General features: G+C 33.2%; 7 protein-coding genes and 1 pseudogene across 9 annotated transcripts; 1 reads left to right on the top strand and 7 right to left on the bottom strand.

Moving 5' to 3' along the window:
• Window positions 1-15,401: 15,401 nt before the first annotated feature.
• Window positions 15,402-18,277, bottom strand: LOC112701845 (cytochrome P450 71D10). Its single transcript, XM_025752627.2, has 3 exons — window positions 17,663-18,277; window positions 17,201-17,523; window positions 15,402-16,233 (listed from the first exon to the last, which is right to left on the bottom strand). Exons 1-3 carry the CDS (start codon window positions 18,234-18,236, stop codon window positions 15,616-15,618), a joined length of 1,515 nt encoding a protein of 504 aa, XP_025608412.1. The 5' UTR covers window positions 18,237-18,277; the 3' UTR covers window positions 15,402-15,615.
• A 2,667-nt stretch (window positions 18,278-20,944) lies between these two features.
• LOC140174435 (uncharacterized) lies at window positions 20,945-28,016 on the bottom strand. Of its 2 annotated transcripts, none has more exons than XM_072198935.1 (4): window positions 27,255-28,016; window positions 27,047-27,154; window positions 26,710-26,813; window positions 20,945-21,523 (listed from the first exon to the last, which is right to left on the bottom strand). In XM_072198935.1, the coding sequence occupies exons 1-4, from the start codon at window positions 27,319-27,321 to the stop codon at window positions 21,224-21,226; spliced, it is 579 nt and encodes a 192-aa protein (XP_072055036.1). In that variant the 5' UTR covers window positions 27,322-28,016; the 3' UTR covers window positions 20,945-21,223. The 2 variants fall into 2 exon arrangements, with proteins under 2 accessions (XP_072055036.1, XP_072055035.1); XM_072198934.1 differs by having other exon boundaries at window positions 20,945-21,502; window positions 27,255-28,009.
• Window positions 28,017-29,411: 1,395 nt separating this feature from the next.
• LOC112701842 (cytochrome P450 71D10) lies at window positions 29,412-32,390 on the bottom strand. Its single transcript, XM_025752623.2, has 3 exons — window positions 31,463-32,390; window positions 31,004-31,326; window positions 29,412-30,293 (listed from the first exon to the last, which is right to left on the bottom strand). The coding sequence occupies exons 1-3, from the start codon at window positions 32,034-32,036 to the stop codon at window positions 29,676-29,678; spliced, it is 1,515 nt and encodes a 504-aa protein (XP_025608408.1). The 5' UTR covers window positions 32,037-32,390; the 3' UTR covers window positions 29,412-29,675.
• Window positions 32,391-33,903: 1,513 nt separating this feature from the next.
• LOC112701844 (uncharacterized) lies at window positions 33,904-37,660 on the bottom strand. 2 transcript variants are annotated; one of them, XR_003153869.3, is made up of 5 exons: window positions 37,362-37,637; window positions 37,097-37,226; window positions 35,206-35,327; window positions 34,729-35,118; window positions 33,904-34,198 (listed from the first exon to the last, which is right to left on the bottom strand). XR_003153869.3 is itself a non-coding variant. In XM_025752626.3 (5 exons), exons 2-4 carry the CDS (start codon window positions 37,100-37,102, stop codon window positions 34,846-34,848), a joined length of 387 nt encoding a protein of 128 aa, XP_025608411.1. In that variant the 5' UTR covers window positions 37,103-37,226; window positions 37,362-37,660; the 3' UTR covers window positions 33,904-34,198; window positions 34,729-34,845. The 2 variants fall into 2 exon arrangements, 1 of the variants encoding a protein (XP_025608411.1); XM_025752626.3 differs by having other exon boundaries at window positions 35,206-35,313; window positions 37,362-37,660.
• A 553-nt stretch (window positions 37,661-38,213) lies between these two features.
• LOC112701843 (uncharacterized) lies at window positions 38,214-44,389 on the bottom strand. Its single transcript, XM_072198933.1, has 9 exons — window positions 44,138-44,389; window positions 43,686-43,899; window positions 41,788-41,844; window positions 40,999-41,627; window positions 40,674-40,899; window positions 40,125-40,579; window positions 39,672-40,030; window positions 38,807-39,593; window positions 38,214-38,552 (listed from the first exon to the last, which is right to left on the bottom strand). The coding sequence occupies exons 4-6, from the start codon at window positions 41,443-41,445 to the stop codon at window positions 40,125-40,127; spliced, it is 1,128 nt and encodes a 375-aa protein (XP_072055034.1). The 5' UTR covers window positions 41,446-41,627; window positions 41,788-41,844; window positions 43,686-43,899; window positions 44,138-44,389; the 3' UTR covers window positions 38,214-38,552; window positions 38,807-39,593; window positions 39,672-40,030.
• Window positions 38,844-40,022, bottom strand: LOC140172970 (L10-interacting MYB domain-containing protein-like). The gene is made up of 3 exons (XM_072199827.1): window positions 39,672-40,022; window positions 39,294-39,593; window positions 38,844-38,861 (listed from the first exon to the last, which is right to left on the bottom strand). Exons 1-3 carry the CDS (start codon window positions 40,020-40,022, stop codon window positions 38,844-38,846), a joined length of 669 nt encoding a protein of 222 aa, XP_072055928.1.
• A 5,794-nt stretch (window positions 44,390-50,183) lies between the features above and the next one.
• On the bottom strand, window positions 50,184-51,011 carry LOC112703863 (cytochrome P450 71D10 pseudogene; annotated as a pseudogene).
• A 12,196-nt stretch (window positions 51,012-63,207) lies between these two features.
• LOC112703885 (receptor-like protein 7) lies at window positions 63,208-66,712 on the top strand. Its single transcript, XM_029288208.2, has one exon. It carries the CDS (start codon window positions 63,275-63,277, stop codon window positions 66,470-66,472), a length of 3,198 nt encoding a protein of 1,065 aa, XP_029144041.2. The 5' UTR covers window positions 63,208-63,274; the 3' UTR covers window positions 66,473-66,712.
• The last annotated feature ends 4,804 nt before the right edge of the window (window positions 66,713-71,516 follow it).

Raw genomic sequence — 71,516 nt, 5'->3', positions numbered from 1 at the left:
TATCTCTTCTCTCTCTGTGTGGCCGAACCGGTTCTGTGTTGTTGAAGGAGAAAGAAGTTGGTTCGGTTTTGACTTCAACAAGTGGAGGCTCCCCTCTTCTATAATAAGGGTGGACAACCACTGTTTGAAACAAGGAGAAAATTTGAGAGTGCAAGGCACAGAGTTCTCAGAGCTACCTGAGCTAACAGTTTTCTCTTCTCCTTCAATGTATTCTGTTTTGTAATTTTCTGTTTAATTTTGTCATGTCTTGAGTCTTATGGAAAAAGGCAAACAGTGAGGTTTGTATGAAAAAGTCATAGAGCGGAAAAAGGCAGAGAGTGCAAAATTAAAAGAAAAAGCCATAGATGTCTTAGAGTTCCTTTGTTCATCTATGTTGTGTTTCATGATTCTGTGGGAATCTCCTTGTAAGTTGGGTTAGCACTTTACAAGTTGTAATCAGATTGATTATAGTGAAATTCCATCATGTTTGTGATGGAGACTGGATGTAGGCTGCACTGCACTTAGCAGTCGAACCAGGATATATCTGGGTGCAATCTTCTTCTCCTTTCTACTCCATTTCTGTTTTCTACTACACATGAGCAAAAACCAGAATTATCTCATGCCAAGTGACGAGACAAAAAGAAAAGTCTCGTGGCAAGGGACGAGACAAAACAAAGTTGCTCGTGTCCAGTGACGAGCAAAAACAGAAAAGTCTTCTCTGAAGGTCAGCAAGTGTTAGCATCGTAAAAAGGGGGCTAAGATTCAACCCCCTTTCTCTTAGCCACTGAAACCATCAATTGGTATCAGAGCTTGGTCTCAAAGAGATCAAGCTTTGCAGCTTGGAGTAAAGATCCTTATGGCAGAAAATAGTGGCGCAAATGTGGTGTCCTACAATCTCACAAAAGGGCAGTCAAGCAACATACCTCCTCTTTTCAATGGGAAAAATTATACCTATTGGAAGGAAAGGATGAAGATATTTGTACAAGCAGTTGACTACAGACTTTGGAAGATCATCCTTTAAAGGCCTCAATATCCAACCACTACAAGTGCTGAAGGAGTAGTTTCTCTCAAACCAGAAGCAACATGGACCGAGGAAGATAGGAAGAAGGTGGAGTTAAACGCCAAGGCAATAAATCTGCTCAACTGTGCTATCAGCTTCGAGGAGTACCGACGGGTGTCACGATACACAACGGCAAAGGAAATCTGGGACAAATTGCAAATCACTCATGAAGGAACCACCATTGTAAAGAAGACTCGGGCAGACATGTTGAACAGGGAATATGAAATGTTTGCAATGAAGGAAGGAGAGTCCATTGATGAACTGTTCGAACGGTTCAACTCAATCATTGTTGGCTTAGATGCTCTAGGAATTACACATTCTGAATCTGTGCTAGTGAGAAGAGTGTTGAGATGTCTCACAAAAGAGTGGGAAACAAAATCTTTAATTATTTCTGAGAGCAGTAGCTTAGATTCCATGACACTTGATGATTTGAGAGGAAACCTTCTAGCCTTTGAAAACACCTATTTGAAAAAAGATTCAAAAAAGAAAGGAATTGCTTTTTCTTCTATGACTAACCCTCTGGATGATGAATCCAGTGATAACTCTTCTGAAAATGAGTTTGTGTTGTTTGCAAAAAAATTTAGGAAAATGGTGAAGCTCAAAGGCAAAGGCAGTAGCTCAAGGAAGATGAAGAAAGACCTTAGCAAAGTAACTTGTTACAATTGCAAGGAAATGGGTCACTTCAGATCTGATTGTCCCAAGTTGAAAAAGGAGGAGAAGCCGAAAAGAGTGAAGAAGAAGGGACTGATGGCCACATGGGAAGACTTGGAGAATGACTCAGATGATGATGATGATGAAGAGTCTGAGACTAAATCACAGCCTTGTCTCATGGCAAATGAGGTAGATCAGGTATCATTTCAAAACCCTGACACTGAAGACCTTCATCTTATGATAGATCATCTTTCTGAAAAAATAAGATGTTTTCTAACTGATAATCAAGATCTTGAACAACAAAATTTCATTCTTAAAGCTGAAAATGATTTTCTCAAAGAAAAACTAAGAGAGGCCGAAACTGCTTGTGATCTTGTGGAAGAGAATAAGCAGTTAAAAGCCCAAGTTAGAAGCTGTGAAAGTGACCATTCTGTCCTTGCATATGTGAATTGTTTTAAGCAAAATGAAGAGTTGCTCAAAGAGGTTAAAAGACTTAAGGAAGACTTAGCTAAGTTCACCCAAAGTTCTGAAAATTTGAATCAAATCTTGCCTAGTCAAAAACCTCTTTATGATAAAGCTGGGTTGGGATTTCATAAATCTGAAAAATCACATTTTGAAAACATTGCTTCATCTTCAAATGATGTAAAGTATCAAGACCCAACTTACTTTAACAAAACAGCAACTCCAAGATTTTGTAGACTATGTAACCGAAGTGGTCATTTTCCAGTTCAATGTTTCTTTGGTGAAAGAATGATAGGTGATAAAGTTTACAAGGTTGTTTTTTATTACAATGATTTGGGACATAAGAGATGGTTTAATGTGAAAGGATCCAAGAAAATTTGGATACCTAAGGTCACTTGAGCGTATTTTGTAGGTATGCCTAGCTTCCAAGAAGAAAGAAAATATGTGGTACATGGACAGTGGATGCTCTAGGCATATGACCGGAAAGACAACCTTCTTCATAAAGTTTGATGAATATGATGGAGGGCTTGTCACTTTTGGAGATGATGCAAAAGGAAAAATAGTGGATGTTGGGAAAGTTGGTAAAAACTTTTCATCTTGTATAAATGATGTGCTTCTTGTAAATGGTTTGAAACATAACTTACTTAGTGTTAGTCAATTGTGTGATTTAGGTTTTGATGTTATTTTTAAGAAGTTTGTTTGCTTGGTTGTTTGTGAGAAAACTGGGGATATTTTATTTGAAGCCAAGAGATGCAACAATGTGTATGGATTAACTCTTGAGGATTTAAAGGAACAAAATATAACATGTTTTACATCTTTTGAATCTGAAAAATGGCTTTGGTATAGAAAGTTGGGACATGCTAGCATGTACCAAATTTCTAAGCTAGTTAAAAAGAATTTGGTTAGAGGAATTCCAAACATCAAGTTTGATAAGGATCTTACTTATGATGCATGTTAATTGGGCAAGCAAGTAAAATCCTCTTTTAAATCAAAAATACGCGTACTACTTTTTTTTCTTTTTCTTTAAGTTTTTTTTAAAAAAAAACTTGTTCCCTTTCTTAAACCAATCATGAACCAAAACAAAGCTAACCCAAAACAGAATCACAGAGAAAGCCACTTCATTACTGTTTAGTAGTATATACACCTAAATGAACAATTTTCTAGCCTAATAAGAACAAATTTCCAGTCCTCAAATCTACGTGACTACAAAACATAGTATTTTTGGAATTTTACAAAATATAGTACAAGCTCATACTTACAATTCAAAATATAAAATTTTAAACCTTGTTTATTAGCAACGGAAACTTCTAACATCCAACCTATTTAATAAAATAAAATCTCATAAACAATTATGACATAACATTTTCTTATAAAAATACGCGTACTACTTTTTTTTCTTTTTCTTTAAATTTAAAAAAAAAACTTGGTCCCTTCCATAAACCAATCATAAACCAAAACAAAGCTAACCCAAAACAGAATCACAGAGAAAGCCACTTCATTATTGTTTAGTATACACCTAAATGAACAATTTTCTAGCCTAATAAGAACAAATTTTCAGTCCTCAAATCTACGTGACTACAAAACATAGTATTTTTGAAATTCTACAAAATATAATACAAGAAGAGATGGTCTCGCAGATTCAATTCATAGAATACACAAACAATACAAAAGTAATTCAATTCGCAGATTTCTACAACTAAATAAATGCAAGCAGGGATGATAATAACTAACGTATAAGTGCATCACACGAATTTAACACTAGTAGTGTAATAACAATGGATTTATAAGTTAATAAAGTTGAGATTTAATAGGTTTAACTCAACTTTAAAGTTAAATAATTTATGAAATGAGAGATATTTTATATTTTTGAATTATTTATAGACTTTATCTTTGGGGTTATAGAATTTGTAATAGAAAAATGATCAAATGTGATGAATAAAACATAATATATAAAAAAAAATTTATTAGATATGTTGAGTTAAGAAATTAACTAAATTAATTAATGATGACAAACATTATTTTTGAGCAAAATAAATAATTAGTGTTGATTAATTATATCTACTTATTAATTAATTGTTTATTGTTGCAGGCCAAATGTTAATAGCCAAAATGGAATAAAAGGTAATTCAGCAAAGAATATTGGGCTGAAAGCAAAATAAAGAGCCCAAGCAAGAGCAAAGGAAGAAACCAAAGAAATTAAATCGGGCCATGCATACTAATACCCGATCCAAGCCCGAACTGGTTTCAGAATTGAATTTCCCTCTCTCTTGCTTAACTAAAAGCAACGTTCTTCTTCCTTCTAATCAAGTCACATCAAGATTTCAGAAAAAGCAAGAAAGAGAAAGAGAAGAAAAGCTTCTTCCATAAGCCATTAATCAAAGAAGCAAGAGAGAGAGAGTTGAAGCTTGAAGCACAGAAGCTAAAATAGAAATCACAAGCTAAATCAAGCTTAAGAAAGGTAAACCATATCATCTTGCATGCATAAGATCTTCATCCTTTCTTCCCTACTCTCTGCTCTATCCGAAAAATGGCTTTGAAGGGAAAGTTGTTCTCTGCCCTATTCTGCTGTGTATCTACGGTCTTAATCAAAACTTGGGGACCAAGTTGGGGTTCAAGGGTTCAGATTTGGTTGACCATTGGAAAACAAGTTCGGTTACTTCTTCATGGCTTTCGGTCAAGTTGGAAAAGTCAGAAGCAAAGGTTACTCTTTGATGTTAAAGATGAAAAAGTGAATCTGTGAGTTGGTGAAGCTCAAGGTTCAAGGTGTTGACCTTGGATGAAGAACCAAGGAACATGCAAAAAGATAAAAAGGAGCTTGCTGTTCATTTAGAGCAAGGAGAGAATACCAGTGAACCTAAGGTGTTTGTTCTGAGAGAGCACTTTGAAGAAGTTCAACTAACTGGACAGTGTAACCTAATCAAAGGTGCATTCCGCCAGTATGAAGAACTGAATCAGAGGCTTGCTAATATGGTTTTTCGCATAGCACAAAGGCTGTTGATGAAATCTATCTCCTTCATGTTTTACTGCTTGTAATGTATTTTTCTAAGCTTATCTTTCTGTAATTTCTTGTGAGAAAAGGTATTGTGAGAAAGCTCAAGAAAAAGCCATGAGTGGAAAAAGGTTGAGTGAAACACTTGAAAGAAAAACCTAGAGTTATTTTCAGATTTCTTTAGGTTAGCTAAGTGTCTTGTATCTTGTACCTGTTTGGTATCCCTTTCTTAGTTGGGTTAGCACTAAGAGTGAATAGTTGAGTGTTAGCATAGCCAATGTCAAGTTAGGTTAGAACTTGAGTGTGAAATTGGTGTATGTAATACTGTTAACTATAGTGAAATTCTTCCATAGTTGTGGAGGAGACTGGATGTAGGTTGCATAGCACAAAGCAACCGAACCAGGATACATGCTGGTGTTAGCTGTTTCTTCTCTGTCATGTTCTGTTTTCTGATATTCATGAGACAAAAATAATTTGTCTCATAAATTTCCGCTGCTGAGTTCAAAGAGAATCAGATTTGTAACTTTGCTTAAAAAAAAAACAGCAAATTAAAGGAAGGCATAGATTCAACCCCCCTTCTCTAAGCCTACCACAACCTTCAATTGGTATCAGGAGCTAAGGTCTCAAGAATCAAGCTTAACCGCTTGGAGCAAAGATCAAATGGCGAACAACTTGGGCACAACCACAGTTGCTTACACCCTCACTGAAGGCCAGTCAAACAACCGGCCACCTTTCTTCAACGGGAAGAACTATTCCTACTGGAAAGAAAGGATAAGGATTTTCATCCAATCCATTGACTACAACTTATGGAAGATCGTTGTGAGCGGTCCAAAGGTCCCAACAAAAACAAGTGCTGATGGAGTGGTGACTCCAAAAGAAGAAGCTGAATGGAATGAAGATGATAAGAAGAAGATAGAGCTGAACGCCAAAGCAATCAACCTTCTTCACTGTGCTATCAGCTTTGAAGAATACCGGAAGGTGTCTAGATGCAAGACAGCCAAAGAAATCTGGGAAAAACTCCAGGTTACACATGAAGGCACCAAACAAGTCAAAGAAACGAGGATTGATATGCTGCGAAAAGAGTATGAGATGTTCAGCATGAAGGATAGAGAAAGCATTGATGAAGCATTTGAGAGATTCTCAATCATAATCAACAACCTTGATGCTATGGGTACAAACTATGCGGAACAAACCTTGGTGAGAAAACTCCTTAGAAGCCTCACAAAAGAGTGAGAAAATACTGCCACTGTCCTAACCGAGAGTAACAACATAAGTCCCATAACCTATGATGAGCTGAGAGGAAAACTCCTTGCCTATGAAGCCACACACACAAACACAGACTCAAAGAAAAAGGGAATAGCCCTCAAGTCACAAATAGAACTGAAAGAGAGTGAGTCTAGTGATGGTATTTCAGATGACGAACTTTTGTTTTTTGCTAGGAGATTTAGAAGGATGATGAAGAACAAGGGCAAATACAAGGGTTCAAGTTCAAAGGAGCACAAGATGGACTTGAGCAAAGTGACGTGCCATTATTGCAATGAGGCTGGACACTTCAAATCAAACTGTCCAAAGCTCAAAAAGGAAGACAAAGGGAAGAAGGAAAGGAAAAGAGTACTCATGGCAGCTTGGAAAGATCTTGAGAATGACTCAAATGAAGAAGAAGAATTTGAAGGAGATGACAAAGACTATTTCATGGCTGGAAACAACAATCTTGATGAGGTAAATTATTATGATTTGACCATTGAGGACTTGCATGTTATTATTGATGATCTCACTTTAAATACCTCAAAACTGCTTGATAAATACAATGGTTGCAGATCTGAAAGAGATGTGTTAAGAGCTGAAAATGAATTTTTAAAAGAAAAAGTAAAGGAAACTGAATGTGCTTTGGACATCATTGAAGAAAACAGATTTTTAAAATCTGAACTTGAAAAATTAAAAGGAAAGCACATTGTGGATCCTCCTCATGAGTTAATTGCTGAAAATGAAAGATTAAATGATATGATTAAAAGGCTGAATGGTGACTTGGCAAAATTTGCACAAGGTTCTAGTAACTTGGACAAATTACTTGCAAGTCAAAGACCATTGTTTGAAAAATCTGGTTTAGGCTACATAGCCAAGGAAGATGCTGTTTCCAACACTTCCTCTATAAAATTTGTGGCCTCTTCATCAAATACTAAATCCATACCAAATAAATCAGGTATCGGATATGTTTCCACTTGTGAAAAAAAATCTGATGAAGAATACACAAATGAAAATGAAATTTCACCAAGAACTGGTCCGAGTTCAAACCGACCAGGTTTGGGCTATGTTTCGAAAAATGAGGTTGTTTTCAAGAAACCACCATTTTACAACAAAACCTCATATTCGAAAGGCAATAATGTTCAAAAAAATTCTGGTGAAAATACTTTTGCAAAGAGGAATAACTTTAATAAAAATCAGTTTGTTAAAAGAAATGCATCTCCTTCAAAAACCAGAAAATTTCAAAGCTTTAATCATTTCAAGCAATATAACTCACATCAGTTTCAGCAACGCACACAAGAAAACCATTGTGTTAATTGCAAAAAATTTGGTCACTCATATGTACAATGCTTCATTGAGAAGAGAGTTGTAGGAAACAAAGTCTACAATGTTGTTTGTGATTTCAATGCACTTGGGCAACCAAGATGGATTAACTTCAAAGGATCCAAATTAATTTGGATACCTAAGGCTACTTGAAACTCATCATGCAGATTTGCCTAGCATCCAAGAACAAAAAGGACATGTGGTACATGGATAGTAGATGTTCAAGGCACATGACTGGAAGGTCAACCTACTTCATCAAACTAAATAAGTATGATGGAGGTTTTGTGACCTTTGGAGATGATGGTAAAGGTAAAATCATTGCTGTTGGAAAAGTAGGTAATGAGCAATCTACTTTCATTGATGATGTGCTTTTAGTTTGTGGTTTAAAGCACAATCTTTTGAGTATTAGCCAGCTGTGTGATTTAGGATATTTAGTGGTTTTCAAAAAACTTGAATGCTGTGTAGTAAATGAAAATACAAATGAAGTGATGTTTGTTGCCAAGCGTTTCAATAATATGTATGGACTTACTCTTGATGAACTAAAGGATCAAAATGTAGCTTGTCTTCATTCTAAAGAATCTGAAAAGTGGTTGTGGCACAAGCGATTGGGCCATGCAAGTATGTTTCAAATAAACAAACTTGTTAAGAAAGAGTTAGTAAGAGGTCTTCCTTTGATAAAGTTTGACAAAGACATCACTTGTGATGCGTGCCAAATGGGAAAACAAACAAAAAGCTCTTTCAAACCGAAGGAAGACATCTCTACTAAAAGACCACTTGAGTTGCTACACATTGATTTATTCGGTCCAACAAGAACTCAAAGCCTAGGTGGTAAACATTATGGTTTAGTAATTGTGGATGACTACACTAGGTTTGGTTGGGTTTTATTTCTTGCACACAAAAATGAAGCCTTTTCGGCCTTTGAACCTTTTTGCAAGAAAATTCAAAATGAAAAGGATTTGAAAATCTCTTCCATAAGAAGCGATCATGGAACTGAATTTGAAAACAATTTGTTTGAATCCTTTTGTGGGGAATTTGGAATATCTCACAACTTCTCTTGTCCAAGAACACCACAACAAAATGGTGTTGTGGAAAGAAGAAATAGAAGCATACAAGAGATGACAAGAGCCATGCTGTGTGAGAGTAATGTTCCAAAATTCCTTTGGGCTGAAGCGGTTAACACAGCTTGCCACATTTTGAATAGAACAATCATAAGGAAATTTTTGAAGAAAACCCCTTATGAACTTTGGAAAGGCTACCCACCAAACTTAGATTACTTGCATATTTTTGGATGCAAATGTTTTGTTTTAAATAACAAAGAAAATTTGGGAAAATTTGATCCAAAGGCTTATGAGTGCTTGTTTGTAGGATATTCCACAACTAGTAAAGCATATAGGATTTATCATCAAGATGCTAGAATTATTGAAGAGTCCATACATGTTACATTCTGTGATACTAACTTGGTGCAAAGTATTTTGGAAGATGGTGATGCAGAAAATCAAGCTCAAAAGGATGATGAAGCTGCTCAGAATCATGGAAAAGAAAATTCTGGACAAGCTGAACCAGAAACAGCAAATGCTGAAAATTCAAGAGACAATTCCATTTTGTCTCATGAATCTGAAGGAAATTCTGCAGACAGCAGCATACAGATTTCATTGGTGACCGAATCTGCCTCCAAGTCCACTAGACCTCGTGAATGGAGGTTCTTAAAGAATTATCCTGAGGAATTTGTCATTGGAGACGTCTCTCATGGAGTGCAAACTAGGTCTTCCACTAGAAAGGCAAATGAAGGTTCAAACATTGCCCTTCTTTCACAAATGGAGCCTCAAAACGTCAAGGAAGCCCTTAGTGACCCATCTTGGATTAAGGCTATGGAGGATGAGCTTCTTGAGTTTGAAAAGAACCAAGTGTGGACATTGGTTCCAAGGCCAAGTGGAAAGAAAGTGACCGGCACCAAGTGGATATTCTGGAACAAGTTGGGAGAAGATGGTAGCATTGCAAGGAACAAAGCAAGGCTAGTGGCACAAGGATATGACCAAGAAGAAGGAATCGACTTTGATGAATCCTTTGCCCCTGTTGCCCGAATGGAAGCCATAAGACTTCTCTTAGCTTATGCTGCATTTTGTGGTTTTAAATTATATCAAATGGATGTGAAATGTGCATTTTTAAATGGTGTGATAGATAGAGAAGTTTATGTGGAGCAGCCTCCTAGTTTTGAAAATAAAGAGCATTCTGATCATGTTTTTAAATAGTCTAAAGCTCTCTATGGTTTAAGACAAGCTCCTAGAGCTTGGTATGAGAGACTTAGCTCTTTTCTTTTGAAAAATGGCTTTCAAAGAGGCACCACTGATACAACTCTATTTATCAAGAATTCTAATGATTCTTTTATTTTAGTCCAAATATATGTTGATGACATTATTTTTGGATCAGCAAATGAATCCCTTTGTACTGAATTTGGAAAGCTCATGACAAGTGAATTTGACATGAGTATGATGGGTGAACTTAATTTTTTCCTTGGGCTACAGATTAAACAAACTGAAAATGGTATTTTCATTCATCAAGAAAAGTATGCCAAGGAATTAGTTAAGAAATTTGGTCTTGAAAATGCCAAAACCATGGGAACTCCCATGCACCCGAATTCTAAATTGGATAAGGGAGAAAATGAGAAAGATGTTGATGAGACTAGGTATAGAGGGATGATTGGTTCTCTTATGTACTTAACCTCCTCTAGACCCGATATTGTGCAAAGTGTTGGATTGTGTTCTAGGTTCCAATCCAAACCTAAGGAGTCACATCTTTCTGCGGTTAAAAGGATCATTAGATATGTTCAAGGCACATCCAACTTTGGTCTTTGGTATCCTAAGACTGATGATTTTTCTGCAGTTGGTTATTGTGATGCAGACTTTGCTGGTGACAGAGTTGATAGAAGGAGCACTTCTGGTTTATGTTGCTTCCTTGGAAAGTCCTTAAATGTTTGGTCAAGTAAGAAGCAACCAACAGTGGCCTTATCCACTGCAGAGGCTGAGTATATAGCTGCTTCTTCTTGTTGTTCTCAGCTCTTATGGTTAAAAACACAGCTTGCTGATTACAAATTAAATGCTGAAAATATTCCCTTAATATGTGATAATATGAGTGCCATCAATATTTCTAAAAATCCAGTTTTGCACTCTAGGACTAAGCATATTGAAGTGAAATTTCACTCAATAAGAGAACATGTCCAAAAGGGGGATATTTGCATTCAATTTGTTAAATCAGAAGAGCAATTAGCAGATATTTTTACTAAACCATTAGCTGAGGATAGATTCTGCATGCTTAGGACTCGTCTAGGAATTTTGAGTTATGATTCCTTGTTTGAAAAATACTGATGTATTTGCTGGAGCTTTTTGTCTCATAAACAGGCATGAGATAATTCTGGGCAAGTGATGAACGTTTCCATCAAGTCAGTGTGATCTGGGCTTGTTTCAAGTGAATCTCAATCTGGGCCAACCTCAATATTCAGATCAAGAGTGGTCCAAATGTGTTTCATTGATTTCATACCACCTCAAGGCCCAAATATGAATGTTACAATCTTGTTTGTTTTTTTTGTGTTTCATAAAAGGCTTTCACTAAATGTTTTGTGGCCCAAAAGGTTTTCAAGTAAATTTAATTTGGCCAAAAAAAAGGGGGTTTCAGGTTAATTGTGTTGTTTTCAATTTTTTTAATTATTTATTGATCTTTAAAATTAAATAAAATCTTTCTTGAATGAGGTCATGTCTTGTCAAGTCTTTTCAAATGGTGATGCAGTTGCATGGGTTTAGAAATCTACTTTTTGGGTACGGTTACCAACACTCCCTCTCTTCCCTCCATAACTTCTCCTCAACCCTTCGGTTTCTTTCCTCTCACACCACTATCTCTCTTTCATCAAAGGCATCATTTTAACCAAAATGAGGAAGAAAGTCATTGCAAAAAGGGCTCATCGTGAGAAAATTTACAAACCACCCACAAAGCCTTCCACTCGCTCTCAAGACCGAACCTTTACCCCTTCTCCTTCTCCTCCTACCTCTCCTCCTCGCTGTGACCCCATGGCTCGAACCAAAAACACTCCAAGGTTCCCTGCCTCTGCCAAACCAACTCCACCACCGAAGGCGACGCCTTCCAAACCTGCCTCTTCAAAACCTGGCTCCTCAAAGCCACCCTCATCCAAAGGGAAGCGTCCGGCAACGGAGGAACCTGTTCCTGAGCCACATCAACCCAGGGCAAGGTCAGTTCCTGTGCGTTCACAGAGAGGTAACACTCGAGTCTCTCTCAATAATGTTAAAGAACCAGAAATTGGACCATTTGATCACAAAGCCCATTTTATGACCTCTCATTCAAACTATAACCCCTATAGATTCAAATCTGCCATGAATAATGATTTTTATGAGGGAGTCATCCAATATCGTACCCTATGCTCTTCATTTCTCGCTGATCTGCCATCTTTGAAAAGAAAAGGTTTTCCTTTTGTTGACAACTTAATTTTTCTGGACTGGAATCACCTTTTTGACATTAAAAAACCTGTTTATCCATTGTTGGTCAAAGAGTTTTATGCAAACATGACTTATCATGAAGGCACTGCTCATTCATATGTCAAGGGCCGAGATATCATTTTAAACAATGAGACCATCAGTGAAGCTTTGAAGTATACTGATGTTGGGCCTTGTGCATACACGTCAGTTAAGTGGGATGAAGGAGTTGGTGTTTCATACAATGATGCCCTGCCTAGTATTTGTGAACATGTTTCCTTAATAAATGGCATTACACCCACACACAAAGCCCTAGGATATGAACGTGCTCAGTTGCACCAAATGGTCAACCACATTATACTTCCTCAAAGTGGTTCATATCAAAGGGTTTCATACACTGACACTCTTGTTTTATATGCCATTCTCACCAAAACTGAAATTTCATTTGCATATTTGATGGTTAGATACATGTTTGACTCAGTTAGAAGTGAAAAGGACAAAGCTCTACCTTATGGCATGTTTCTAACCTGTATTTTTGAGTATTTTGGTGTTGACTTGACCAATGAGAAATATGAGAACAGACATTCATACCTAAAAGGGGGTGGTTCAGTGAAACAGAACAAAGGACCCACTAGATCTGAAAGAGTTGTCCTAGATGATGAAGATGAGGATTTTGTCCCTGAGGATTCTACTGCTCCTTCCACTGAGGGTACTTCCATTTCCACTGGGAAGAAATCCACTCTGCTGAATGTGGTCAGGGATGTTGCTCAAGAGTTTGTCTCCCAATCGAACCACTTGATTGAATTGAGCAAAGAGAAAAGGAAGCTGGCTAGCAAGCATGAGAACTTCCTGAAGAAATCAAGGGATAGGGTGGCTGTACTGATGACCTTCATTGATAACCTTCAAAATGATGAAGATGTTGCCACTGATGTTGAAGAGGATGCTGTTTCGGAGGGGAATGGTTTAGATGCCTAGGATTTGTCTCATAAAAACTGCTGCTGCTCTCTTTTTGTCTCATGATTTCTGCTTCTTTTGCTACTTTTGAACTATTTCATTTTGGATGACTGTAATAACTCTTAATATTGGTGCACTTTAGACAGCTTAATTAGTACTTTGGTCTATGCTCTAACTCTTTTCTGCAGGATACAAGACTTTGTTTTTGTTGCTCTTATCCGCCCTTGATGACAAAAGGGGGAGTAAAATTAGCAATAGGATAGGATAGGATAGTAGATCCTAGTACCTCTTACTTATTCTTGCTGCATTAATACTTGTTTTCACATGCTGAATTTGTTTGGTGATAGCTTGATATTGGGCTGATTATGTAATGTTGCTCATTTGATATCCCGTGTACAAGATATATTGTACATAACTCTTTATCGTGCTTTCTTTAAGAACAATGTGAAACAGGGAAAAAGAGAAAAGCATAGATTCAGGGGGAGCTACTGTTGAAAAGGATAGGGGGAGCAACATAAAATCAAAGGGAGATTTCCAAACCTAACTCAAACTTATTTCCTTTTGATTATTGCTCAAATCATGTTTGTCATCAAGGGGGAGATTGTTGAGTTAAGAAATTAACTAAATTAATTAATGATGACAAACATTATTTTTGAGCAAAATAAATAATTAGTGTTGATTAATTATATCTACTTATTAATTAATTGTTTATTGTTGCAGGCCAAATGTTAATAGCCCAAATGGAATAAAAGGCAATTCAGCAAAGAATATTGGGCTGAAAGCAAAATAAAGAGCCCAAGCAAGAGCAAAGAAAGAAACCAAAGAAATTAAATCGGGCTATGCATACTAATACCCGATCCAAGCCCGAACTGATTTCAGAATTGAATTTCCCTCGCTCTTGCTTAACTAAAAGCAACGTTCTTCTTCCTTCTAATCAAGTCACATCAAGATTTCAGAAAAAGCAAGAAAGAGAAAGAGAAGAAAAGCTTCTTCCATAAGCCATTAACCAAAGAAGCAAGAGAGAGAGAGTTGAAGCTTGAAGCACAGAAGCTAAAATAGAAATCACAAGCTAAATCAAGCTTAAGAAAGGTAAACCATATCATCTTGCATGCATAAGATCTTCATCCTTTCTTCCCTACTCTCTGCTCTATCCGAAAAATGGCTTTGAAGGGAAAGTTGTTCTCTGCCCTATTCTGCTGTGTATCTACGGTCTTAATCAAAACTTGGGGACCAAGTTGGGGTTCAAGGGTTCAGATTTGGTTGACCATTGGAAAACAAGTTTGGTTACTTCTTCATGGCTTTCGGTCAAGTTGGAAAAGTCAGAAGCAAAGGTTACTCTTTGATGTTAAAGATGAAAAAGTGAATCTGTGAGTTGGTGAAGCTCAAGGCTCAAGGTGTTGAACACCTTGGATGAAGAACCAAGGAACATGCAAAAAGATAAAAAGGAGCTTGCTGTTCATTTAGAGCAAGGAGAGAATACCAGTGAACCTGAGGTGTTTGTTCTGAGAGAGCACTTTGAAGAAGTTCAACTAACTGGACAGTGTAACCTAATCAAAGGTGCATTCCGCCAGTATGAAGAACTGAATCAGAGGCTTGCTAATCTGGTTTTTCGCATAGCACAAAGGCTGTTGATGAAATCTATCTCCTTCATGTTTTACTGCTTGTAATGTATTTTTCTAAGCTTATCTCTCTGTAATTTCTTGTGAGAAAAGGCATTGTGAGAAAGCTCAAGAAAAAGCCATGAGTGGAAAAAGGTTGAGTGAAACACTTGAGAGAAAAACCTAGAGTTATTTTCAGATTTCTTTAGGTTAGCTAAGTGTCTTGTATCTTGTACCTGTTTGGTATCCCTTTCTTAGTTGGGTTAGCACTAAGAGTGAATAGTTGAATGTTAGCATAGCCAATGTCAAGTTAGGTTAGAACTTGAGTGTGAAATTGGTGTATGTAATACTGTTAACTATAGTGAAATTCTTCCATAGTTGTGGAGGAGACTGGATGTAGGTTGCATAGCACAAAGCAACCGAACCAGGATACATGCTGGTGTTAGCTGTTTCTTCTCTGTCATGTTCTGTTTTTTGATATTCATGAGACAAAAATAATTTGTCTCATAAATTTCCGCTGCTGAGTTCAAACAGAATCAGATTTGTAACTTTGCTTTAAAAAAAAAAAAACAGCAAATTAAAGAAAGGCATAGATTCAACCCCCCTTCTCTAAGCCTACCACAACCTTCAAGATAGATAATGACTTTTGTGAACAATGTGAATAATGGACTTTAAAATTGGCTTAATAAAATAAAAATATATTACATCCCAAATTACCCACCTAAATCTTAATATTAGGATAACCATTCGCACACCTAATGAATTAAACATCCGATATATCCATTATTCACATTATTTAATATTTTTATTGTCTACTCATACTTTTCGTATATAAAATCACTCTTTTAATTTTCTCACTCTAGTTATAATTTATATTAATTAAGGTTGATGATGAATAATGGGAATTAAGCAGAGATCATTTTTTCTTCTTATAGTGATCCCAAACAACTCAGTCATATTAAGTTCATCATTCTTGATTCCATTGGGAAGCTTCCAATCAAAATGGTAAAGAAGTTGAGCAAGTGGCAACTCCATATTTGGTGTAGCAAATGTAATTCTGGGACACATTCTTCTTCCACCACCAAATGGAATAAACTCAAAGTTTGTGCCTCTATTATCAATTGAATAATTATCAACAAACCTCTCAGGCTTAAATTCCATGGCATCAACCCAATACGTTGGATCTCTTCTAATTGCCCAAGCATTGATAATAATTCTAGAATTGGATGGAATTTGATACCCTTTGATTTGGCATGATTCTTTGTTCTCTCTAGGAACTAACAATGGCACAGATGGATATAACCTTAAGGTTTCTTTGATGATAGACTTAAAGTATGTCAATTGGTGCAATTCTGATTCATCCACATACCCTTTGCTACCATAAACTTTTCTAACTTCAGTTTGTGCTCTTTCCATCACTTTTGGTTTTTTTATCATTTCAGTCATTGCCCATTCCACAACCGCTGAGGATGTTTTCCCACCACCAATAAACATATCCTGCAAATAAATTAATTATAATAAAGGTTTTGCTAACAAACATATTAAGAAATTAATAATCTTATTAGTATAAAGAACAAAATTATAAAAAATTAAATAGTCAAAACTTTTGATGCATTTAAATTGTAATATATATATATATATATATATATATATATATATATATAAAGTTTTATCAAAAAAGAACTAATCAATCCCAAATAAATGATATAAAAGATTGATATAAGAACTAATTTATCTAATAAAATAAAATGAAAAAAAATTTACTATTAAAAGACGGGTTGTACTGAAATTGTTTAATTTATTTTTGTGTATTTTTATTATTTCGTATATATGTAATGTTGAGAAAAAAACATAAATATTTAATAATTAATTTTTATTAAAAAATCAACTCTTTAAGCTACATAAAAATTTCAACAATATTATATCCACGTTAAAAATAAAAATACATACTAACCACAACTTTTTACAATTAAGTCTAGAGAAATGTTAGGAGGCTAATACTTTTGTTAAATTTTAGCCAGTATTTAATTATAAAAAAATTAAATGATTTTATACTATTAGATACAATTTCACATCATTAAAAATATTATTAATGACTAATTAATGACTAAAAATCACAAAATCTGTTATCTCTTAAATCTAAAATTTTATGATCACTCTTATATTGTAAAAGTTAAAGAAAAGAAAAAGTATAGATAACTAATAACATTAGTGAATAATGTGATGAACAATAGATATTACTAGGTGTATAGATGTCTATTCTAATATTAAGATTTATGTAGACAATTTGAAGGTATAGTGTGTTTTTATTTTATTAGTGATTGTTCATATTAATCAAAAAAATCATTGGTTACCTAGCATAATTCAAAAAAAATAAAATACCGGCAAAATTTTCTGAACACGTGACTTGTTTAGGTTCACAAAAAACAATTAAACTAATAATAATTGTTTTTATTAGACTAACCTGAATGACTACTTTAATGTTATCATCAGTTAAGGGATATTCAGAGTCTTTTTGTTGAAACTTGAGAAGAACATCAACTAGATCTTCACTACCTTCTTCTTCTTCACATTTGCCACCTTTTCTATTTCTATGATCATCTATGATGTCTTGCAATACCTTATCAGACTTTTTATGCAATTCTTCAAGCTTAGTCTTGTCTCTACTCATCATTTCAAGCAGTCCTCTAATTGAAGGATACAGATCAGCAATACGATTTTCTCCTCCTATTTGCAATGCTTCTTCAAAAGATGATATAAAAACTTCCTGGTAGCTATATTTTTTTCCTATATTCTCAAATAAAAACCATACAATTATTAAATAGCAAATATGATACAGTTGTATGTAATGAGAGAGATTTAAAAAAAATAATAATAATAAATGTAAAAAAGCAAGTATTTGAGCTGTGTATAAATTTCTTTTTACCAAATGCTATTCTAGCCGTGATTCCATAGGTCATTGATAAAATCTTTTGAGAGAGATTAAAAATAGAGCCTTCACTTTGAGATATTGTTTTGACTAACTCTGAAACCTCTGCTTCTCTTATGTGCCTAAAAGATTGAACACGCTTTACTGTTAATAACTCCATGGTGCATATCTTTCGTACATGCCTCCAATACTCTCCATAGGGGGCAAAGACAATGCCTGTTCGGTTGTAATTCATGACTCTTGCTAAGAGAAGGTTTGGCCTATCACAAAAGTTGAGATCATGAGTCTTCATAATCTCTTGTGCCATTTCAGGTGATGTAACTATGATGTGGGACACTTCTCCAAGTTTAAGATGCATTAAGGGTCCATATTTGGATGCTAAGTTTCTTAGGCATTCATGGGGCATTGATCCTACAAGGTTGTGCATGTTTCCTATGATGGGTAGTTTTCTTGGCCCTGGGGGTAAATTGGTAATATCCTTGGAAGAACTAAATTTCTTAATGGCTATTTTCAATAGCATAAAGAGAAAGAGGAAGGTGGTGAAGATAGAGATAAGGTTTTGAAGATCCATGGTATGTGCTAGAGTAATGTATAATTGAGGAAGAAGGAACTATATATATATAATATTTTTTTGTGAAATAAAAATTATAGATTTATTCATAAAATAAAATAAATACAATATTGCTATTTTAAGACAAACTTTGTATTTTTTTAATAAAATAAAAAAAATTGTGAACATAAATAATAAAAGCAAATATGATTTTAATTTAATTTCTATTTTATCATCAAATAAATAATATTATTATGAAAAACAATTAGTAGTCACAGATTATTATCTAAATATAAGATACAGATGGCGAGCCTAAATCAGATAAGGTGGACAAATTAAGGATGATCACTACTCATTGATATTTTATACCAGAAAGGTAATCATTGCTCACTGAATTTCTCATCGAAAGAATATGCGCTTGTCTGCTTGAAATGGTATAAACCAAATTAATAAAAAAAATAGCAACAATAATCTGAGGTCCATATAAAATTTGGAGTTTTCGATTATATAAATTTTATAGAGATATTCTGAAAAATGCTTGAAAAATCACTTCTTTTATTACTAATTATTATCTTTTGTGTCAAAATAAAGTCGTTCATTTTATAGTAATGTTATATATTTAAATTTTTTTATAAATTAATAAATTTAATTAAATTAAATAATAAAATTTAAAATAATATTAAGTATAACTAATTTTTGTTATATTAAACTAATTTTATTAAATTTAATTAATAAAAAAATTTAGATTGTTGTATATTATTTTTTATTTTAATATATAAAATAAATAATTATTGTAGCCTGCAATAAAAAAACTCCAGTCGTTGCATGAATGATAGTGAGATGGACTGTCACATATGCATGTTCCGCTTGATGATAATAACTAACGTGTCCCACCCACATATCTCTTTAGTTTCAAAAATGGACATGAAAAGAAACAAAAAAAAAACTAGAACCCTATATATATGTCACAAATTAAATTACAACCATGCAAATTCATATTTTATATATATACTATACCGGACCTTAAAATAATAACAAGTTAAATGCACATACATGTTAAGTTTTGAGATGGAAATTTGAGACATATTGTTAGTATTGTAAGTGTGAAAAATGTCGAAATTAGTCCCACTTTAAAAAAATTAAAAAAAATAAAAAATTTATAAGATGAGAAATTCATTAACTTAACACTTTAAGATTTTGAGTTATATATGGTATTTTTTCATCTTATATGTTAGTAACTCAGGTGCGCGATTAATAATGTGTGATGGAGGGAAGTTACAAAAGGGATATTTTATGTTGGTGTCAGTCAAACTCAATCTTTAATTATATCATCTAATAAGTTTTTGTTGAAGAAAGTTTTAATTTTTTTTCAATCTGAACGCATGTATAAATCACTACTATAAAAATTCAAATTATTTCAAAATTGTCATGTAGAACATTTTTTATATATTTAAAATAAAAACTTCTTAAATACATATATATGTGGCTATGCGTGTGTAATAAACAAATATTTAATTGATTCTAAATTAAATTTTTTAAAAATTTAATTGTTATGAGTATACTTGATATAATAAATTCAAATTTTTTGAAATAAAATTAAAATAAAAAATAAAATTTAAAAATATTTTTAAAACGTTGGACAAATTTTAAGAATAAAAAATTGTATATATTTACTCATTTAAAAATTATTAATAATAAAATGTACTTTTAGTTACCGAAACTGTGTTGAAATATTAAAAGTACACTCTCAGTAGAAACTAATCATCAAAGTTTGTTGAATTTGAAAAAACAATAACAATAATTTGATAATAATTAAATATTATAATATTGGGTCCAAAATCTAAAGTAGTGTGAATAATTTGTTTTGTTAGTGTACAACCAATTAATCTAAAAGAAAGAATAACAAATAAGGCTCAATGATGGTCCAGACTAATCATCATAGCATTTAGCTTATTTACTTACTAATGACCTAAAGAATAGTTGCACATTATATTATCCAAGATGAAGAAACAAATTCATTCTCCTCTAAACCAAAGTTAGTGATCGAAATTATTCTTTCTATTCTCTCTTCTCAACCCACATGACTCAATTCCAAAAGCAAGCAAAAAAAAATGTCTAATTAAAGTTCAAATAAAAAAAATAATTATCAAAATCCAGAAAAAAGGTCAATAGCTAAGTCACAAAAGCAAAAAATTAAATCAAAAGGTAAATCAAAAAATTGTTTTATTTTTGTGTTTTGTAGGTAATTTGTTGAAGATGTTTTCCTCCTACGTATATAGAATGAAAAATTTAAAAAAAAAATGAAGGTTATAAAACTCTGCTACAAATAAATCAAGGATCAAGAACAAAATTTGAAATCAAAGTATTAATGAATAACTCAAATCCTTTAAAAAATTTGAAAAAAAAAAGAAAGAGATGCAACTAAGTAAGAATGCATGTTTATTTTAATCATTGTTGTTGTGCTACTACTGTGTTATTTAGAGAAGAAGAAGTCAAAATTGTTCAAGTCAAGTTTCAAATTTTAGAAGTTTTACTCCTCTATTATTAAAAGGGTAAACGGTCAAAGATTGAGGTAAGGAGTGAGTGTAAATCCTATAAAGTTAGCGAATAATTAATTAATAAATTAATTTTTAATTAAAAAAATTAAAAATATGATTTTTATAATTTAATGAGGTAGAGCTAATTAAAATAAGAATTTTGACACTAATTTTAAAAAATTTGACTCAAAATTAGACCGAACGGATCAAACCAGACAAATCGGACTATATTGGACCGAAGGCCCAACCCACTCAACCCAATACACTTAAAGAAGAATCATTCTAATATTAATTCTCCAAAAGTGGAGCCTTACGCTCTCCAGAATTGGAGTTGAACTGCTTCGACAAGCGAAGCTTTTAAATCACAAAAATCATTCAAAGTCCAGCACAAATACAAGTTCGAAGCTAGTTAAAGCTAAAAAACAGTGACGACAAAAGGAAAACAACTCAGCAAGGCAAGCAATGGAAGAGCTAGAAAATGCAGCCATGGAAGGGGACGTCCTGGATCTGGAAGAATCTCAAGCTCAACATGGAGAGACAGATCAGAAGCTGGTGGGCAGGGTGTTGACAGAGAAGGTGCTGAATATGGTCACAGTGCGCAAAACGATCTTCAACATGTGGGGAGATCCACAGGGTCTGGTGATCACCAATGCAGGACCAAACTCCTTCATCTTGAACTTTAAAAGCCAGGAGGAAGCTAGAAGAGCATATGAAGGTGGACCATGGAGAATAGAAGGACACATGCTGAGTCTGCAATGGTGGAAAGTAAACCTGTCAATCAATGAGGTAAACTACAATCAGCTTCCTATTTGGGTTCAAATACATGGCTTACCGTACGACAAAATAAACATAAAAAATGCTGAGAAAATAGGAGCCACAATAGGGAGAGTGATAAGCCTTGAAGATCCTTTTGTTGAAGGAAATATGCTTAGATCTTTTTTGAGGGTCAGAGTGGAGATAAATGTGCAAGTGCCACTAAAAACTGGATTCTGGTTCAAGAGAGATGATGGAAGCCATTCATGGGCTGATTTCAAATATGAAAAATTGTATGGTTATTGTTACAAATGTGGCAGAATTGGACATGACAAAAGAGCATGCGTGGAGGAGCTAGCAAGGTCACTAGTAAACCCAGAAATCCCCAGATATGGGCCTGAACTCACAACTCCAGGGCTGAAACCAATCGAAAATGAGGCAAGAAAGGCAGGTATAAGGAGAAGAAAGGAAGAGCAAAACAATTGGGTGGAGGAGCTGTGGGAGGCGCGTGAAAGAAGTTTCCAAGGGAGGGAGTGGCTGAAAAGACAAGAACAAAAGCAAAGAGGGGGGTCAGGCCTAGGGGGTGAGAGAAGCTCTCAAGCTAGTGTCTCAGGCAAATCTTGGGGCAGAACAGCAAATCCACAAGCACAAATGGGAGAGAGACAGGTGGCAACACAAGAGGTGCAAGATCAAAATGAAGGGGCTGATGAGGATGGAATGAACAGAGAGAAGCACATTGAGAACCCCAATTTAAATGATGATGGGACAGCAAATCAAGAAAAAGGGAAGAAAAAAGGAGCCACCTCACAAAATCAGCAAGTCAGAGAATCACTAACAATGGGAAGCGTGAATGGAAAAAAAAAAGAAAATGCAAAAGAGAATGAGGTGGATATTTGTAAAGCTTCTAGGAAGTATGAAGAGAAAGGTGGGCCAAGTATGAGGAAAACAGATAGCACAAAAAGAGGAACATGGGCTCTCATTGACCAAAGGCCCAATAGAAATAGACAAATTAGAAGTGGGCCAGATGAAGGTGAAAGGAACCTGACCATTAGGGAGATACTGGAGCAGTTCAACAAGAACATGGCTGAAGAGAAAAGAAAGGCAGACATGGGAAATGAAGCAGAAGAGGAAGCCCAAGAAAGAAAGAACATGGATACTGAAGGAGTAATTAGAAGCTATAACATAAATGAGAGAGAACCTGAACAGAGAGGCAAGCAAATTTTCGCAGAGAGTGAAGGAGGTTTCTATTATGTTGAACTAGCAGAAGAAGAAGAGGAGATAGTGCAGAAAAACAGCAAAGCAATAGTAGTGGCCAGTGAATATGAAACAGAACTTGTTCAAAGAATGGAGGAAAAGTTAAAGCTTAAAAGAAGAAGGGAAGAGGACCAATAGGAGCAAATTGCAAAAATCTGGAAGGAAGAAGAGAAAACTATACAGATATGGAGGGCAAACAAGAAAAACAGATGCAGCAGAAGCCTAACAGAAAGAGGAGATCATGAGGAAGAATCACAAATCAGAGTCGACTCGGAAGACCCAATGGCTGAGGAGGCGGGCCTACACATGCCCCCAACTCAACCATGAGCATCATAAGCTGGAACTGTCGCGGGGTAGCGGCTCCCGCAACAGTTTCTGAATTGCACAGCATGTGCAAACAATTGAAGCCGGCAATTATATTTCTAATGGAAACTAGAGCTAGAGATAGCACCATTAAGAAGTTGAAAAGAAGGTTACATTTTGAGAATGTATTTAACATAGAACCCCGGGGGCTGTCCGGAGGGCTATGCCTTTTGTGGAATGATATATATAATGTTGATATTTATTTCTCGTGTCAAAATCATATAAAAACCCGTATTGATGATAGGAAAGGAAAAATATGGGAGTGCAATTTTATATATGGAAATCCTTGTTTTGGAAGAAGAAGAGAACAATGGAGAGCAATCACAGCTAATAACAACAACAGGGGGGAGCCACAATTATTCATAGGAGATTTCAACGACATTTTGAGCCAAGAAGAGAAAATTGGTCTACATCCAAAGCCACAAAGTCATGTAAGAGAGTTCAGGCAGTTTGTAGATAAGAATTACCTTATGGACTTAGATATAAAAGGAGGAAGATTCACATGGTTCGGAAATCCAAGAAATGGATTCATCACCAGGGAAAGGATAGATAGGGCACTAGCTAATTGGGAATGGAGAGTCATGTATCAGCAAGCATCACTCAAAGCTCTACCGGCGATTAGTTCTGATCATTGCCCTCTAGTTTTGGACATAAATCATGTTCAAAGAATAGAGAAAAGTTTCAAATTTGAGGCCTTTTGGACAGATCATGAGGAGTGCGAGCACACGGTAAGAAAAGGATGGGAAAAAGAAGACGTCCAAGGATGCGTTTGGAAAGGATTAACAACAAGAATGGAAAATTGTAAAGAGGAGCTTAAAAAGTGGAGCAAGAGGACGTTAAAGCGAGCAGATAAGGAAATACACGAGCTGAAAGAAGAATTAAAGAAGCTACAAAATTCGGAACTTACACAAGAGAAGCAGGAGAAAATACAACATATTAAAGAGGAAATTGCTGCATTATGGAAACAGGAAGAAAAATACTGGGGACAAAGAACCAGGTTGAAGTGGCTAAAATGGGGAGACAAGAACACATCATTTTTCCATGCCACAACCATTCAAAGAAGGGGAAGGAACAGAATTGACAAACTTAGGAATGAGGCGGGTTCATGGATAGAGGAGAAAAAAGATATCATGAAGCATATAGAGGAACGATTTGATGCACTTTTTACTTCCAATAATAAAAGGAGTTATGAATCAGTCTTAAGCAATATTCCAGTAAGAGTCTCGGATGACATGAACAGGGAGCTCATCTCAGAGGTTACAGAGGAGGAAATCAGAAAAGCAGTTTTTAGCATGGGAAGTCTAAAGGCTCCTGGACCAGATGGCTTGAATGGACTATTCTACCAGAAACACTGGGAGATAATCAAGAAAGAGGTATGTGCAGTTGTTAGAGAATTCTTTCGGAGTGGATTCTTACCGGAGGAAATTAGCGAAACCATAGTTGTTTTAATTCCAAAGGTCAAGGATCCTGAAGAACTAAACCAGTTAAGACCTATCAGTTGCTATAACTTCATTTACAAAATTATAACCAGGATCTTAGTTCTGAGGCTGAAAGGGCTACTTGAGGGGATAGTGTCTCCAACCCAGAGTGCATTTGTGGGAGGAAGGCTCATACAGGATAATGTAGTAATTGTGCAAGAAGTTTACCATAGTCTAAATAAGAAAGGAAGAGAGGAATCACAAAATATAGCAATCAAGTTAGACATGAACAAGGCATATGACAGGCTTGAATGGGACTTTCTCGAAAAGGTGCTCATAAAATTCGGCTTCGCAGAAAAATGGGTCGACTTGGTCATGAAGTGTGTAAGAAGTGCAAACTATAGGGTAAAGGTTAATGGTGAGCTATCCAGGAATATCAAACCTCAGAAGGGTCTTCGACAAGGGGATCCATTATCTCCATACTTGTTTATTTTAGCAGCTGAGGTATTCACAATCCAAATGGAGGCGGCTAAAGCAAAAGGAAATATAACAGGTCTAAAGATAGCTCCAACAGCTCCGGCACTCACTCACTTGCTGTTCGCAGATGATTGCATCATATTTGCAAAGGCGAATGAGGAGGAGATATATCAGATTATAACCGTGCTCAACGAATACACGGAGGCATCCGGACAAAGGATCAACATGAATAAGTCAGGAATTTCCTTTGGTAGCCAAGTGCCGATACAAACGAGGGTCAACATTGAAGAAATTTTAGGAATGAAAACATGGGACACGCCAGGGAAATACTTGGGGTTACCAGCCATATGGGGAAGATCTCACAACAAAGCTTTAGCATGGATTGAAGAGAAGATCATGAATAAACTAGAGGGTTGGAAGGAAAGATTGTTGAACCAAGCAGGCAAAGAAACACTAATAAAGTCAGTAATTCAGGCAATGCCATCATACATCATGAATGTCATAAAGCTTCCTAAGAGTTTTTGTAGAAGAATCTGCGCAAAAGTTGCTAAATTCTGGTGGGCAGCATCGGGGAAGGAACGGGGCATCCATTGGAAGAAATGGGACAGCATTACTGATAGTAAAGGTGAAGGGGGTTTGGGGTTTAAAGACCTTGAAAAACAGAATACAGCCTACCTTGCAAAACAAGCATGGAGAGCATTAAAGAACCCGAATGCAATTTGGGTAAAAATCTTGAAATCGATATATTTCCCGGACGGCAACTTCTGGACAGCGACGAGTAGAAAGGGCGCATCATGGGTCTGGAGAAGCATTTTACATGGAAGAGAGCTATTAAAGGAAGGGGCAAAGTGGAGTATAGGAGATGGATCCAAAGTTAGCATCTGGAGGGATAATTGGATCGCAGGGAGGAGCGGGCCTCTCAGCAAAAATAGTACAGATAACTCGAGGGTCAGGGATCTCATTGTAAATGGGGAAGGATGGAACAAACGGAAGATTGAAAGTGAATTCTCCCAAGAAATCAGTAAAGAGATTCTCAGCACCCCGGTTAGTGTAATGAACAAAGAAGACAACCTATATTGGCCATGGAGGGAGGATGGAATTTACTCAGTTAGAACGGGATATTACGTGGCAAGAAAGGCAGAGCAGAACATGAAACACAGGGGTCCATCAACAAGTGATAATAAAAAGGAGATATGGAAGGAGGTGTGGAGGATGGAAGTCCCGCAGAAGATCAAAATGTTCCTTTGGAGAGCGTGTCATGATATATTACCAGTAGGTTCGAACTTATATAAGAGGAAGCTGGTACCAGATCCAGTTTGTCAGATATGCTTAAGAAGTGCAGAGACAGCAGAACACGCATTACTACTATGTGATTGGGCTAGGGCGACATGGTTCGGTGCGGAATGTCAGTGTACTCCAACAGCTATGACAGTTAGCTCAATCGGGAATTGGATAGTTGAATGCATAAAGAAGTTGAGAGCAGCAGGGGGAGAGGACCAGGAAAGGAGAATAAGCAAGCTGGGATTTCTAATGTGGGAGATATGGAAAACAAGGAACAACAAGCTATTCCAAAAACAGGATGTAAATCCTACATGGACTATTTACAAGGCAGCAGCACTAGAGGCAATATATTGGAAGCTAGCAGAAAAGCAGCAAACACAAAAAATAGAAGCAAAAAGGAACAATACCAACCTGGTGAAATGGAGACCCCCTCCTGCAAACTGGCTGAAAGCAAATGTTGATGCAGCTTTTCGGAAGGAGACCGGAACGGGGGCAATAGCTGTGGTTATCAGAGACTACAAAGGAAAAATTATATTAGGTTTTACAGGAAAGATTCAAGCTAAATCTAGTATTGTGGCAGAAGCTCAGGCGATAAGGCAAGCGCTAATTATTGTAAACAACCTACAAATGGGCAGAACTCTAGTAGAATCGGATAATTTGAAGCTAATTCAATCAATTAAATCTAAGACAGATTTAGGGGAGGCTATGGCTATAATCCAGGATATTCAAATTTTGATGGAGAGTTTACCTGAGAAAGGTATAACTTGGACCCTCAGAAATGGAAATTGTCTAGCAGATGCAGTAGCTAAAGCAGCAGAAGCAGGAACATTACAAGCGAATTGGAGCTTTAAACCACCTGCTGACATACAAGGCATCATAAAAAAAGAGATTCAAATGTGAAGTCAGAATCACAAAGCAGTAAGGAAGATTGAATTTAGGCGAAGTGAAGTTTGAACCTGTTAATGGAGCAAGTATGACAGATTTCAACCAGATCATCAACGATCTGAGACAGAAGATCCACATGCAACCCAAGACGACGCTGTTACGGAGTATATGTTACGAGATCATGAGGCAGAGAAAGACAAAGGCGGCAGTGATCTATGGAGACCAAGGAATCCAGGTTTAGGGTAAGGAAAGTGGCGACGCTGAGATACCACTTGAAACTCCAAAAGGAATTTATGTGGGGAAATTTGAATGCCTTCATCTGCTGAGGGGAAGAAGAGCAATCGATCCCGTTCCTGCCACGGGGACAAGGCAGAACGAAAGTGGCTCAGCTTGGTAAATCTCCCGCGAAAGTGGCTCAGGGTGCACCAGTAACCATGCACCGGTCAGTTTAGCTCCTTGGAGACCTGAGGAAGACAATCATTGACAAGGAAAGGCCAGCATCGAGCTTCTCACAATAATTGACTGGGAGAGTTACAAGAGGGATAATGGGGAGCGGTTGCTGATGCCTGGTCGCTTCGGCGGAGACAAGGTGGACTGACGGCACTTCGGAAGGGTGGTCAGCAACATGCAGAAGCCTGCTCGTCTAGTTGCAGAGCAGAAATCACGAAGGAGAAAGAGGCAAGGGTGGGTTTCAGTTAGGTATTAGGGGTCGGGTCAGAGAGTTAACGGGTCGGTTTGGGTAGGGCATGGATCTCTGTAATGGATCCGGGCTGGTCTGTTGGCCTGGGTCCCGTCCAAAAAAAAAAAAAAAAAAAAAAAAAAAAAAAAAAAAAGAAGAATCATTCTTCTTCCTTCATTCAGCAAAAACGCTGAAGCAAGCTCAAGGCAAGGGGAGCAAGAACAAAACCCTTAGCTTTGATTCAAATCACCCTATGTTCTCACTCCAAACTCCGATCGTCGTACTGTTTGTGGCAACGCGTTCGCGGTGACGAACTCTACAAAGCCCAGTGTCTAATTTGGTAAGAAAGTCTCAGTTTTAATCTCAGTTCTTCCTTTTCCAAATTTTCAAAAATTTAATGAATAAAGTGTTGAGATTTCGTTCCTTGATATTATAGGATCCGATTAATTTGAAGAAAATGTTTAATCTTGCTTCATTAGTGCTTGGGTAAGGTGAGAATCCTTGAACCCTTATTCATTCCTTGATTAAATGTGTTGGGTATTGAATTTTGAGTATGTATATGTGAGAAATGTGTTAGGTGTGTATATATGTGTAAATTGGAGCATAGTTGTGAGTGTTGGATGCTTGGTGGAGCTTTGGATGCTATTATCTTGGAGATTGAGAATTCTCGAGGATGAGTTTTGTGCCATTTAGGTGTTTTTGGGTTATACGAGAAAATCAGCCAATGTATGATTTTGGTTTCTTATATTTAATATATAATATCTTGTGAAAACTTAGGTTAGATGACTATAGGATAGATGGGAATGCATGAGTATGTTAATTGCTTAGTGCCTTGATGATAATTGTTGAACTAGGTTAAGTATTAATTTGTTGTTTGATATTGGGGATAGAAATAGAATGCTAAATGATGATTTAATGATGATTGATAAGGTGTTAAGAATGAATGTGTATATATGATGAATTATATATTGATGATCTTGTTGGTTAATTGAGGAATTTATGTACGAGATTACGTGAAATTGAGGTATGGTTGATTATGAAAGGATGTGGAAATTGTGGTTCTATAAATGATATGTTGTATAGAGACGGTTGAAATTGAGTTTGATTTTGGCGAACATAGAGGTTTATGAACTTTTGTGAAAATCTGATTTTTGGCCGAATTTCGACAAGTCATAACTCGGCCGGACCCCTAAATTATTTCAAACTTGTTTCCTATGAAAATTGAGTCCGTGAAATTTATGCCGTTCGAAGAACGAACGGAAAATATTTTAAAACGAAAAAGTTATGCGTATTGTACAAAACTGAAATTCTGCAGCATTTAACAATTTTGCCACTCTGCATATCTTGTGTACGCGACCACTACACACGACGCGACCAACCCTTTCGGGTTTGGCATCTGATGTACGCGAGTAGGGTGCATGCGTACGCAAGCAATAATTTTAAGTGGTTTCGTATGCAACCACCTGCACGCGATGCGATCAACCCTTTCGGATTGAGTATCTCGCGTATGCAAGCAAAGTTCTTGCGTATGTGAGAACAAGAAAAAATATGCACTGATTGTATGTAATTGTATTTATGTGAAATCGATATTTGAACAATGGGCTTTAAAATTGGCCTAACAAAGTAAAAATACACTATACTCCTAAATTATCCATCTAAATCTTAATATTAGGATAATTATCTGCACACCTAATAAATTAAACATCCGATATATCTGTTGTTCACATTATTTAGTATTTTTATTGTCTACTTATAATTTTATTATATAAAATCACTCTTTTAATTTTCGCACTCTAGGAATAATTTATATTAATTAAGGTTGATGATGAATAATGGGAATTAAGCAGAGATCATTTTTTCTTCTTATAGTGATTCCAAACAACTCAGTCATATCAAGTTCCTCATTCTTGATTCCATTGGGAAGCTTCCAATCAAAATGGTAAAGAAGTTGAGCAAGTGGCAACTCCATGTTTGGTGTAGCAAATGTAATTCCGGGACACATTCTTCTTCCACCACCAAATGGAATAAGCTCAAAGTTTGTGCCTCTACTATCAATTGAATAATTATCAACAAACCTCTCAGGCTTAAATTCCATGGCATCAACCCAATACGTTGGATCTCTTCCAATTGCCCAAGCATTGATAATAATTCTAGAATTGGATGGAATTTGATACCCTTTGATTTGGCATGATTCTTTGTTCTCTCTAGGAACTAACAATGGCACAGATGGATGTAACCTTAAGGTTTCTTTGATGATAGACTTAAGATATATCAATTGGTGCAATTCTGATTCATCCACATACCCTTTGCTACCATAAACTCTTCTAACTTCAGCTTGTGCAGCTTCCATCACTTTTGATTTCTTAATCATTTCAGCCATTGCCCATTCCACAACTGCTGAGGATGTTTCTCCACCACCAGCAAATATGTCCTGCAAATAAATTAATTATAATAAAGATTTTGCTAACAAATATGTTAAGGAATTAATAATCTTATTAGTATAAAGAAAAAAATTATAAAAAATTAAATAGTCAAAACTTTTGATGCATTTAAATTGTAATATATATATATATATATATATATAAAGTTTTATCAGAAAAGAGCTAATCAATCCTAAATAAATGATATGTTAGTAGTTTCTGTTAATCTTTCATAAAAAAATTGATATAAGAATTAATTTATCTAATAAAAGAAAATGAAAAAAATAATTTTTTACTATTAAGAGACGGGTTGTACTGAAATTGTTAAATCAGTGGAATTGAGTTATAGTTGTCAAAATTGAACCGATGATCGAATCGGTTAAGCTACTGGTTCACTGATTTATTGATTTAATCGATAAATCATTGGTTGAACCGATAAAACCGATCTTACGTAAATATAAAATATAAAATAGTTAAAAACTTAAATTAAAATTTAAAATTCATATCTTCACTAACATTTTATGAAAAATCAAGTCTCAACTTCTAAAAATAACTAATATAAAAAAATCATTAAATTTTAATACTACAATATTATCTTAATTTGACACAATAAAAAAATAATTAATTCACAATAAATACCGACAAAATTTTCTGAACACGTGGCTTGTTTAGGTTCACAAAAAACAATTAAACTGATAATAATTGTTTTTATAAGACTAACCTGAATTACTGCTTTAATGTTATCATCAGTTAAGGGATATTCAGAGTCTTTTTGTTGAAACTTGAGAAGAACATCAACTAGATCTTCACTAGCTTCTTCTTCTTCACATTTGCCACCTTTTCTATTTCTATGATCATCTATGATGTCTTGCAATACCTTATCAGACTTTTTATGCAATTCTTCAAGCTTAGTCTTGTCTCTACTCATCATTTCAAGCAGTCCTCTAATTGAAGGATACAGATCAACAATACGATTTTCTCCTCCTATTTGCAATGCTTCTTCAAAAGATGATATAAAAACTTCCTGGTAGCTATATTTTTTTCCTATATTCTCAAATAAAAACCATACAATTATTAAATAGCAAATATGATACAGTTGTATGTAATGAGAGAGATTAAAAAATAATAATAATAAATGTAAAAAAACAAGTATTTGAGCTGTGTATAAATTTCTTTTTACCAAATGCTATTCTAGCCGTGATTCCATAGGTCATTGATAAAATCTTTTGAGAGAGATTAAAAATAGAGCCTTCACTTTGAGATATTGTTTTGACTAACTCTGAAACCTCTGCTTCTCTTATGTGCCTAAAAGATTGAACACGCTTTACTGTTAATAACTCCATGGTGCATATCTTTCGTACATGCCTCCAATACTCTCCATAGGGGGCAAAGACAATGCCTGTTCGGTTGTAATTCATGACTCTTGCTAAGAGAAGGTTTGGCCTATCACAAAAGTTGAGATCATGAGTCTTCATAATCTCTTGTGCCATTTCAGGTGATGTAACTATGATGTGGGACACTTCTCCAAGTTTAAGATGCATTAAGGGTCCATATTTGGATGCTAAGTTTCTTAGGCATTCATGGGGCATTGATCCTACAAGGTTGTGCATGTTTCCTATTATGGGTAGTTTTCTTGGCCCTGGGGGTAAATTGGTAATATCCTTGGAAGAACTAAATTTCTTAATGGCTATTTTCAATAGCATAAAGAGAAAGAGGAAGGTGGTGAAGATAGAGATAAGGTTTTGAAGATCCATGGTATGTGCTAGAGTAATGTATAATTGAGGAGGAAGGAACTAATTATACAGGGGATATATACACAGCCGCTGAGGATGTTTCTCCACCACCAATAAACGTGTCCTGCAAAATGGATTAATTATAAATATTTTAAGGTAAAAATTCAGCTGCAGTCGACTTTACGTAAAGTTGATAGTTGAGATTCATCAAATAAAAATTTAGTCAATTTAATCAAACCAATTTAACGGTTCTCACTTATCAACTTCACGTGATATTAACTGCACCTGAATTTCGACCATATTTTAATCAACAAAAACGTCTTAAGGACATTAATTTGTGCATGTGTTTATTAATAGAAAAATATTTTATCAAAAACTAATGATAGTTAAAACTTTTGGTGTATTTGTAATGTATTTATTAAGAGAAAACATAAAAAATAATTACTAATGATTAATCTTAATAAAGAAAAAAAAAAGAAAAAAAGAAAACCTAATAATTATATTTTGACTTTTAGTGGCATGCATTAGTAACAGGCCGGAAGGAAAGGGATCTATCTTGAGAAATCTATAATGAATATATGGTTGCGTGGATGTAATTCAATTGAATAAAATTATTATAAAAATATTTGATATTTTATGTGTGTGTGTGTGAATGTCCTTTAAAACAAAATCAGGGGACAAGGTAATATATATTGTCCATATTCCATGGCCTTAAATAATTGTGCTTGTCTTTTCTATGAAATTATTTATTCAAAATTTAATTAATAAATAAAAATATATAAATAATTATATTTTTAGTACTATATATACAAAATTGTTTTTTCTTTTAGCATAAATTTTATATATCTCATTTTTTTATTTTTCTTATGACAATAAAAATTAAATTCTAAATCTTTAAATTTTAAAAATTTTATAATATTATATTATATAAACTTTATTATTATAAAATTACTTTAAATTTAATAATATTTTTTAAATATTGCCAAAGTTATATAGCTATGACAAACCTGGGTGACTGCTTTGATATTATCATTAGTTAAGGAGTATTCAGAGTCTTTTTGTTGAAATTTAAGAAGAACATCAACCAAATCTTCACCATCTTTTTCACATTTGCCACCAATTTTTTTATTTCTATGATCATCTATGATGTGTTGCAATATCTTATTAGATTTTCTGTGCACTTCTTCAAGTTTAGTCTTCCCTATACTCACCATTTCAAGCACTCTAATTGAAGGATATAGATCAACAATACAATTTTCTACTGCTAGTTGCAATGCTTCCTCAATAGATGATATGAATACAAGAAAAACACCCATTCAAGTACACTTGAAAAGTGTAGCCAAAAACAAAAAAAAAATGATGCCTTGGAAAAAGGCTACGCTTTTTAGGTTTCGGAGACACTTTTGTAGGCGATGCCTATTGTGTTGCCTATTCTCAAAGGCTACGCTTTTCTGTAGCAAAGGCTACGCTTTTCGCCTTTGAGAATAGGGTAGCTTCTTAAGTGATGCTGTTCAGGACCTAAGACTACGCTTTTCAGCATTAATAGTTACCATAATTCTAAAGAATAGGCTACACTTTTCAGGGCTACTGCATCACTTTATAAATATAGCAAATAATATACCTATAGCTACTCTATATAAGTGTAGCCTTTTGTCCCTCATTTTTTTTAAATTTCTGTTTATATATATATATATATATATATATATATATATATATATATATATATATATATATATATATATATAAACAGAAATTTCTAACAATTTTTTTTATCTAAACTCTAATATTTGAGAATATAATTATATATATAATCCTGTATTGTTAATTAAATTAGTTAATTATTATAAAATAAAAATATATACATATATAATAATACCATACAATAATCTTTAAACAATAAAAATTATACTGAAACAAAATATAATTATACAATGAACCAAAAATATTGGAATGATCATAATTTTGAGCATTCATACATCTCAAACTAGAATAAGTATATTCATATAATGCACTTAGAGTTTACTACTAATAAACTAGGAAAAATCAAAATATTATATCATATAAATGTATCTTAGCTTCTAATAAAAAATATCATCATCAACCATACATCTTTCAATTTCCATCTTTGTCAATAAACCATCATGATAAGCATCTCAATCTTCATTTGCATCTTCAGAATTATCCTGCATAATTATATAGAAAAATAATTATAATTTGAAAAAGTACAACAAGAAAAAAGTAATTAACAGACTAATAACATATACAATATCCGAGAGGCATAGGATAATTGAAACTACTCTACTTTTCATATCACCAAAGTCTTTTGCTTTAAAATAACAATCACATTTAGGGGATACTATAAATCACCATAAAGGACAACTAAAAAACGGACTAACACAACTTCATACTAAATGGGAACTAAAATCAGAAAAATCAGAAAAATCAGAAAATCAAAACCAGAAAAATCAGAAAAACCAGAAAAACCAGAAAATTACAGCTTTCACCCTGATAACAATAATATTAAAATTACATAATGAAAAAACAAAACCAAAAAAACCAAATCACAGCTTCCATCTTCTTCAATTTCAGTTCAAATTAAAAAGATATGGCATCCTCCTAAGTTCTAACAAATAAAAATTTTAAACTCAAAATCCTAATTAACAATTAACAATATATAAACAAATATTAGGGAATAAGAAAAAACTGGTCATACCATATTTATGTTTGGAATATGTGTTGATCCATGAGCGCTATTTGCATCAATTGGAGAGTGTTGGGCATCTTGTAACAAAGCTTCAATTTCTTCCGGCCTCATTCCAGGTTCAGATCGCTAAACTAGTAACTTAATCATGTTTCGCAATCCATGAAGGTCAGGCTCTTGGTGCTGCTGTTTGGCCTTCATGTCTCCAAATTCAACCTTCAAAGATGTGACTTCCTTCTGGTGTTGTTGCTTGAGTTCAGAAATTTCTGCATGCTTTTTTAAGTCACGTCGTGTAATAGATCTTCCATAGCACCTAACCCGACTTGGTTGTTCTTTTCCAAATAAAGACTCAAAAGCTTCCTCATCTGTTTCACCAGCAGCTTGCCGGTTTTGGAATTCATCCTAATTAAAAGAAACATTTGAAATAGAATTAGTTACTGTATCCTAAATTTGATTTATAATCATTAGTAATTCAATGAATTCTCATACAATTGCATCTTGTGTTTCCTGATCAACTTCCTTCCTTTTCCGACTTGTTCGAGTAGCAAGGAACATTTCAAACCTTTTTGGTTCCTCATTTGTTTCCTTTGTCGCACGCTACAAAATAAAGCCTTAAACAAGCAAGTCTATAACAACATAACTAAAATTAACTAAACAAATCCCAGCACAAATATGAAATAAGTATACCAGAGCCTGCGATATAATATAACCTTGGAAGTTCTAACTTTAAAAAATAAAAGTAAAGTTATGAAAATAGATGGAGGTGGGCAGAGTGAGACAGTGAGTGATGTGAATTATTATCAAGTGATAGAGTATGATGATAACGTGAAGACTCATATTTTAACACATTATTACCATTACCTTAATAAATGCTACCAAGATTTTGCCTCCATGTGTTGCTCTGCTCTGTTACTACTTACTACTATTATGTTTTCTAATCAAAGTTATTCTCAAAAGTAATAAACAAACAAAACTACCACTTAAAAGAGACCAAAATTCATGAGATTTCTCTGAGGCGGCTATTTTATTATTGATCTGTGCCACTGATGCCCTCAAAACAAGGTAAGTTAGTACTTGTCCCTAACAATATCAATATCTGTGATTTCAGTTTAGATTTCACTGCTCACTGCTACGCTTCAAATTTCTTATTAAGGAGTATATGTAGTTTGCTTGGAATATTGAACAATCTCAATCAAACTAAAAACTATTTTCTTATCTTATCTATATAGTAAGTTGATGTTATGATACTGAGAAGAAAACCAATTGCAGAGGAAATAAGTGGGTGCTTTATCTGTGAGGGTCCACCTTCAGGGATAAGAGCCCATACTTCTCATTAGTTGAAGTGTCCTTTCCCTAACTTCTTGATTTATATAGTACAACATTATAAATCAAATCAAATCAAGGTGCTCTACAATATAAAACGCACTACAACATTATATTCCCTAGAAAACACTACAAATCAATTAAATTACGAAACTCAAATTTTATTTTTATGACAATAGATCTCTAAAAAATCACAGTTTCCTTTTAATTAGTTAAAAGTTTGCATGTCTTTTAGAACTAGATATGCCTTTTAAGTGTCACTACGGCTCTAACTTCAAACTTCCCTAAAAGCTAACACAGCTAACTCCACTACTTCGACATATCAAAATCTATTATATATAAAATCTATTTCCCAATTTTGACACTGCTCTACACACAGGATTTTAATTATTCAAGTTTTAAAAAGTGTAAATTGATTTGAATTGGAGAAATCAGAGGGAAAAAATAAAAAGGAAGTGCTGGAATGTAATTGAGCTTGTGTATTCCTAATAGAACAAGTAATTATGGATGGAAAGGGAAGCTTCTTCATCAATCATCATATACAACAAAGCTTTTCACTCATAATCCATTCATAATAGACAATAATAACTGAACCAAAAGGTTTAGTGTGACTACTTAAGGGGAAAAAAATTAAAAGTATGCAAGAAGAGAACAAAAAAAATTCCCCAACCCAAACTCATAGTTACTACAACATCATCCAAAATTCAGAACAAGCTCACCAATCAAAAACCATTTACCAAAAGTAAAATTTTTCTACCGGATATAATCAAAATGGCAAAATCCACTGGTAGATTCGTTTCATGTTCAACAGGGTATGACACAACAAATAATATAAATATTTTGTTTACATTTATTAGTAAATATTATATACTTAAAAAAAATTGGGATCCAATTGAAATTCTGACTTATAAGAATTATTATAATGTAGATTCAGTTAGGAACTTAGGAACTAAAATCGTAAAAACAATGTGAAGTTGTTTCTCTGTTATACTGAAAGATAATGTATATGAACAAGGAATTAAAATGAAAGTTGGCTTACGAACTATACATCACTCACCTGCATAAATGGAATGAAACCCCAATCCCAAATTCACGAGTTCGATCTCCTGTGCCGCAACAATCCCAAATTCACGAGTTCTGCTACGCCGCAGCAATAACGGAATGAAACCAGCAAATTCTGAGTTCTCCTGCACCGCAAGATTAGCATGCATGTTCATCAATTCATGAATTCAAAGGATTTTGTACCAAACCCCCAAATTGCAACCCGAAAATTGGAACCCTACCCTCTCAGATTTTAGAAACCAAATGAAGGTGATACATACCTTTCTTGACGACGGTGAGCGAATAAAGAGAAGCTTTTAGTCGAGCGCAGAGTCGATCTTCCTGATGACAGCGCGCAGCGAAGAGAACCGGTGATGAAGATGAGTGGCGGCGTGGTGAGAGGTGAGTGATGAAGATGAGTGAGTGGTGGAGATGGTGACGCCGTGAGCGGTGACGCCGTCAGTGGTCTTCTCTGATTTGGGGGTGATGAAGGGAATGGTAGCTAGGGATCGCGAGTGATGTTTTCAGTGGCCATGTTATTTTGTTTTTATTTGCCTAAGTGTTTACTGTACGCGTGCTTGTATATTTGGTGAAAGGTGAAAAAATTTACTAAGACTTTGTTTGGATGGATGATGGAAAATGAGCGGAAAGAAAATGGGAGGAAAGAAAATGAAAGGAAAAGTTAATTTTTTTTTATGTTGTTTGGATGAAGAGAAAATAGATGGAAAAAAAATGGGAAGAAATTTTTCTTTTGTTTGGATGAAAGGAAAAGTAGGAAGAGAGAAAATCATAAACAAGTGAAATTACATAAATACCCTTTTTTATATTATATATAAATTATAATATATCAATGTATTTAAATTATTTCTCTAATAAAAAAATTATCTAAATTATATTTCAAAATTTTAACGTGTTTTTTTCATTAAAAATAATAATTTTTTGAATTTATTTTGATGAATTTATTGTTTTCTATTATACTTTAATGTCATAAATACAAATATATATTATTCTTTTTAAAAATATATAAATACATAATCTTGTAAAAAAATAATAAAAACTACTCATACTTTATGTTATTAATCTCCTTAAGCATATTTAAAAAAAATTCACTAAATTGTAATTACAAAATAAAATATTCTCAAAAGTTGGTAGCATTTCTTTCCAAGTATGTGCGACCAAAAATCATATACAATTTTTATAAACATATAACAAAACGCCAAAAAAGTAATAACCAAAAGAACTCCTAGAGAGTACTATTTTATCACCAAACAACACTTTTCAAAAGGATAATTCTTCATGGTCAGCGACATCGCCTACTTACAAAAAATAAAATCTACATAGTTGGAGCCATCTGTACCCATCTACTTCAAAAAAATAAAGTTTCTACGAGTCAAAAATATTAACACATGATCGAATTTTACTTGTACTAAGCTGTGACCTTCTTGTTCCCAAACATTTTCAAGTTATGATTCCTGCACGAGCATATACAACAAAGACAACTTAATTCAGAGATTAGAGTTGATCATGATAATCTATTATATCGATGTCTTTCTATTTAAACAACCAATCAATCTCAAAGTATATAAACATAAAGTGATTTCAAACCATGGTTAACATAAATACATGAAGATATACCCATATTATATGACACTCAGAAACACATAATCAATTAATGAAAGCAATAGCCTCAAACTAATCAGAAATTAAGTGCGTATATAAGTTATACCTGTAATGGTTAATGTTTTATGAAAGTACCATATCTCTTAAGCGAACACCAGCAGCTGTCATGAAATGAAAAAGAGCATCCAATCACATTTCAGGTGGGATCCTAAAGATTTGGCGCTTTTTCTGCTCATTTTCACATAAAAACTGATAACACTGCATCCGAGCTGAACCTATCAGACCCAATTCAGACAACATATCCCATACATCTGATTCGCTATAAAGGCGAGGCCTACTTTGTTACATAATAGCCAACCCTTTTTCAGCAATTGCAACTTGTCTTTCAATTAACGAGACTTGTTTTTCGGCAACCGAAACTTGCCTCTCAGCCACAGAAGCTTGTCTCTCAGCTGATTCAACTTGCCTCTAAGCTACGTCATGTAGCTTGCTAGACAGATAAGTACCCTCTTTGACAGCATCGGCCATGGTAGTAATTCCCAAAGCAACTTTTTCATATTGTGCCTCCAAAAAATCATTCATAGGAGACTTACAATTGTTCCTCTTGACGCTGAAGTCCCACCTAATTGATTTGGTTGACTATGAGGACCACTTGGTGAATCTAAATTAGCAGGAAACGTTGGGGTATCATGTCCCATATTAACATCTATGTCAGAAAATCCAACGTTTTCGAATGAGTCATTCAAATCAATGTGATCTCTAGCAATTTCTTGAATCCTTTCTCGTGACGTAGCAGCTCCTTTACCAGTAGCTCTATCAACTCCGAACAACTCCTTCAAAGTATCATAATGCTTAATTTGCATTTTTTTCCATTTTTCTGCTTGTGGTTTCTCCTACATAAACAAGTGTTGAAATTATTTGGTGACTAACTTCATCAATTATATAAGTAACAAAAGCAAAGTTTAAGATACCTTAATGAAGTCTTGCCACACCTCCTCTTCAGCTTCAAACTTTCTAGTTACAGGATTCCATGCAAATCCACTTAAGTGATGAAATAAGTCATATGCCTCAGCAAAATGATCTTTCAATGTCTTCATTCTATTCTTTATGTGATTTTTTGTTATGTGAGGGCCTATTACTATGCTCAAAGTCTTCACAACATTGGCATATGCTTCAGTTGTCCACGAGCCATCGTGCCTATTACCTTTCGATGCTTCCTCTGCTAATGCATTTAGCAAAACTTCATCCATATCATCAGACCATCTTAAATTGTCTTTCGAAGGTTGGTTGGCTTCTGCTGTTTTATTTCCTTTATTCGGCATTATGTAACCTGTAACAATCCCATAAAAAATCCAATCAAACAATTCTGAGTGGAAACTATACATTCATATATATACATATTCACATACAAGAAACATAATCACCTATAATGATTGATACACATTCCACATTTCAAATGCAATGTTATCTCTTAACAACGATGCATGCCTATATTCCTCATCACGTGGTTGATTTGACTGCGATCTATCTATGCTTTGTTCTTGTAGCAATTCTCGATCAACCGCATCAATTATAGACTGATCAACATCGACACCCATTAAATAGTTATGCAGTATGCAATATGCCAAAAAAATGTCTCGCATAGTTTCAAATGAATAATAAGGTTCTGTGTCGCTGGCTATAATTGGGAATCTTTTCTTTAGAACTCCGAAACATCTTTCGATGACATTTCTTAATGAAGAATGTCGGTGGTTGAATAATTCTTTAGAATTTTGTGGCTCACGCACTGAATACTCTTTCAAGTGATACCGAACACCTCTATATGGTGTCAGTATCCCAGGCCTTAGCATAAATCCAGCATCGCCTAGATAATATTTTCCTACACCAGTTACATACACAAATTAAAGTATTGTATACTGTGACTATGAATTTAATTTTATATAGACGACATCATAAATAACACTATCACAAACCTTCGGGTATTCGAAGTGGATGTTCCCTACTTAAAGCATCTTTCAAAATTCTAGAGTCAGAGGCAGTTCCTTCCCAACCAGCCAAGACATACGTGAATTTCATATCAAACCCACAGGCAGCTAAAATATTTTGTGTTGGATGATCTTTTCTTCCCCGAAAACGAGGGGCTTCCACCCTTGATACCTTCACACGACTATGAGTTCCATCTATGGCTCCAATGCAGTCCTTGTTTCAAAAGTATATTGACATATTCACATAACAGTTTTGTAATTATTTCATACACAATTTCATAAACGACACTAACAAAATTAAAAGAGTTAGTACCTTAAAAAACGGATAGAATCGACTACTATTACGTATTTCATAAGGAACATATTCACCAGATGGTTGCTTGAAGAACTCTCCCTCTAACGACAGAATAGCATGTAGGACATTGTGAAAGTGACGACTAATTGTCTCCCCTGAGCGGTGGAAGAAGAAAGACATGGTTCTAGTTTTCACATTATGCCCTATAATATGTAGGAATTTAGCGACTTGCTCTTTAACGGTAGAACGAATTGAATCCTTTACTCTACCAGTTCCTCTTAACTTTTGACATAACTGCCTAAACGCTTCCGGGCCCATACGTATGACATCGCGGCATTTTTCAGACGTCAGTAACTGTATCATTAACTGCGTGCGCCTATTTTCTCTTTCCAAGTTTTCGTAACTGATTTGCCTAGTCCTATATTGTGATAAAAATTCTAAAGAATAGTATGCACCGTAACACATGAAAGAGATGTGACACAAATATGTTGTCTCTTTTCTAACTCTTCTCTGACACGAGTTAAGATTTGTATTGGTTCAGGATGATACAGGTCAGTAGAAGTGACTTGATCTACTTGAAATCCTAAGTCAGATATGACGTTCGTTATGTCTTCTACATTCGCATCCTCGATATTTTTGTCATCCATCTATGAAAATATAATGTTTAGGGTGAACATATGAAACATAAACGTAACTAGAAAGTAACATATGTGGTCACGTTTTAGCAATTCATTTGTTGTGAAACAAAAGAATAAAACTAAAGCTTTATATAAAATTATGGTGTCACGTTACACAGTATAAAAATACCTTGTTATGAGGTACTTATCGCAAATTTGTAAATGCCAAACTCGATTCCAAAGCTCACTGTCATAAATGATAAACGAAAACTGTAAATCACATGATATATTACTCAATACATTAGATTAGCACCAAAATTCAATGGACTTGGCTACTAAAAGCACTTAATAATCTAAATGGCCAAAAACTAATTTAACCAACACAGCATTTTGTATATTATGTAAAAGAATAGTTGAAAATGTGTTGCACAACGATGCTTTCTTGTGAAGATAAAAAGGAAATAAAAAAAGGATATAATAAAGAAATCAAATCAATATAAAAAAAGGTAACAAATAAAAAAGAAAGTTAAGAAATCAAACATGTATAAATTATTGTCATAACTGAGCAACATGTGTACATATTCTATGAATATTAAAATTTAAATTTGAAATTCCCAACTCCTTAAAATTTTGTTTATTAATAATTATAGTATACTAATATCAGTATATAACACAAAAATTAAGCTATGCTTTTCTACAATAAGAATATAATTAGAACTTATCAACGGTAATTATTATGACATACATATAGATTGAAATTTAACAAAATTAAATATAAAGTATCCAATTAAAATTTCTTAAACTTTTTAAGGAGAAAACATACTTTATCTATGAGCAATTGAGAACAAATAGAAACATGTGTACTGTATAGCAGCTGGGAAACGAGACCAATTCAGAGGCCATCAAAAGCTCATAGATGTCCTTACTCAAGTAGGCCCCTGCCTTTAATTTGATGGCTGCACCATACTAACTTGTCCCTCTTGTTAAATATTGTTTGTTTATTGAGTGAGTAACCTTAAGTTAGAAACAAGTATACTATAGTATTAAATTGCTAATAGGGATTTTTTTTACCAATTCAAGTTCTTTTCAGTGGCCTTGTTATTGTATCTAAGTGTATATTATAGTATTAAATTGCTAGTACTACAAAAGGAATTGATCATCATAAGGAGTTGATCATCATAAGGAGATAGTTTAAAAGCAAATATAACCTTAGCACAAAACCTTTCAAGTCCTTTAATGACCTTGGATCAACTTCAAGCACTCTTTGCTGTTCAGGGACTCAACACTACTGATTTAGTTGCACTCTCAGGTATAATAATCTAGCAATTACTTTTTGACCAATACATGATTATCTTTTTACCACTACAAATAAATTAGAAGAAGTAAATTTTATCTTATCACCACTTTAATATCTACCATCTAAAACATCATCCATTTATCATGAATTTTCCACCACCAATCTTTCATTAAACTAAGTTAATTAAGATTCATTTTAAATTATTTAAATATACAGCAACACTCAAGAGGTAAAACTTTTGGCATTTTCTACTTGTTTTTCACACACCCACTTTTCATAGCATTATTAATCATAATGTACATAGAGTTCATAATCACTAGTGAATCCTTTTCTTTTATATTTGGACCACTCCATCAGATTTAAAAGACCTTGTGTATTTATCCAATAATAAATTATTATGATGTAGTTCTTGTGACGATCAGAGCATAAAACTGAATTGGATAAGAGCCTCCTCTAACGTTGGACTTAGTTACTTTGATAAGTTGATTGTATAATATTATCAAAAATCATAAATAAAAAGGAAGACCTTATGATCTTCATCTTGTGATATGCTTACTATATTAATCTATTACTCTGTTATTACTAGAACACTAATATGAATTATAATATTGAACAAAACATGAAAAATATTACACGGTTACTATTTTTAACTAATATTAATTAATATTTTAAATTAATATTTTTTATCAAATTCTTATGCGTTAAAAATTATTTCTTTATGGACCAAACAAATGAAAAAGAACCAAAAAGGGGAAGGGGGAGCAGTGATGTTTGAAGAGTTAAATAATAACCTTTGTATCAAACCAACAAACACTTGGTGTGCGTGTGGTTGTTTTTGAAATAAACTGTTTCAATGCCAGCAAAAGACTCCTTCTGCTTTGTTTCTAAGGTACACTCTGTGTTTCTTTTATGATGGTTCCTCTGTTTTTTCCCTCTGAAGCTTCGGAGAAAATTGCCCCTTGGAGAAGAGGAGAGAAGAGAGAGCAGTTAAAGAACAGAACAATCCTGTTGAAAACCAAAAGAATGTGGTTGGATTTTTGAATTAGGATGAAAGACCCAATTGAAAACAATGAAAAAAAGCATGGATTAATTTTCCACTACAAACATTAGAATCATACAGAGAACATAAAATCAGAACAATATCTCAGTTGAAAACCAAAAGAAGAATTCAAAATATGTACTGTGATGATTTTTGTATTTCATTTTCGGGAAAAACTACCACTACAACAGAAAAAGAACGCACCTTTGGCATGAGGATGCATGGATGAAGATGCGGTGGAGCTGTCACTACGATGATGAAGCTCATGCAGCGATGTCGACGGAGTTAAGAAGCTCTGGCGTCGCTGTTGAAGATGACGGGAAAACAGGGAAGAAGAAAAGACGTGTTTTTCTTTTCAAAAGAGTGAATTAGGGATTTTGTTCTGCTACTAATGAAAGGGCATATATGTAATTTTATCCATTTTGACACTTTCATCCCAGTTTTCTTCGCAGCTTTGGGCAGAAAAAATTAAGCTGGGTCCTACATATGCTTTTTTGTTTTCCAAGCAATTTCCCTGCTGATCCAAACAGAGAAAAATTAAATTTTCCACCCATTTTCTTTCCCTTTGTTTTCTTTCCTCCTAAATTCTCTTGAAACAAACACTGCGTAAGTGTTGACATATTTGACTTGAAATACATTAGGCAACACTTTTAAAATGCACCTGAAATATGACAAATAGGCTACACTTTAAAAGTGTTCTCTTTGGTGTAAAAAGTGAACCCATAACTCTTAAGTTAAAACTACGCTTTATAAGTGATCTTTATAATATCTAAGGCATCGCTTTTCAAGTGATGCCACAAATGTGATTCCTATTCTCCTGCAAAAAGGAAACACGGAGAAAAGCGTAGCCTATTCCTAGAATATGCTACGCTTTTCAAATGTAGCTTAAAAAAAGTGTGACTGAATGGGTATTTTTCTTGTAGTGAAAATTTTTTTAGTAGCTATATTTTTTACCTATATTGTCAAATAATAAACATACAATTAGTAAATATCAAATATGATAGACTAAAATAAAATAATATAGTAAAATTAAATGTAAAATATAAATACAGAAATATATATTAAATTATAAGAATTTTTCAATAATCTTATTGGATTAGATACTACACCAATTCCAACCGATAGCAGTAATTTTTGGCGACGGTTTTCAAAAACTGCCACTGAGTGACAGTTTTGTGTCAGCATAACATGTGTATGCAACTATGCATGATAATAATTTTATGGTACATGTTATGGTGCCTATATATATTTGCCTAACTTATTAAAATGAGATAAAATTTAATATTTAAATTAAAAAATATAAAAGTAAACAACTTTTTAATATTTAAAACTTACCATAAAAGTTAACTTCGATAATTTCGACACCAAAATTACAGACACCATAGAATTAGCCTAATTTTATATATAGGTGGAGTCTATATGACAACTACTATTACGGTAGTTATAATGATTATATAAAATAATTTTTAAATGTTATTAAAATTAGAGTAATATTTTTTAAATATTTAGAAATTTTTTAATTTGGATATAGAAATAAAAAAGTATTATAAAAATATAAAAAATATAATTTTAATTTTAATAATATTTTGTAAGTATTATTAAAATGATATAAATACCATAATTACAATAATAATCACCACATAACATGCATGTAATATAGACATAGATATACAGAATAAACAATTTTTTTTCTTTTGGCAGATTGAACAATCTTACAAATACGTATAGTAGTTAATTATGAAAGAAATATAAGATAATATAATACGCATATGAAGAGAGCAAAATTATTAAAGTATTTGCCATTGTGTAACATATTTTTTTCTGAATAAATGGTTAAATTTATTTTTAAAAAATTTATTTTTTAATTTAGTCTTTAAATATTTTTTAATTAAATTTATTTTTTAAAAATTTTAAATTAGTAACATTAGTTCTTCACTTCTATTATTAACAACATCAAAATTTACTAATATAACAATTTAAATGATACCACCATATTGACCATAATATATACCTGACGGTCTTAATTGGTAATTAACATATTAAATTTATGCAATTAGATCAAATAAATATCAAATTGATGAAGACTTTAAGACATTAAAATTCTTTGAATTGGGGTTAATTTGATCTAATAAGTAATAATATATCATGTTAGCCGTCAATTAAAACTGTCGAATGTGTATTGTGGTGTTACATAACATATTATATCAACAAACTTTGACGCCATGAGCAACGAAAGTAATAAAAAATTATTGTAACCAACTTAAAATATTTAAAAAATAAATTTAATTAAAAAAATATTTTGAAAATCAATTTAGAGAGCTTTTTAAATTATTGTTTAACTTGTCTAAACAAAACTAATTTTTAGTGATGAAAAAGAAATTATAAATAAATTCTACTCTTTATATTTGTGTTAGACAACTTAATTATAAATACCATAGCAATAACTTTCATGAAAACCAAACATTAGTCACAAATTATTATCTCTATATATGGGGTACAGAAAATGAGAAAATAATATGTGGCCATCGAGAGAAAGTGGACAAATTAAAGGTGATCACTAGTTTTTATATATTTTTATATGGAAAAGGTAATCATTGGTCACTGATTCTCTCAAGTCTCATGGAAAAGATGGCTTGAATAAATGGTATAGAAAACCAAATTAATAAAAAATAGCAAAACTAAAAGAATGCTTTGTAAATAACTTCTTTTATTACCACTTATTACTTATTATTTTTTATTTCAAATAAAAGTGTTGCCTTTTAATACATAGAATAAATCATTGAAGCCTAAAACAAAAAACTCCAATCATTGCATGAATGATTTTGAGATGGATCGTCACATACGCATGTTCCCGGTGCCAAACATGTCTCTTTAGTTTCCAAAATGGACGAAAAAAACTACAACCATGCACATTCATATTATATATATATATACTCGACCTTAAAATATAAACAAGTTAAACACTGCAACCACACATAGATGTTAAGTTTTGAGATAGAAATTGGAGACACATAGGTGCATATATGTTAGTCACTCAGGTGTGCGATTAATAATGTGTGATGTAGCGAAGCTATAAGAGGGATATTTGTTTAATTAATTGTATTTTGGTGAGTCAAACTCAAATTTTATATATATATATATATATATATATATATATATATATATATATATATATATATATATATATATATATGTATGTATTGGAAGATGACATAAACCTTAAAAAAAAAATCTAATTACAAACTAAACGGGTAAGATATTCTTCTTTCATCTTAATTTCCACTTTTTTATTTTTGATATTGGGTTAGTGGTGGTGTATATCTGCATTATGGGGTGCAGGGTGCTTGACGGGAGTGTGGCACCCAAAAATCGCTGGTCCGATTTCATGGCCCCAAAATTTTTTTTCCTTCTTGTCAAGAAATCGCTGAATCCGATTTCCATGTGCAAAAGAAAAATCTGAACGTTAAGCATGAAATCGGTGGGTCCGATTTTTATGCACTGTCCTCCATGAACCACAAATCGGACGGTCCGATTTGTATCCCTTTTCAACTGCAATAAATCGGACCATCAATTACTTCTCTTCACCTGAACGTCGTCACACCGATGTAAAACTCCCCATAGTTCTATAACCCAGCATTACACCACATTTGGTGTCATATAAAAAAAAATTAGCCCTTAATTTCTGGCCTTTTCTTTTCTTTATGTATTTGTGAACTTTTTTGCTGGTCTTTTGTCATTCTTGAATGATATGGCAACTATAATATGGGCTTTCTTCAGTTAGACTAGTGGGCATCCATTTTTGAATATTGAACCCAAACAATATTTAAGCACCTTTAGTATCGTTTGGGTTAGGCAGCCTCGATTGGTGGTATCATATATTGGCTGCCATCGATCCGATACCATCCATGTAATCCACTTGAATTGGTCGAATAATCAGTTTACTCATTTACTTAATTAAATGTTGGAAGTTTGAATTTTGTTTTGTACATATAGTAACTCATTGATTAATGACAGATTGACGAATTAATCTTTAACCTGTCGAATCTTAATATTAGGATAACCATCCGCGTACCTAGTGAATTGAACATTTGATATACCTATTATTCACATTGTTTACTATTTTTATTGTCTACCTATAATTTTTTCCATTTTAATATATAGATGACAAAACGAAACTTTGAAATAGTTTGTCATAAACCATATATGTTCCGAATATTACCACTCATTTGTTGCTGGATCAAATTTCAGTTTCTATTGCGGCTAAAAGATAAATAGCTTAAAATAGAAATAACTTGGCGGTTTTTGCAATAAAATTCTGTTTTATATAAATAGTTATTTCAATGGTTATTAAAACTGACTAAACATTTTGTGATGATTTAAAACTGTCGTTATTTGGCCTCAAAACCGCCACTATATTTTATCGCTATTTGTATAAAACATTAATTGTTGCATTATTTGTTATATATTTAGAGCCGGTGTGCATAGATATGTAATCCGCTTGAATGTATCAATATTTGGTATAATATGACCACTGACACTTAGGTGAGTTGAAAAAGGAAAATGGTCATTGAATCCATGCACTTGATTACAATCACAAATCAGATAGATGTTTAGTTAAGCAACGTTATCTCAATCAATAATGAAGAAAATGATAGAACACCGAAAGGTTGTAGAAGACTTCCGACTTTACAAATAATATAAATATTAAATATGGATTTGATTGAAATGATGTTGTGCATGTTCATTTGAAATATATCAAATATTTTGGGGAAAGATTTTGGCACCAACTAACAGTATGATGAGAAGCAGGAATATAAATGTGTATAGTTAGTTGTTAGAGATTTTAAATGCTGTGTGTTTTTATTTTAGGCAGTTTTATATCATTTTTAGCAGGGGTGTGCATGGATCGGGTGAAACCGGATTTGATGTGACCTAGATTCGACCCGAAATATATACCGGGCCTATTTATTAGACCCGAATCCGACCCTAGACCCGATGAAATCTATACACTTTCGGGTCACGATTATACTAGGTAGAAACCGGGTGAAAACCGGGCCGTTAACATTACATTACCTTAATACCTTCTTATAAGTTAGCATGTGAAAATATCCAAATTTCCAAGACTCTAACTATTATTTGACATGGTAAAATTCACTTAGAAAAATATAACAAGAACCAACTATTCTCTAAAATTAAAGTATAATCATAATCAATACTAATATTGTACAATAACACCAAATATTTAAATCAATACAAATAACACAATATTATGCATTAGTCTAAAATCTTATGCATTTTAAACATAAAACATTATAACTTATAGTCTTATAATAACTAATAACACAAAATATTAAGGTTTACAATACTTAGATTCTACATAAGAATAGCCATCATCCACCACTCATAACAAAAAATATTAATTGTGTATGATGACCGGGCCATTGGGTCGATTTCGGGTGATCCGAGCCATGGCGCGGACCCGACCCGAAATAATGACCGGGTCTATTTTTGAGACCCTTATCTGACCTTAGACCCGATGAAATCACACTAAATTAGTTCATAAAGTGCTCGGAACCGGATCGAGTCTTCGGGTCACACCCCTAATTTTTAGTATTATTATACACAATACACAATTACTATCCAATAAATAAATATTCTCAAATAAAATAATTTTATTTTTAATTTTTTTTATTATAGAAGAAGTTCGATCTAACAACTTTTAAGAAAGAGAGAGAACTTAGGTGCCACTTGAACTAAAGTTTTTTGACGATAGATATTATTTTTATTTTAGCACAAAAGAAAAATCAGTTGAGATAGAATAGGGTGATTTAGATTTTAGAATGATAGATATAACCAATTTGGGAGTACTTAGAGTGGTTAAATTCTTCCTTCCCCATTATTCTTGTAAGACCTAAAAAAATTATATAAGCACCACTATTTTTTGCTTCCTACACAAGAAACATATCTATTTTTAAATTTATATATATAATTAATAAAATTTATTTATTAAAAATAATTTAATATTTATACTAATTAAATAATAATAAAAATATTAAAAATTATTGACCTCTAAAAATTTCTTTTTATAAAATATAAAAATTAAGCTAAAACATGCTCGTAATAGTTTACATGTAAGATGATAATTGAGAATTATTGTATTATAATTTAATTTTTTTAATAATTTTTAACTATTATTTTTATATAAAAATAACTGTATATCCATATATGATCACTAATATATATAAAATTATTATATATTATTATTATTCGGTGGAATTGGAACTAAGATAAGCTCATTCTTCCTTCTTGCTGTGCTTCCCAAATCTTCAATCATATCCAAGTCTCCATTATTCGGAACCTTCCAATCGAAATAATACAAAAGTTGTGCAACACAAACTTCAATGCTGGAAACAGCGAAATACAAGCCTGGACATATCCTCCTACCAGCACCAAAAGGTATGAACTCAAAATTGGAACCTTTGTAATCAATAGAATATTCTAGAAACCTTTCAGGACGGAAGCTCTCAGCATCTTCTTCGCCTCCCCAATACTTAGGATCTCTTCCTATCGCCCATGCATTTACTATCACTGTGCTTCCTGCGGCTATGGTGTAGCCGTTGATCTCACGTGTCTCTCTACATTCTCTTGGAAGGAGTATAAGAAATGGAGGGTGTAATCTCATTGTCTCTTTGATAACTGCTTTTAGATATGTTAGATTCTCAAGAGATGATGATGATGATGATTCTTTGGCGCCAAAAGCTTTTCTAACCTCTTCTTGAGCTCTTGCCATTGCTTTTGGATTCTTCATTAGCTCAGAAATCGTCCATTCTATGACTGCAGATGATGTTTCAACTCCGGCAACAAACATGTCCTGAATCATGTAATAATCAGTTGTTAAACTTTTGTTACGAATATCTAATCATATATAATAAATTTTATTTTAACTCTACATGTATATATATAGAGGTAAAAATTCACATTCAACTGTTTTTTATATAAAGTTATTAATTAAAAATCGTTAACATAACAAATCATTTAATAATTTTCAATTAATAACTTCAAATTTAAAGACAACGGCATATTTTATATATATATAGATCATAGTTGTATACAAAATTTAGAGAAACCATAATTTTTTTCTCTTATATATGCATGCATGTACTCCTAGAGTCATAAATATGATGATGATGATTAGGTAGTAAACCTTATCTAACAGCCAATAAAATAAGGATATAATAAAATGTATGGAGACTCGCGTATAATTATCTTTATATGAAGTTTTTAATTGAGAATCGTTAAATAATTTGATATATTTGACTAAATTATTATCTATCAGTTCTCAACTAATAACTTCACATTAAATTTAAATATATATGAGTTTTTAACAATAAAATAAAAAAATATGAAAAAAAAAAAATGTACATACAAAAATAATAGCTTTGACGTTGTCCATTGTTAACGGATACTCAAAGGCTTCATGATCTTCAACAAGATTTAGGAGAATAGAGAGAAGATTCTCTTCATTAGATTTATCACTTCCATTTCTCCTTTTTACTTTTTCTCCAATGATGTTTTCCACAATCATATCAAATTCTTTATGCAATTTTTCTGCTTCATACTGAACTCTACTTATGAGATGAAGCCACGTGTAAGATGGAAAAAGAGTAAACACAACAAATAAACGTTCGGCAATTTTTCCAAGATTCTTCAACAGTAAAACGAACTCTTCTTCATCCTTACACTTTCCTCCAAAAATTGCTCTAGCAGTGATTGAACACGTCAAGGACACAACTTTCTTACTAAGATTAACACAAGATCCAGTTTAGCAGAAACCCATGTTATCAAATTCGTTACCTCTTCTTCCCTTATTGATTTGAATTTGTTGGGTTTTTCTCTCCTTTGTGAGGCCCAAGCCCAACATTTTGGGGTGTATTCTTTCACCCTAGTGTCACAACCCTAATTTAGTTTTTTGAGGTTTTTTGAGAGAGAGAGAATAGCCACCAAGTGAGAGAGAAGAGGGAAAAACAGAATTCCCATTTTTGCCCAAAGCAGTAAATTTCAAATGGCAGTTTCTCAGTTGTTCACCGTTGGATCGGCTTGAAATTTAAACTGCGTGTTCTTATCATCTTGTTCTTCATTCTGATCGGTGAAGATGTTGATTGGAGGTTTGCAGTAGGAGATATTGGTTTCGCAAGAGAGAAATTAGGTTTCCCGGTTTTACACAGAGCAGCAATTTTGGAACGGCAGTTTCTCATTCTTTCACCGTTGGATCGACGTGAAATTTGGACTGTAGATTCTTCACATCTTGTTCTTCATTCTGAACGGTGAAGATTTTAATTGGAGGTCTGCAGAGGGAGAAATTGGCTTCGACATCAGCTCTGTTTTTTGGGTATATTTCATCTTCTTGCCTATTATTTGTGAGCTTTGGTGCATTGATGTTTTGGCTGGTTATTTGCACATTTTTTTGTGCTTTGTTTGAGACTCTCTTGTACCTCATTTGATTATAGTGGAGTTATTTCATTGGTCTGGACGACCCGTGGTTTTTACCTCTCACGTTGAGGGGGTTTTCCACGTTAAAATCTCGGTGTGTTCTTGTTATTGCTTTACTTGCTATATTTGCTTGTTATAGTTGCTGCCATATTGTGTTGTGAGTGCTTCCATATTGTTCTTGTGTTGGACATTGTTGTCGTTTCCGCTGCTAGGCTCTTTCATACTGGCATCAGAGCTTGTTGGTATTTTTCTGGGCTTGTGATTCTGTGAACAATGGAAGCTAATACTAATACTAGTAGGATGATCACTCTTAATGGTCCTAATTATGATTTGTGGAAGTCAAAGATGGAAGATTTGCTTTATGTCAAAAATTTTCATCAACCAGTTTTTGGTACAGAGAAGCCTAATGATAAGTCTGATGATGATTGGATTTTGTTGCATAGACAAGTCTGTGGATATATTAGGCAGTGGGTTGACGATAATGTGTTGAACCATATTATTGGAGAGACACATGCTCGGACCCTTTGGATTAAGCTTGAACAGTTGTATGCTCGGAAAACTGGGAATAACAAGATGTTTTTGATCAAGCAGTTGTTGGCTTTGAAGTATACAGATGGGACATCAATGACAGATCACTTGAATAATTTCCAAGGAATTATGAATCAGTTATCTTCCATGGGCATCAAGTTTGATGAAGAGGTTCAAGGATTGTTACTTCTTGGCTCCTTACCAGACTCGTGGGAAATTCTCAGAATGTCATTGTCCAATTCTGCTCCTGATGGTGTAATCTCTATGGATCTTGCCAAGAGTAGTGTTTTGAATGAAGAGATGAGAAGAAAGTCACAAGGTACATCGACTACACATTCAGATGTTCTTGTTTCTGAGTCTAGGGGGAGAAGCAAAAGTCGAGGTCCTAAAGGTAGAGATCAAAGCAGAAGCAAGTCTCGAGAAAAGTATAAGAATATTGAGTGTCATCATTGTGGTCAAAAGGGACATGTGAAGAGATTTTGTTGGCAGCTAAAGAAGGAGAAAGCCAAGGCAAGTAAAGACAAGAGCACAAATAAAGATGATGGTAACAAGGAAGACAAGGTTAATGTAACTCATGATGATTTTCTTGTTGTTGAGGAGTTTGAATCTGTTAACCTTGTTGATAATAGCACTAGTTGGGTGATTGATAGCGGTGCTTCTATTCATGTTACATCTAGGAGGGATTTGTTTACGTCCTATACTCCTGGTGATTTTGGTGATGTGAAAATGGCTCATCAAGGTATTGCAAAATGTGCTGGTGTTGGACAGGTTTGTTTAGAAACCTCCAACGGTACCAAATTGACTTTGAAGCGTGTGAAGCATGTTCCGGATATTCGGTTGAACTTACTTTCTGTTGGTAAGTTGTGTGATGAAGACTTGGATAGCTCATTTTCTCGTGATAGCTGGAAGCTCACCAAGGGTTCCATGGTTGTTGCTAGAGGTACAAGACACTCTACTCTTTATTTAACTCAAGCAAAGATTGTGAAAGATGTTGTTAATGCTGCTGAGTTTGTTGATGAAACTGATTTATGGCATAAGAGATTATGTCATATGAGTGAGAAAGGCATGAATATGTTATCCAAGAGGAATCTTTTATCTGGTTGTAAGGTTGCTTTGCAAAAGTGCAATCATTGTTTTGCTGGAAAACAAAACAGGGTCTCTTTTAAGAGCCATCCACCTTCAAGGAAGCCGGAGATACTTGACTTGGTGCATTCTGATGTATGTGGGCCGATGAAGACAAGAACACTTGGAGGGTCTATCTATTTTGTAACCTTTATTGATGATTATTCTAGAAAATTATGGGTTTACACTTTGAAGACCAAAGATCAAGTTTTGAATGTGTTCAAGCAATTTCAAGCTTCTGTTGAAAGAGAAACTGGGAAGAAGTTGAAATGCATTCGTACTGACAATGGTGGTGAGTACTCAGGTCCATTTGATGCTTATTGTAAAGAGCATGGTATAAGACATCAGAAGACTCCTCCAAAGACTCCTCAGTTGAATGGCTTGGCTGAAAGGATGAATAGAACACTGGTTGAAAGAGTTAGGTGCTTGTTGTCACAATCTGGATTGGCAAAATCCTTTTGGGGTGAAGCTTTGAGCACTGTTGTTCATGTCTTGAACCGGACACCATGTGTTCCCTTGCAATTTGAAGTGCCAGAGAAGGTATGGTCAGGTAATGATGTTTCTTATGATCATTTAAGAGTCTTTGGATGTAAAGCTTTTGTTCATATTCCTAAAGATGAGAGATCTAAACTTGATGTAAAGACTAGGCAGTGTATTTTTATTGGCTATGGCATGGATGAGTTTGGTTACAGGTTTTATGATCCTGTTAACAAGAAGGTGATTCGAAGTAGAGATGTTGTCTTTGTTGAAGACCAAACATTGAAGGATGTTGATCATGCGGAGAAGCCAATGGTTCAGCCTAGTGATGATTTTTCTGAGCTGGATATTACTCCCTCTATGCCTATGGTAGAAGATGGTAGAGTTGAAGCTCAAAATAATGAGCATGATACAAGTGCAGGTGAAGATGGAACAGTTGATCCGATACTTGATGAAGTTGGTGATGATGATCAAGATGAAGAACCAGCTTTGGAAATTCCTGCAAATGCACTCAGAAGGTCTACAAGAGAGAGGAAGCCTTCATCAAGGTATTCTCCACATGAGTTTGTTTTGTTGACTGATGGGGGAGAACCTGAATGCTTTGAAGAGGCTGTTGAAGATGAAAGCAAAGCTCAATGGCTTAAAGCTATGCAAGAAGAAATGAAGTCCTTGCTTGAGAATGATACCTATGAGTTGGTGAAGCTACCGAAGGGTATGCGAGTTTTGAAGAACAAATGGGTATTCAGAATCAAGAATGAAGAACACAATTCTATGCCTCGGTATAAGGCTAGATTGGTTGTTAGAGGTTTTAGCCAGAGAAAAGGTGTTGATTATGAGGAGATCTTTTCTCCTGTTGTGAGGATGTCATCCATTCGTGCTGTGCTTGGATTAGCAGCATCTCTTGATTTGGAGATTGAGCAAATGGATGTGAAGACAGCTTTTCTTCATGGTGATTTAGATAAGGAGATCTACATGGAGCAACCGGAGGGCTTTCTTGTTAAAGGAAAGGAAGATTTTGTGTGCAAGCTTAAGAAGAGTCTTTATGGGTTGAAGCAAGCTCCAAGACAGTGGTACAAGAAGTTTGAATCTGTTATGGGAAAGCATGGTTACCGTAAGACAACTTCAGATCATTGTGTATTTGTGCAAAAATTTTCTGATGATGATTTTATCATTCTTTTGCTTTATGTGGATGATATTTTGATTGTGGGCAAGAATGCTTTGAGGATTAATGAGTTGAAGAAACAGTTGAGCAGGTTCTTTGCTATGAAGGACTTGGGTCCTGCCAAACAGATTTTGGGCATGACTATTACTCGTTATAGAGATTCCAAGAAGCTTTATTTGTCACAGGAGAAGTACATAAAGAAGGTGCTTCAAAGGTTTGGCATGAATGATGCCAAATGTGTTGCTAGTTCTTTTGCTCCTCATTTTAAGTTGAGTACCAAGCAGTGTCCAACCACTGATGAGGAAAAACAAGCAATGGATGAAATTCCTTATGCCTCAGCTGTTGGAAGCTTGATGTATGCTATGGTGTGTACTAGACCAGACATTGCTCATGCGGTTGGTACAGTGAGTCGTTTTCTCTCTAATCCAGGTAAAGAACATTGGAATGCTGTTAAATGGATTATGAGATATCTCAAAGGTACAACTAACTTGAGTTTGAGTTTTGGTGGTGAGAAACCTTTGCTAGTTGGCTTTACTGATGCAGACATGGCAGGAGATATTGATTCTCGAAAGTCTACTTCAGGTTATTTGGTCAAGTTTGCAGGGGGAGCTATTTCATGGCAGTCAAGGCTACAAAAGTGTGTTGCACTTTCTACCACAGAGGCAGAGTTTATTGCAGCAACTGAAGCATGTAAAGAGTTGTTGTGGATGAAGAAGTTTCTTGCAGCACTTGGTTTTAAGCAAGACCGTTATGTCTTGTTGTGTGATAGCCAAAGTGCTATTCATCTTGCCAAGAATTCTACTTTTCATCCAAGATCTAAACATATCGATGTTAGGTATCACTGGATACGGGATGTGTTAGATTCTAAGTTGTTGGAACTTGAGAAAGTTCACACTGATGACAATGGTGCTGATATGATGACAAAAGCATTGTCAAGAGAAAAGTTTGAAACATGTTGTTTGATCGCCGGAATGGCGAAGGCCTCCACCTAGTCGAGAAGGGGGAGATTTGTTGGGTTTTTCTCTCCTTTGTGAGGCCCAAGCCCAACATTTTGGGGGTGTATTCTTTCACCCTAGTGTCACAACCCTAATTTAGTTTTTTGAGGTTTTTTGAGAGAGAGAGAATAGCCACCAAGTGAGAGAGAAGAGGGAAAAACAGAATTCCCATTTTTGCCCAAAGCAGTAAATTTCAAATGGCAGTTTCTCAGTTGTTCACCGTTGGATCGGCTTGAAATTTAAACTGCGTGTTCTTATCATCTTGTTCTTCATTCTGATCGGTGAAGATGTTGATTGGAGGTTTGCAGTAGGAGAAATTGGTTTCGCAAGAGAGAAATTAGGTTTCCCGGTTTTACACAGAGCAGCAATTTTGGAACGGCAGTTTCTCATTCTTTCACCGTTGGATCGACGTGAAATTTGGACTGTAGATTCTTCACATCTTGTTCTTCATTCTGAACGGTGAAGATTTTAATTGGAGGTCTGCAGAGGGAGAAATTGGCTTCGATATCAGCTCTGTTTTTTGGGTATATTTCATCTTCTTGCCTATTATTTGTGAGCTTTGGTGCATTGATGTTTTGGCTGGTTATTTGCACATTTTTTTGTGCTTTGTTTGAGACTCTCTTGTACCTCATTTGATTATAGTGGAGTTATTTCATTGGTCTGGACGACCCGTGGTTTTTACCTCTCACGTTGAGGGGGTTTTCCACGTTAAAATCTCGGTGTGTTCTTGTTATTGCTTTACTTGCTATATTTGCTTGTTATAGTTGCTGCCATATTGTGTTGTGAGTGCTTCCATATTGTTCTTGTGTTGGACATTGTTGTCGTTTCCGCTGCTAGGCTCTTTCAGAATGAACGAACACGCTTAGGACCAAGAAGTTCCACCGAAGATATTCTTCTTAATTGCTTCCAATACCCGCCATATCTTGCCATGGCTATGTCCGTGGAACCATAGAACAAAATATCTGCACCAATTAATTGTTTAGGCCTTTCGGCGAAAATGGTGTCGTAGGTTTTAAACACTTCTTCGGCAACTTCTGGAGAAGAAACCACCATGATTGATGCTTCACCGAGCTTAAGGTGCATGATAGGACCATGTTTTCGTGCTAAGTCTCTTAATCGATGATGGGTTAATGATCTTCCAACGAAATGGTGTATGCTACCGATTAAAGGTAGTGTCCATGGCCCCGGGGGAAGGTTAATCGGTGTTGTTTTCTTGCTTGTGGCTTTGGATTTCTTAGCTAACAATTTGAGGAATTGTGATATGAAAAGGATGATGCTTATTAATGAAAATAAAAAGGGTAAGGAAGAGATTAGTAATGAGGAGAAGTGATGATGTTCCATGAGGAAATTAAATGTTTAGAATATAATATACTCATGTGATTATAATATGAAGTTCCAATTGATTAGTGATTCTTTATTTATAGGGCATGAAAGGGATGATCCATGGATAAATATGATTTAATTTGTAAAAGGAATTATAATTCTCTTTTTATTAATTAAAAAATATTTTTTAAATTTATTTATTTTTCCATAAATTATGTCAACATATTTTTATTGTGCTTTATTAATATTTTATAAAATAGAATAAATATAAGAAAATCACTTAGATAAAGATGTCAAAAGCATCTTTTTTTAAGATTTTTTTAAAAATTAAAATTTAACACATATAATCAATTAAACTGTGTTATTTTTATTAAAATTAGTCCAAACAAATCAGTTTAGCCAAAAAATTAATAAATTAAATTTTGAACCAGTATAAATTAATATTTTTTTATAAAAAAAAACTATAATATCTCTATTATAAAAATAACTAAAATACTCATATTTTATATATATATTAATTTTGAAAACTTTAAATTCTAACTCTATAACGATAGAGACAAAAAGGGTTAGAATTTAAGATTATCAAAATTAATATATATAACAAGAGTATTTTAGTTATTTTTTATAATAGGAATATTGTAGTTAATTTTTTATAAAAAATAATATTAATTTAGACCAATTTAAAATTTAATTCATCATTTTTTGGTCAAATTAATTTGTCTGACTTAATTTTGACAAAAATAATAAGATTTAATCGATTATGTGTTAAAATTTAATTATTTAAAATCATCTTTAAAAAAAATATTTTAGACGTCTTTATCAATGTGACTCCTTAACTATAAATATTAGAAAATTATCTAACACTATAATAGTCAATTTCAACAATATTATAACAAATTATTAAATAAATTCGTAATGAAATCCATTAAAAACATTTTTTTTTGTCGAATTTAAATTTTAAATGTTTCTTTGTTGAAAATGTTTTATGCCTTCTATTAAATGTTAGTCATAATATTGACTATGTAAAGTTGACTCCAAAGTTTTTTTATCAGTTAAAGGTTAATTTATAGAAAAATTTATACGCACAAGTGTTTTGTAGACTTTATTAATTTGAATACTCTCACTCCAACTCTTTTTCTCCTTTGACTCATTCAAAGACTAAAATAAATCATTTTCTAACCCATCCATAACGCTATGTATTTTCATATGTATTACCATTCATTGCATGCATGGATCTCTTTTGTCTTGGACGTCTTTTATATATTTCCTATGCCCATTAATTTCCACATATAACATTTTTGTATTATATATTGACTTAGGTTTCACCTTGTATGATAATAACATTCCCGTCTTATATAATTTGTTTCTTAGTCCTTGGAAGAAACACAGGAAACAAACATATATAACTATTAACGTGAATTCATGTCTTCGTGTTGAGTTTGAAAAAGAATAAGTAAATGTCATAAGAAAAATCACAAAAATACAAAGAATAAAATTGATATTTAAAAAATAAAAAATAATATACAATTTATTTTTAATTTATATATAGTAATGCAAATATCGTATACCTAATGATAATAAAAAATAAAAATTTAAATAAAAAAGATCTTTACAATAATACATGATTATCAAGACATTTGTCTCAACAAAAAATACTAAAACTCAATCTCTATTACAACAAATAAAATAGGTAATATTACAAAAATTTTAATTATTCAAAACAATAATTTATATTGCTCATTTATACGTACAAAAACAGAATAAAAAAAATAAAAAATACATACAAATTAACAATTCAAAAAAAACATGTCCTCACAAAAATATATGATAAAAAAAGAAAAAAATAACTTAAACAACAACTAAAAATAAAAAAAAAGATAAATACTATATAAGAAGACTAAGTCCATCAACTAAAATACATATGAAAACAAAAACAAATGAAAATATAACTATATATAACTTTAATATAAAAAAATTGTATACTTTAAAATATTTCAAATAAAAAATACAACCAAATTTTACATTAATTTACATATATTTTAATCAATTTTTAAATAATATAATAATTATTAAAATATACTATATACTATCGTTATTATTGGATTACCATCCGCACATTGCACAAATCTTATTCTAGTATCGTAAAAATTTTACTCATATATATGAAAGTATGTAGTCAATAATTAAAGGCAAAAATTAACAACACAGCTAAAGAAAGATTTGAGACAAACAATGCATGCAAGAGAATGGAGAAAATCGTGGGTTAAGTGAAATTCCTTAATTAACTAATTGATCACATTATATTCCTTCCAAACTTTTTTTTTTTTGTAATGTTAGTTTTTAAATGATTAATAAGAACGAACAAAGCATTTAGTTTTAATTTGTTCTCCTAAAAATTTCATCATAATTGATAATAATGTATCAAGTTAAGTTCATTTTCATGATTAAAGTATAACGGAAATGCTCATCATCCAAGCTTATGAAAAGAACTTGCATTATTATGATGTTAACCACAAATCTTACATCATCGATTGCTTGAGGACTGAGGAAGACTTGGGATTGCGTTGTTGAAGGGCTGGGAAAAAATTGTTCATTTTGAAATAGTCTTTGACATATATTATTGATCATGACGAAGCGATGAAGTATATATATATATAAAGCAATGTTTGTCCATTATATTGTGTTAATATAATGACTGAAAAGAGGAAGAAATAGTCATATGTATAACTGGGTCAAAAATATGACAATATGAAGTAAAATAGTTTAAAACGTAAAGTGATAATTAAGTCCTGGTATCTCGAGCTAATTAATCTTTGAAAAGAAAAACTAATTTGATTTTTAAGACCTTTACGATAGTAAATGGTAGATATAGAATATTTTTTTATCAATTTATCATATAAAATTTAATAGTGATGCTTATATTTATAATTTATTGTTACCTACTGTTATGTATTTATTTATAAAAGATAATTATGTAGATAATAATTTTTGAAGTGAAACTTTGTCTATTTTAATAGAATTTATGATAAAAATTATATGAAAACTCAAAAAATAATAAATATTTTACTATCCAAAATTATATTGTTTCTATGCTCACGTAGTAGCAATGGCGCACTATTATAATTAATAAAATACATAGATAATTCTATTTCGTTTCACAATATTTATTGGCAAAAGAACATCTATATTCACTATTTCACACTATTATGTGTGAGTTTCTTGGTCCAAAACTTCTTCACTTCCACCTTCCAAATATCTAGAAGACTAGAACAACTATCATTATTATGCACGGGTATTATATGAGCACGCATCTGATTTTTTGTTTAGCGGTTAGGAGATAAGGTATTTTGAGTGTTCATTCTTTTGGTAATTATGTTACTAACAATTGCCAAACTGTTAGGAATATCTCCAATACAATCTGATTGTTTTTTTCTTCTTTTTTTAACTAATGTCAATTTAAAATAGTTTGATAAAAAAGATATATACTAAATTCCTGGTATCCATCATCAAGTAATAGCTGGTCCCAATTCTCAATACAAGTTGAAAATATTTCTATATTTAAAACGAAAATTAAACTATCTATACTTAATTAGAAATAAGAGGATAAAACTCTGGTGAAGATGGAAAGTACTTTACATACTTTGATTCTTAATCAATTATTTGATTAGTCCGATTAGGTTATTTTTCTAGAATTAAAATATTGTGTCCTTTACAATAAAACTTGGAAATGGATGCTTGGTTGTGAAGTTATTACCAACAGGACCATAAAACTTATTGCCTCTTAAAACCAACACTTTCAAAGATGTCAAATTCTGAAGCCAGTAGAGAAAGGTATCCTCTATTCGATTGTTGCCAAGAATTAAAACCTCCAGCTCTGTGCAGTTGGACAAAGATTTAGGCAATTGGCCTTCTACTTGATTTCCATACAGATTCAAATAAGTTACTCTTCATATGTACAATTACTTCCTTCAAGAATAAGAAAAAGAAGAAGAATAACAATAATAATTTTTTTAATCCAAAGGTTATACATTTCCAATTTAATTTTCTTATTAACTTAATTAAATATATTAGTAGATGATAATTTGCATTAAAAGCACATTATTTTTTTATTTTCACCTTAATTTCATTTCCATCTCTATAACAAATCCTATGTTACTTTTTCAAAACAAATTGTAATTGAAATATATACTATATTACTATCAATGAATATTTTAATTCAATTAGTAATTTCCTTGAAAGACTGACGATTCCTAACAAAAAATAATTGATAAAGCGGTTTTAACTATTTACTTTCTTTTTACGCATATTGATTCTTTTTCACAACTAAAATGATATCGTTTTGAGAAAATTGATATTTACTCTAATAAATCAATGCCTTAAAAAATAAATTTAAAGAAAAAAAATCTAATTATTCGTTTTTATTTTAGTGACTGAATATTTGTTTATTCTAGTTTTTTATGTACAGTATTATAGCCCATTAGAACTAGTATATTTTGCTTCTTTTTCTTTGTGGCGTATATTTCAGTGAGTATAATTACAAGAAGAAATTAAAAAAAAAAATGAGTCAGGTTTCTTACTCCAAGACCCACGTACCACAGCTATCATAATTCATACCCATAAACAAATATAAACAACAAAACCAAAATTCAAAGAAACGATACCAGCCTCTCACTCCAACTATTTTCTCATTTGACTCACTCAAAGGCTAAGCAATATTCTAGCCCAAACAAAAAAGGCCAATAAAAATTATCCAAAGAAAAAAGACTAATCAAATGGAATTATTTCTTAACATGGACCTGGATTGTGCCACTTTTGTCATGGACTTCTTTTTCTTTGCATGCCCATTGATTTCCATATATAATACCAATATTGACCTTAGTTTTAGCTTCTACTATCCATTTTAATTTGGACAAATTAAATGAATTCATGGACAAATTAAATGCTTGGTGAGTCAAGCTAAGTTCATCCACAAATGCCTTGTATCATGGAAATAAAATTATGTGGGTCTCCGGTTAGAAGAAAACTAAACTTTAATTATGAATTAGTCTTGGACATTGATAGATTGGAATAGTATGAATATTAATCTACAAATCATGTATTGGCTGGGTATAGGTGCTTGTAATTCCAGCTAGCAAAAATATCTATAAATAGATGGATCCTAATCGATGAGTGACATAGCAATACCATTTTCAAGTAAGCCATATATACATACATAAAATAAGCAAAAGCTTGAATCAAAAATCAATGGGGTATTTGATGTTGTTGGTTGTTAGAGTGGTGTTGTGTGTGTATATGTTTATGATGTTCCATTTTGCATGTTTGTCTTCTTCGCATCTATGCCATTCCCAAGACAGCTCTGCCTTGCTTCACTTTAAGACCCATTTCATTTTTAACCCTTCATTTTTTGAATATTATTTTCACTATGAGTGCCCTCATGTTTACCCAAAGATGAGTACGTGGAAAAATGGGACAGATTGCTGCTCATGGATGGGTGTCACGTGCCACTCTGTGTCTGGTCACGTGATTGGCCTTGATCTCAGTTGCAGTGCACTTATAGGTAATATAAATCCCAATAGCACTCTTTTTCATCTTACTCATCTCCAAACACTCAACCTTGCTTTCAATTCTTTCAATTATTCTCCATTCTCATCTCAGTTTGGTAGGTTTGTGAGTCTCACACACTTAAATTTATCTCAATGTCAATTCAAAGGTGAAATTCCGTCCCAAATCTCACACCTTTCCAAATTACAATCACTTGATCTCTCTTTGAATGATGATTTGATGTTGAAAGAAACAACTTGGAAAAGAATGTTGCAAAATGCAACAGCTTTGCGTGTAATTGTATTGGATGGTACAGACATGTCTTCCATTAGCTTAACACCAAACCCTTTGTCCAATTGGTCTTTCTCTTTCTCTTTGGTTACTCTTAGTCTTGTTTCTACTGATATAACGGGATACTTGACAAGTCACATTCTCTGTTTACCTAATCTTTATGAGCTCAAGCTATACCTAAATGACATTCAATTCCATGTTCCAAAGTTGAATTGCAGTACTTCTCTTAGTTTTTTGGATCTTTCATGGTGTCAATCCCTAGGACCACAAATCCCTGATTCCTTTTCTAACCTCACACACCTAACTTTTTTGGACTTGTCTGAAAATGCATTCAATGGTTCAATCCCATCATTGCTCTCAAACCTTCAGCATCTCACTCACTTGGACCTTTCAGGGAATGCATTCATTGGTTCGTTCCCATCATTTCTTTCAAACCTTCATCATCTTGTTTACTTGGATCTTTTACTGAATACACTTAGTGGTCAAATTCCAAATATGTTTGATAGGCTAACCAATTTGCAATCCCTTCGCCTTTCGTATAATAATTTCCAAAGGAAGTTGCCATCCTCATTATTTGCCTTAACTCAACTCTCTTCCTTGGATTGTTCTAAAAATGAAATTGAGGGACCACTACCTGACAAAGTAGCCTTTTTAAATCTCACTCAATTATACTTAAAAGGCAACTTATTAAATGGGACAATTCCGCAGTGGGCCTTATCCCTCAAGTCTTTGAGATCCTTATATCTATCAAATAACAGATTCAGAGGGCACATAAGTGAAATTACATCTTATTCCTTCGAGTATTTAGACTTGTGCAACAATGAGCTTCAAGGAAATGGGACAATTCCTTGGTGGGTTTTATCATTCAAGTCTTTGAGATCTTTGGATCTATCAAACAATCGATTCACAGGGCACATAAATGAAATTACATCAAATTCCTTGGAGTATCTAGACTTGTGCAACAATGAGCTCCAAGGAAACATTCCAGAATCGATTTTTGATCTTGTAAACCTTTCAAATTTGTGCTTATCACCACACAACTGGAGTGATACTGTCCACTTTTCACTCTTCTCTAAACTCCAAAAGTTGAGCCATCTTTCCCTTTCTGGCTGCAATTCATTAGTGCTAGGTTCTGAAACAAGTGTTAATTACACTTTCTCCAATTTGCAGGCACTACAGTTGCGTTCAAACAATATTATTGGTTATTCAACATTCTCTGGAAACTTTTCAGAGTTAGAGTTTCTTGAATTATCCAATAGTAAACTTGAAGGAAAAGTTCCCAAATGGATACATGGTATAGATTCATTACATCATTTGATTCTCTCAAATAACTCGTTGACATCAATGGGTCAATTCTCATGGTATCAACTTGAATACCTTGATCTTAGTTTCAACTTGATGGATGATGACATTTCTTCCTTCTTTTGTAATACAACAAGTCTGAGTGATATCAACTTGTCCCACAACAGATTCACAGGAACATTTCCACAGTGCCTTGCCAATAGCTCATCAACCCTTGAGCATTTGGATCTACAAATGAACAAACTTCATGGCAATTTTCCAGATACTTTAAATGGTCTTCAACTGGAGACACTGATTCTCAATGACAACCAGTTCGAAGGTTTATTGCCAAAATCTTTGTCCAATTCCTTGTCTCTTCAGGAATTAAATCTCGGTAATAATCAATTTGAAGATACATTTCCCTATTGGCTTCAGAATATATCACTTTTGGAAATACTAGTCTTGCGAAGCAATAAGTTGTACGGTCCCATTGCAAATTTGAAGTCCAAAATTATATTTCCAAGTTTGAAGATTTTTGACATATCATGTAATAACTTTAGCGGCTCATTTCCAAAAGCATACATACAAAATTTTCAAGCCATGAAGATTGTGGATGATGAAGTGCTTAGTTCGGATTATTACTTTGAGACCGGTGCCTCCTTTGGAGGAGAGGGAATTATTGAAGAAGACACAGATCATTCTTTGACTTCAATAATTAAAGGAGTTAGTACCACTTTTACGAAAATTCCCAGAGTCTTTGTAAATATAGATTTGTCAATAAACAAATTTGAAGGAGAGATTCCAAGTATTATTGGAGAGCTTCAAGCACTCAAAGGCCTCAACCTTTCACATAACAAGCTTGTTGGTCATATCCCCTACTCTTTGGGAAATTTGACAAATCTGGAATCGTTGGATCTCTCCTCAAATATGCTTACTGGGAATATTCCTACTGAATTGACAAATCTGAACTTTCTTGAAGTCTTGAATCTTTCCCAAAACCAGTTGGTGGGACCAATACCCAAAGGAAAACAGTTTGATACATTTTCAAATGATTCCTATGAGGGAAACATGGGGTTATGTGGATTGCCATTGTCAATTCAATGCAACAACAATGTCCCTTTGCAACAAGATCCACCTTCTGAGGCTGAAGACAAATTTGGGTTTGGTTGGAAACCAGTGGCAATAGGATATGCATTTGGAATGGTCCTTGGAATTGGCTTGGGATGCTGTGTTTTCTCAATTGGAAAGCCTCAATGGCTTGTGATCATGTTTGGAGGCAAAAGAATCAAAAGAAGGAGGCGTGGAAATCGGCGTGCAAGAACAACTTAATGGCCACAACTTCTTCTTCTTCTTGGGGCCACTCTCAAGTTCATTGTTGCATGGGGAATTTGTTTCAGATGTTGGTTATTGCTGTTGTGTCTTTTTATATTTTATTTGTTTTGAGATTGTATTTTTTTTTTCTTTAAATGTCTGCAAGTCTTGTTTTATAAATTGTAAGTGTGTTGCTACATATATATGATGATGTTGCAAGAAAATTATGTTTTATGGTAGTATTATAATTGTTTCCCCTATCTCTTTCACTTCATTCCACTGTTTCCTAACCAAGCACACACTTGTCAATATCTTTACTAATCTCTTTATTTGATATAAACTAAACCATCAGCTGAAAGGGAAAGCCTAAGACATATCACACTTGCATTCATTTGTGACTTGGAAACATAACAGAATATCCTGTAGTTGTTAATTAATTATATTGTGTATGTTTATGAAGTATGGTGTTAATGTATACTTGATGACGTTGCAAAAGAATTCTGAAATTATATAATTGTTCTCACTTTATTCAACTGGTTTACAATCTGACTAGCGTTTCATGCTCATCATTCTTGTGTCATTGACAAGTTTTGATAGCAAAATTTATTTAGTAAAATGATGCTTTTTCATGTTCTAATCCGTCATGGATCTGTGGTTGGCCAATGGATCGGTGTATGTAGCAAGTGGGATTCAAACCTTTAACACTTGTTTAAGTAGACGAATGAACTGACTACTCGAGTAATGCGTCGTAATTTCTAACTTAATAAAGTTGTATGGGCCAACTATCAGTTTGAAATATCATGCAATAACTCAAGTGACCCAACACCAAAAGCCTACCTAAGAAAGTGGTGTTGGAGTTGAAGTGCAAAGTAGTTGCAATTACATTGAAAGTGGTTATGGCCCTACAAATACAATAAGCAACGTTGTACCACAATATCATAAGATAACAACCTTGTGAACCTCACTGAATTGTGTTTGTCATCAGATAACCATGGTGGTTTTGTCAATTTTTCACTCTTCTCCAAATTTCAGAACTTGAGCTCTCTTACTCTTTCAGGCTATGAATCAATATCACTAAAATCTGATGTCAATGCCAATTACACTTTCTCCAATTTGTACATGTTGCGCTTATTTTCCAACACCATTCTTGACTTTCCAAAGTTCTCAGGAAAATTTCATAACAAGCTCCAAGGCAAAGTCCCCAAATGGATACACGATTTGAATTCTTTATATCTTATGAACCTCTCAACAAATCAGTTGACATCAATAGATCATTTCTCATGGCATGGCCTGCAATACCTTGATCTTAGTTCTAACTTGATGACCGATGAAATTTCATTTCATCCTTTGCAATGTTTTTATAGTAGTATATAATTGTCTCCTCTATTTATTATATTTTTCTGTTTTCATGCAAATTCAACAACATACACCACACGTTAGTTTCCACTTCTCTGACTTAATTCTACTGTTTAATTTAGTGTCCCAACTCCTAAACAAGCACACATTTGTCAATATCTTTACTAATCTCTTAATTTAATACAAACTAAGCCATCAGCTGAAAGCAGAGAAGCTAATTGCTATACAAAGAGATGTTAGTATATTACAGAGAGATGAGAAGTTAATCAAGAAAATGGGAAAGTAAGAAGCATTTTTGGCAGTAAAGCTGGATTCTAATAACTTAATGTATTTGGTTGAGAGAAAGGGAAAGCATAAGACATATCAATATCACACACTTGCATGTTGCATGCATTTGTGCTTCTAGTTGCATAAAGCTGCATTTCTGCATGTAGTTGTTAATTAATTAATTATATCGTTAAGCAAGAGTTGTAGCCATAGTTATCAAAACCGGACCGGACCGGCCGGTTCAACTGGAAAACCGGTGAACCGGAGCTAATACCGGTCCGGTCCAGCTTCCGAACCGCTTAAGACATTGACCCGGTCAAACCCGATATGAACCGGTGAAAACCGGTCAAATCCGGTGAAAACCGGACCGAACCGAACCGGTCGGGTCTGAAGGAGAGCCTAGACGCACCAGCGTTGTGGAAGAACACCATACTCCGTATGCCAATTTATATACATATTATAATACATATATCAAGTTTTTATTTTATTTATATTCAATTTATTTTAATTTTAAAGCCACTCATTTTTAAATTAATTATATTTTATTTAACTATATATTTTATTAAATATATACAAATTAAAAATATAAACAAACAAAATTTATTAATCATAATTTATTTTTTCTTTTCATGATTATATGATATCTATTAATATTATTTTTCATTAAATACTTTTAATATATAATAATAGGTAAAGACTCACATGCAGAGTTGTCTTCATATGAAGTTGATAGTTGAAATTTCTTAGATGATATTTAGTTAAACTTGTCAAATCATCTAACGGTTCTTAAATATCAACTTCACATAAAAACAATTGTATGTGAGTTTTTACCTATAATAATAATATAATAAAATAAATATATATACCGGGTTGACCGGTTCAACCAGTGACCCACCGGTTGAACCAGTGACCCAGTGACCTAGTAACCTTATCGGTTCGATCACCGGTTCGGTTCTGATAACTATGGTTGTAGCACAATATCATACCATCAATTCATCCCAACAAATACGTTCTTGTCACAAAGTCTTCAAATCTACAATTTTTCCAACCCTTTCCTAAATGCATGCTTGACTAAGAGGATTAGGGAGATAATGTAAATAAATAAAGTAATATAAGTATTATTTAATCTTAATCTATATTGACAGATAACAATATATAATAATATCACAATTTTATTTTGTTCGATCTGAAAAATATTTTCAATTTTATTTTCTTATTAACATAATTAAATACAGCAGTGGATAATTACTCCAGTTGTTTCTCACCATTTGACTCATTCAAAGGCTAATGAAATGAAATTATTTTCTAACCCATGCATGAAGTTATTTTCATTCATTGCGTGGAACTCTCCATGTGGTGCTCCTTTTGTCTTGGACGTCCTTTTTCTTACGCCATTAATTTCATCCAAGCTTATCCAGAACTTGCATTATTGTTAATTACCACAAATCTTAATTAGTTACATCCATGGCCAGGGAATGGGGAAGACTTGGGATTACGTTGATGAAGGGCTGGACTAAAATGTTCATTTTGAATATTCTTTGATATATATTGATTGTCATGATATATATGCATTTCTATTGTATTAATTAATGACTGAAAATGGCAGAAATTGGTATATTTAATATTTTACCTACATAATAATGGTTTCATTCTTTATTTTTACTGGAATGTATGTGAACTAAAATCTTTCTTTGTATAAGTATAAATATATAAAATTATAAATTCAACTTTGAAAATAAATGAAATATAATTTATATGGATTTCAAAAATTTATATGCAGGGGTTGCTTAATTATTTTATGAATAATGGACGAAATGGTTCTAAACTTTTGTGAAAAGAAACTCGAGAAATATTAGTCTATGCCATGGTGATTTTTCGTTAAAATCAAAATCTTATTTCTGAATTCTTATTTATCTATATCTAATAGAGAAGATATAGAAGTAATTTGATGTTTAAATTATTTTTTTAAAATATCTTTTTATTATATATAATTTATAAAATAAAATATTTTGTTATTTGACTAATAATAATAATAATAATAATAATAATAATAATAATAATAATAATAATAATAATAATAATAATAATAGGGTAGATTAATAGCACGTACGTACGTACAAATAAGTTACTGTAATATAAACTTGTACAATTCCTATAACAACAATAATCACAAAATTTTCTATCCAAAGAATATTTTCAATTTAATTTTCTTATTAACATAATTTAACATATTAGTAGAAAATTACTATATAAGAAAATTTGCATTAAAAGCACATTAGTTGTTTTTTCACACCGAATTTCATTTCCATCTCTATAACAAATCCTGTGTTATTTTTCCAACACAAATTGTAATTGAATTACATTATCAATGAATATTTTAGAAACCTCTAAAATAAATAAAATTAGTAAATACTCAATTCTTTTCATTATTCATTTTCACGAAAGACCAAAGAACTACCAATCAAAAAAATAAACAAATGACAAAAGGGTTTTTTTAACTATCTAATTTTTAGATATATTAATTATTTTTCATACACAAAATGATTTGAGGGAAATGATATAGTTCTTGCTTTTAAATAAAAACAACTGAAAAATAACCCGCATACCCAAAAAATCAAATATATTTATAAAAAAAAAAAAAACGCTATAAGCCTCTCACTGCAACTATTTTGAGTCACTCAAAGGCTAATCAAAATTGGGTCCAAAGAAAAAGACTAATAAAATGGAATTATTGTAACCCATTTTGTCTTGGACTTCTCTTTTTCCAATGCCAATTAATTTCCATATATAATCCATTATTGACCATAGTTTTAGCTTCTATATTCCGTCATAATTTGTTCCTTACGCGTTGGAAAAAACTCAAAAAGAGAGAATATATTCACACAAGTCACAACGACAAGAAAAAAAAAACTACTAACGTGTGAATTCATGGACAAATTAAATGCTTGGTGAGTCAAGCTAATAAGGTCATTCATAAATGATAAATGCATTCTATTATGGACAATTATCTTCTCATATATTTTATTTTTGTTGTAAAATAAATAAGAAATATACAATAAATATAAAATAAAAGAGTTGTAAATAAATAATTCTAGTAGTAATATTTTTCATAATTACTATCTTAATATAATAGATATGATTAATATATTTATTAATATTATATATATCACTAATATACGTAGTATCTTATATAAAATAGAGAAGAGTATCTGATAATATATAAAGAGGAATAGAGAATTTTATTATTGATCGTGTATATTGTTAGAGGTTTAAACCTATATTTATATGCATATTAAACCTTGCTTTTTCAAAGTTTATTTATTTGAATTTGTTTTAAAAATTTATTCCTTTAATATTGAGAAAGTTGGTCGCCCAAGTCATGGTTATTCACATCTTTATCATAATACTCCTCTTTGAATAACCATTTAGGATTATGCCT

The sequence above is a fragment of the Arachis hypogaea genome, chromosome 7 (assembly GCF_003086295.3).
Source record: "Arachis hypogaea cultivar Tifrunner chromosome 7, arahy.Tifrunner.gnm2.J5K5, whole genome shotgun sequence".
Taxonomy (NCBI): Eukaryota; Viridiplantae; Streptophyta; class Magnoliopsida; order Fabales; family Fabaceae; genus Arachis; species Arachis hypogaea.
This window is presented reverse-complemented; position numbering and strand designations above follow the sequence as displayed.

Bases quoted from the DNA above. Each gene is read 5' to 3' on its own strand.
- LOC112701845 (XM_025752627.2), bottom strand. From the start codon at position 18,236: ATGGATCTTCAAAACCTTATCTCTATCTTCACCACCTTCCTCTTTCTC. The intron at 17,524-17,662 runs GTAAAAAGAAAT...TTGAGAATATAG, and splicing joins CACGGCTAGAATAGCATTTG to GAAAAAAATATAGCTACCAG. The intron at 16,234-17,200 runs GTTAGTCTAATA...ATTTATTTGCAG, and splicing joins ACATTAAAGTAGTCATTCAG to GATATGTTTATTGGTGGTGG.
- LOC140174435 (XM_072198935.1), bottom strand. From the start codon at position 27,321: ATGTGGATCTTCTGTCTCAGATCGTTGATGATCTGGTTGAAATCTGTC. The intron at 26,814-27,046 runs GTAAACTCTCCA...TTTCCTTTGTAG, and splicing joins CCAAGTTATACCTTTCTCAG to TCTCTGATAACCACAGCTAT. The intron at 21,524-26,709 runs GTTGGTATTGTT...ATTGATTGACAG, and splicing joins GGGGGTCTCCATTTCACCAG to GTTTACTTTCCACCATTGCA.
- LOC112701842 (XM_025752623.2), bottom strand. From the start codon at position 32,036: ATGGATCTTCAAAACCTTATCTCTATCTTCACCACCTTCCTCTTTCTC. The intron at 31,327-31,462 runs GTAAAAAGAAAT...TTGAGAATATAG, and splicing joins CACGGCTAGAATAGCATTTG to GAAAAAAATATAGCTACCAG. The intron at 30,294-31,003 runs GTTAGTCTTATA...ATTTATTTGCAG, and splicing joins ACATTAAAGCAGTAATTCAG to GACATATTTGCTGGTGGTGG.
- LOC112701844 (XM_025752626.3), bottom strand. The intron at 35,119-35,205 runs GTATGAGAATTC...TCTTTTAATTAG, and splicing joins AGGAAACACAAGATGCAATT to GATGAATTCCAAAACCGGCA.
- LOC140172970 (XM_072199827.1), bottom strand. From the start codon at position 40,022: ATGCCGAATAAAGGAAATAAAACAGCAGAAGCCAACCAACCTTCGAAA. The intron at 39,594-39,671 runs GTATCTTAAACT...TTGTTTATGTAG, and splicing joins TGTGGCAAGACTTCATTAAG to GAGAAACCACAAGCAGAAAA.
- LOC112701843 (XM_072198933.1), bottom strand. From the start codon at position 41,445: ATGTGTTACGGTGCATACTATTCTTTAGAATTTTTATCACAATATAGG. The intron at 40,900-40,998 runs GTACTAACTCTT...TTTTGAAACAAG, and splicing joins GATTCTATCCGTTTTTTAAG to GACTGCATTGGAGCCATAGA. The intron at 40,580-40,673 runs GTTTGTGATAGT...TAACTGGTGTAG, and splicing joins TCCACTTCGAATACCCGAAG to GAAAATATTATCTAGGCGAT.
- LOC112703885 (XM_029288208.2), top strand. From the start codon at position 63,275: ATGGGGTATTTGATGTTGTTGGTTGTTAGAGTGGTGTTGTGTGTGTAT.